Below are 60,907 nucleotides of genomic sequence, written 5' to 3' on the forward strand. Positions count from 1 at the left end.
CTGGCTAGCTGCATGGCTGAACTCATTAACCAGGCTGGTGTATAAGACTCTGAACCTGGAAATCCCCTTTAATTATAGCTACCACAGCCAGGTTGGTGTGGGCTGGAGGGGGGAGACCATGGTGCTCGACCCAGGGACCTAGAGGTGGTTCTGGGGCCACAGCCAGGGTAGAGGGGGAAGACCATGGTGCTCGACCCAGGGACCTAGAGGAGGTTCTGAGGTTGGATTGTAACCATTGCCCTCATGGACTGGACTCTACTGGTTCAGTTAAGTCTCCCTTTCCCGTCCTACAGTTCCTCTAGGACCTGTCCATAACTATACTCCAGATGGAACTCCAGTTAGGGAGACCTTAACATTCTATCACCATTTACCTCGAAGACGGCGACAGAGAGGGGGTGAGCCAGCTTGTCCTCGTTGTAGATAAGTGTGTGTCGTCCTTCTCCGTTTACGCCGATGCTGGAGAGGGTGTGCATCTTAGAGTCCACCCAGTACAGACGCTGGTTAACCATGTCTGTTCGAGAGGCACAGAGCGTTAGAGAAATCCAACTGTATAATCATTACCTTATAAACAATGCCTCCACGCATGATAACGAGGCAGATTATTTGAATGCATTTAAATAATGTACACCTACAGTATGATATAACTTCCAACAATAACACAACACAAAATCTCAACTGTTCTGTATACGAGTATAAGAATCACGTGAGACAGCCAATGTGTCCAATCACACCAATGTGTCCAATCACACATCACTACATTGCAGTGTCCAATCAGTGGACTCTTCTTACCAAGCGTGATGCCGTTGGGCCACATGATGTTGTCCGTTACCAAGGCGACGCGGTCAGCACCGTTCAGCCCACTCTTCTCGATCTTGGCCTCGTTGCCCCAGTCAGTCCAGTACATGAAGCTGGAAACAGACAGTACCGTCAGTCAAAACTCCTACCTCGAACACACTTCAGCACAACGTCTGGAAGTCTTTAGAGAAAGTCACACACACACTGACACGTTGAGCTTCTGCCATGTTTCTTGTTGCGAAAGAGATCCTCACTCATTCAATTATTCCAATATGTTCGACAACAAAAGCATCCTGTCGAAGATTTACCTATTTGGTTTCCATGGCAGTCAACGCCCTATTGAGCATGATCCTAATGAATTCAGATCAATAGCCTATGACCCAAACAAGGTTAATAGAATCAATCAAAACCAAAGTGTCTTACTTATTGGCTGGGTCCACCACGATGCTTCTTGGTTTCTCCAGTCCTTCGCTGATCAGTGTCTTTCGCCGTGTTCCGTCCGTGGTTGCCACGGAGATGGTCTGGAGCACGCTGTCCGTCCAATAGATGTTACCGTGAATCCAGTCGACGGCCAGACACTCCGGCGCCTCCATCTGGCTGTCAATCACCACGTTGTGGTGGGAGGAGTCCCCTGCCAAGTTCATGTCGGCGCTGGGGAAGGGGCGGGACAAAATAGATGTTTGTTAACGAACAAATACTGTATATTGTCTGTTTGCAGATATATATATATATATACACACAAACACACACACTCCCCTTCCCCCAGTAGGTCCTCACCTGTAGATCTTCTTGTGGTACAGGTCAGACCAGAAGATCTTGTGTCCAGGCATGTCCATGTCCAGGGCCACCACGTTCTTCAGTCTGGGGATGAGAGGAACGTACTCTCTACGGTCCACAGTCATCTTCCTCACCTCGTGGCGGTTGGTGAACAACAGGTAGGGGACAGTACCTGGAAGACATACCATTATATTTAGAAAGTTTTAGATTTCGACCTCAAGTCTGCCACTTTACTTAACTATATTTACATCACATTTAGAAAGTTGTCGTTTAATAATGAGGCCTCAGAGAAACTACCTAAACCTCTTCTTAACTTTGATTTGTTCAGACTACATCAGAATTCCTCCCAAGGCTCTGTTCATATATCCACACTAGCAAGTAATCTATCAAGCATCCATTCTAAGTGGTATGCTGGGGTGGCTGTCGGAATGTAGCTTAGCTAGTGTGTCCCTCCATCTCACACGTACCTGTGGCAGCCTTGCAGGTCTTGGTCTTGGGGTCCAGTTCGTAGCCCTCCTCACACTCACACTTGTAACTTCCCAGGATGTTCACACAGATCTGGGTACAGGTGTCTGGGTCAGCACACTCATCAATGTCTATAGCAGGAGGAAAACAGGGTTAGAGGTCAGAAGATAGGGTCAGGGGTCAGTTGTGGCAATTCATAGTATGATTTGATCCAAATCCAATGTCCTGTGATCTTATCTGGTTGATAAGATCGTGTCACTATAGTGACTTAGAGCTCAGTCATTACAATCTTCTGTGCTGAGTTCAGAGTCTTAGAAAAGTGTCGTATAAATGTTTATTTCCGCACACCTTCACATTTCTTGTTGTCCTTCCCCAGACTGTACCCAGCAGGACAGGAGCAATTGAAGCCAATCTTCAGGTCGGTACAGGTGTGAGAGCAACCGCCGTTATTGGTCAAACACTCGTTGTTGCCTGCAGAATCAGACCGGAAATCAGTTAGAAGAAGTATATCTATCTAGAAATCGATAAGAAACAACCATCATCCTCAATGTCCATGATGACAGCCTTTTTCCTTAGGCAAGACTAAACCAGTCACCTCACTCTTTACAACCACTAACTAGTTTGGCCAGACCAGACTGGCCTGAACCACTTGGCTAGCTGTCTCCATCATATTTTCCTAGCTGGGATGTGGTCTCTCTCCTCTGTTTTCCACTGAATGGTATGTGGGTGTGAAGGGAGTTCCCTATGGGCCCAGGGTCAAAAGTAGTGGCCCAAACAGGGACTAGGGTGCCATTTGGGACGCAGCATATGTCCACGGTTCCAACTCACCACACTCCCTGATAGGTTCGTCGGACATGTCTCGGCAGTCTTTCTGCCCGTTGCACACCTTGTCCACGGTGACGCACTCCCCACTCTTACACCTGAAGTTATTCGGACCCTCACACACATCCACTGGGGGGAGAATAAGAAAGAGGAGAATATTATTAGACATATAGTACAGCTATAGGGAGTGTGTGTGTGTGTGTGTGTGTGTGTGTGTGTGTGTGTGTGTGTGTGTGTGTGTGTGTGTGTGTGTGTGTGTGTGTGTGTGTGTGTGTGTGTGTGTTCATTAGGGCTGAGCCTCACCGCTCCTGCAGTCGATCTCATCGCTCAGATCCTTGCAGTCAAACTGGTGGTCACACTGACGGCTACCATGGACACAGGAGCCATCGTTACACTGAAACTCATCTGGCTGGCAAGTGGGCCGACCTACCGAGAGAGAGAGAGGTTAGATAAACAATACAACAAGACAGATGGACAGAAAAAGAGCGATTGGGATTTTCTCTTAAGAGTCCCTTAGTTTAGTATCTGTTCATACAGTATATCTTGGAAGATGAACATTTGTTTTTGTAAACACTTAACTAAATAAGCATATTTCTGTCTTTGGAAGAAAAGAAAAATGTTTCAGAGAGAAACGACAGAAGCAGAGTACAATATTGTCAAAAAACCTTCCACTCACTGCAGTTGGTTTCATCTGAATTATCCTGACAGTCCTTGCCTCCATCGCAGCTCCAACTCCTATGGATACACTCCCCACTCCCACAGTGGAATTCATGTGGCCCACAGGGCTTTGTTGTCGGTTTGGTGTCCCTCCCGCCACAGTTCTGGGGCCACTCGTCTGAACCGTCGGCACAATCGGCGTCGCCGTCGCAGGCCCAGAGACGCGGTACACACACTGTGTTGTTACACTGGAAGGCGTTGGGACCGCAGGTGACGGCGGGACAGGAAGTCTCGTCAGAACCATCGGAACAGTCGTTGTCCTTGTCGCACACGAAGGAGGCGGCGATGCACTGACCGTTGGCGCAGCGGAACTCGTCGTCCGTGCAGTTCTTTGCGGCTGGAGGGAGGAAGGGAGATGGAAGGGAGATGGAGGGAGGAAGGGTTAGGAATATGGAACTGGGACTGGGTGATACAGTATTTGTACTCGTGTCTTTAGGATGTTATTATATCTATAAATAATATTATTGTCACTAAAAGAACGAGAGGTTTTTGTCTAAGGGTTCAATGGGCGCAGAGTAGACACAAGGACCATAGTCATGTGGTGATAGTACCAGTTAGTGATTACAAACTGAAGTCTTAACACATCATCATGCACTAACTACAGAGGTAATCAGAGATGAACAGAACAGTTTGTCCTCAGTATGGTGATGACTACAGTCTATCAGGCATGACGACGATAGAAGAGTTGGCTACAGCATATACACTATTGGACTAGACTAGTGAATGCAAATATGTAGGATTTTAATTTGAGACAGTTTGCTACAGCAGGAAAATAATCCTGCAGCAACATGAAATGTGAATTATTACGTGGATTATAATTAATGGACATTTCTGTAGAGGTTGATACATTTTTCGTAAGGAAAAATCAAGTCAAATTTCAAAGTGGAAATTACAAACTTCATAAGCCTTCTTAAACTTCAAATACACTACAAATGTTAGATGTCCTGCATTGCAGGAAAGTTCTCCTGCAACAGAGTGATCAAATTAAGATCCTACATCCGTACTGTTATCTTACCACAGCTCTTCTCATCAGCTCCATTGTCACAGTCATCTTTGCCATCACAGTGCCACGTTCCGGAGATACACTTGTTCAGTGGGCCTCCACAGCTGAACTCAGTGGGCAGGCAGGTCTTAGCCTCTGGAGACACAGCGAGACAGATAGAGACATTAGAGTCTGTGTGACACATCTTAGCAGCTATATCTTATCTGAAGAGGAGGAGGAGGACGACGAGAGGAGGAGGAGAACAGAGGAAGGAGAGTATGAAAAGAAAGAGGAGAGAGAAGAAGAGTAAAAGAGGAGGAAGAGTCAGTTACTCACCACAGGCGGCTGGCAGCTCGTCAGTTGCGTCACCACAGTCATCACCTCCGTCACACACCCACCGGCTGGTGATACATTTCCCGTTGCCACACCTGAACTGACTTGTCCCACATGTATACGCAGCATCTAGGGGAGGAAAAACCCAGGATAACTGTAAATGATTGGCAAACAGGACACAAGGTAGTACAAATATAATATACAAGGTAGACATTTTAACAGAGTGTATTTGATACTGACTCAGAGAGTTTTTACAATATAGGGCAATAATTCATTATACATATTTTCTGTCATGTGACACTAGTACCACATAACATTAGGCTCACGCAGAGGATAGAAAAGGTCTGTAGTAGTGACGGATGGTAACTAACATTTAACTAAGTAACTTCCCTCGGTTAGTTCATGTTCAACAACGCTCGCTGACAACAGAGGGCAGTCATCTGGCGGCCATTAAGATTGGGATTATATCTTGTTGTTGGTGAGAAGAACACATCCTCTACAATGTTTTGTAGTGTCCCTCTGGGACCAGCAATTATGTGTGATAAGAGCTATAGTAGTGAGAGTCCAAAGATAAAGGAACAGGATATGACGTAAAAAGAGCATTTCTAAACAGGAAGTGAAGGAGTTTCCCATGGGAGAGACCTCGTTGAACTCATCTGACAAATCAAAGTGAAGATGTCTTCAACAAGGAAGTGAGAGCTATCAGGTAGAGCTAGCATGGAGCCTTCAATATTCTGCAAGGTCTCGGTCACTAAGTCAGTTTCTCCCTCCACTGTGCCTGAGGCAACAGAGTATGAGTCAGAGCCCAAGGCTGTCTCTTTAAGACAATGGAAGGGGGGAGGAGTCATAATCACACCACCAGCTGCTGATTGGCCCTCGAGGGACATTCCTCAAAATACTCATAACAAGAGCACTAGTGAGAGCAACAGGGGGAGGTGGGGCACAACCGGTCACAACACCAGGAATTCTCTGAACTCAAGCTGTCGGATGTTGACACTTGTAATAGTAACCGCGGCTACACAGGCATGACTCAAGTCGTAAAGTCGGTTGCTACACAGAGAGTTAGTGAAGTAGACTCAGAAGATAGAGGGTGCTTGCTCCATCTATTGGCATGTGACGTCACCAATGCTCACACCTTCCTGTTAAGATGTGGGACTATAATATCATAAGACGATCTTGTATTGAGAAATGTTGAACTGACTTGATCAATCAGGGCTTTTCATGGGACAAAACGACTGTTGAAACCTGCTGAACCATTATGATACCCAGGCACTGTAACCGCCAGGACTGTGTCTGTGTTTCCAGTGAACCCAACACACACACACACACACACACACACACACACACACACACACACACACACACACACACACACACACACACACACACACACACACACACACACACACACACACACACACACACACACACACACACACACACACACACACACACACACAGATGTGGAAGTTCCAGGAATAGTTTCCCCCCCATCCTATTCCAGCTGTTCTTGGAGAGAGTGGTGATACATTTACGAGGCCGGCCAACTGTTAGCTCGCCCTGAGACTTATACAGTCTCTCAAGTGAAAACGGAGACGTTACTTGGCCCCGACACGCACTCTGCCTCTCTCTCTTTCCATGATCCTCTCTGTCTTCCCTCCCCCTTTCTTTCTCTCTCTCTGTCTGTCTCTCTCCTCTCATCTTTCCCCTATTTCTCTGTCTGTGTTTTAATTTTCTCTCCTGCTAATCTTCTGTCCCATCATCTACAAATGTACAAGCCTCTCAAGCTGCATACTGTGTTCTCTCTACCATTCTCTCTCTAGGTCACAAGACGCTCAACCTCCAGCAGCATAGCCCACTGTACTCTCTCAACAGGCATCTGTGTGTACAGTATGTTAGACTGTACGTCACAACTATGTCTACCATTCTCTCTCTGGGTCACAAATCTCCATTCCCAAGCATACTGTACTGCACTCTCTCTTTGTAGCCTATACAATTAGATAAACATTGGGTAATAGAGGACTTGTACTGTATTCAGTCTCTAATTGAAATGCAGTGGGTGAGAGTTATTTTCCCAGGATGTTGTAAGTCATTTATCTTTTAAAAAAGCCCAGCCAGTGTGAATGGAAACCTCTTTCCATTGACTTGCTTTGGATGTGAGACGTTATCAACGACAGAGGGCAAGTTTAGCTTACGTTTGAACCCAAAACCATCTGGCTGGAAAGGTTGGGCCACGCCATAGCAATACATACCCCTCTCTCCCAGTGTGGGTGTGTCGTGACGTCAGAGTGTATTTGTGTGCGTGTCGTGCATATCATTGATCGATAACTAAGCCATGCACTTGGCGTAGTAACCAAGCACAGAAGACGGAGGAAGTTTGTTTGTGGTACACTGTTCAGGTTACAGTTAATTATTATTAAACAATCATAAAATAGAAGTTTGGTTCCTGTCTACTTAACTTCCTTATGGGCCACTTAATGCAGTCCACCTACTGTCTGTACGCTTACTGTATGTACAGTGAGTCACCATATGGGCATTTTATTTGTCTTTGAGGTTGTGACTAAACTAAATCAAGATAACAAATATGGGGTGATTTCTCTGTCGCGTTTCCTTGAGGGATAATAGTTGTATTGTATTGCATTGGTTTTCTTCACAATTACTCCAGAAAATAATTGTCTTGGGGAATCGACTTCAAAGTGAGTGGGAAAATCCTGTTGTATTTCGAGTGGAACGTTACTTTAACAAATCTACACAGTTCTACCAGCAGGGTACTTTCCATTAGTTACAACAAATCACATTCAAACTAGCTCTGCATGCAGCCTGTAAACTATTGCACAATGATCTCAGATTCTAAGAACCAAAAAGCCATTAAGCAACCTTCCTTATTCACCAATCAGCACATTCTTAGGTGTCTCTCTGCCCGCCCGCCTGCCTGCCCGCCTGCATGTCTGTCTTGCAAATGGAATTACCGGCAAGTCACCTGATTCGCATTCTCCTTCCTATGCCTGACGCCATCCCCACACAATTTGACCCACGGGGGAGGAGAGGCAGAGACAAATAGACAGAGCGAGGCAGACAGACAGAGCGAGGCAGAGACAAATAGACAGAGCGAGGCAGAGACAAATAGACAGAGCGAGGCAGAGACAAATAGACAGAGCGAGGCAGAGACAAATAGACAGAGCGAGGCAGAGACAAATAGACAGAGCGAGGCAGAGACAAATAGACAGAGCGAGGCAGAGACAAATAGACAGAGCGAGGCAGGGACAAATAGACAGAGCGAGGCAGAGACAAATAGACAGAGCGAGGCAGAGACAAATAGACAGAGCGAGGCAGAGACAAATAGACAGAGCGAGGCAGAGACAAATAGACAGAGCGAGGCAGAGACAAATAGACAGAGCGAGGCAGAGACTAGTGATGAGGAGGTTGACTTATAACCTGCAGTCCCAGCAGTTATATCCGCGGGGCGGACGGGTTCATGGTCATTAAATATTGGCGGATGTGTGTGGCAGGCAGGTTAAATAAAGAGAAACAATACCTTCAAAACATCCATCAATGTATAATTCTAGTGCAATTTCTATCAACAGGCTACATTGGGCTTCTTATTTTATTATTGTAGGCTATCTGGCATTAGTGCAGAAGACTAAGCTTTACGGCCTAGCTGCCCTCCAAATAGCCTACACAGCCAATCGCCAAATGCTTTCGGGAAACAGGCAGAAAAAGTTAAGGACATGGTTGAAATTTCATTCAATAAGACAAAAGCTGCAAAAGGAGAGTTGAAAATAAGGAGAAGGGAGGGCCTGAAAATAAATGTTTGGGAAAGATTTGGTGAAGTAGTGAAAGAGGAGGATAGCAGTGCTGCTATGTGATTGTGAGACACTATACAAATTTGACAGTCACAAGACGGGACTTAAAATAGGCCTATGTCAAGGGAACTGTAGCCTACTGTTCAGAAGGGTTAAATGTAAACTGAGATCTGGACACTGACTGTAGGTCTATAACCTCTCACAGAGCCTTAATAATAACTCCTGCAGAACTAAGCCTTTCTTGCAGGTAAATTATAAAGCAGATGTAGGCTGAATTTGGACTTGGAAACAGGAGTGGAGAAATAGGATTTCTTTCTGCATCTTGAGAGAATGCATTGCTCAGTTAGATACCGTCTGTAGAGGTGCTGTCTTCATCATACAATCTGATAGTATTTCAACCTTTGACTCCTGAACAGGAACAGGACAGGACTATTTGCATTGTGTGCCCGCCTCCCACCCCTCTTTTACGCTGCTGCTACTCTCTGTTTACCATATATGCACAGTCACTTTAACTATACATTCATGTACATATGTACATACTACCTCAATTGGCCCGACCAACCAGTGCTCCCGCACATTGGCTAACCGGGCTATCTGCATTGTGTCCCGCCACCCACCATCCACCAACCCGTTTTTATGCTACTGCTACTCTCTGTTCATCATATATGCAGTCACTTTAACCATATCTACATACTACCTCAATCAGCCTGACTAACCGGTGTCTGTATGTAGCCTCGCTACTGTTTTCACTGTCTTTTTACTGTTGTTTTTACTTCTCTACTTACCTATAGTTCACCTAATACCTTTTTTGCACTATTGGTTAGAGCCTGTAAGTAAGCATTTCACTGTAAGGTCTACTACACCTGTTGTATTCGGCGCACGTGACAAATACACTTAGATTTCATTTGAGCCACATAAAATGTGCATCGAAGCCCAACTGAAATCTGATCAGAAACACGTTGGGTCGTTTTCACAGCTTTCTTTTTCTTACAACTGGTCAAACTGATGTCAAAAAATATTCTGCCGTCTTTGACTGTAGCCTGTAGCGCATGTTCTATATTTGTGGGTTGGGTGTGGGCCTCAGATTTACACTTGATCTGGCGGTTGTGGATGGCTTATTAGCAATTGCGGGCGGGTGTTGGTGAATAAACAGCTGACCCGTGCACCTTTAGCAGAGACACACAGCTGACCCGTGCACCTTTAGCAGAGACACACAGCTGACCCGTGCACCTTTAGCAGAGACACACAGCTGACCCGTGCACCTTTAGCAGAGACACACAGCTGACCACAGCTGCCATCCGGACAGGGCCTTAATGTAGTTAGGTGCTTGTTGGATGCGGCCAATTTACTGTAAAGGCCTATCCACTGCTGCCGGCTCACAGTTAAATAGAGGAAGCTCTATTTGCAGACAGACAGTGCTCACTTCTTGTAATGTACGCCTACTGTCTTCAAAGGTTAGTATCATGACCAAGTTACATCATGACCTGAATAGACCTTCATATGACTGCCAACATACAACGGAAATCACTTTGATTTAGCCGTGCTGATGAGCGAGGAGAGACAGAGCGAGAGAGATAGAAAGAGACATTGAAGGAGAGAGAAAAAGAGAGAGAAAGTTAGAGAGGGACAGAAAGAGAGAGCGGGAGAGAGGGAGACAAAAAGAGAGAGAGAGAGAGAAACATTTTATAGAGAGAGTCCCCACCTCCCAATCTTCATCAGGTTCTATTAATAAACACTGCCTGCCTGCTTGATGACAACTTGACCATGTAAGGTCATTCAACGTTGGTGTTTTTGCTACGGATGGAAGAGAAGAACATGCTCACTAAAAACCAGACCCTAGTCTGCAATAGACTTTCCAATAGCCCCAAATGTCATCCATGTAACCTTTTATATATTTGAACTGGAAAGCTGCAGCCCGCCTGGTGTTCAACCTTCTCAAGTTCTCCCATGTCACCCCGCTCCTCCGCACACTCCACACTGGCTTCCAGTCGAAGATCACATCCACTACAAGACCATGGTACTTTCCTACGTAGCTGCAAGAGGAACTGCCCCTCCCTACCTTCAGGCTATGCGCAAACCCTACACCCCAACCCGAGTACTCCGTTCTGCCGCCTCTGGTCTCTTGGCCCTCCCACCCCTACGGGAGGGCAGCTCCCGCTCAGCCCTGTCAAAGCTCTTCTCTATCCTGGCACCCCAATGGTGGAACCATCTTCCCCCTGAAGCTAGGACAGCAGAGTCCTGCCCATCTTCAGAGAACATCTGAAACCCTACCTCTTCAAACAGTATCTTAAGTAATCCAACAACACTAGCACGCGACTCCTCCCCCTTACTAGCTCTGACTTTGCTGATAGCTCCTTTTATTGAGGAAAAACGTACTTACTACGACTGAGATGGGTGGTTGTCCCACCTAGCTATCTTAAGATGAATGAATCCAACTGTGAGTCACTCTGGACAAGAGCGTCTGCTAAATGACTAAAATGTCAATGTAAAACTACAGCTGAAAAGACTATATTGTTTAGCAGGAAAACCAACAGTCTCTGCAGCTTTAGTTGATGTGTATGAAAGGCTACACTAGATGACAACAGGAGGACGGTCCATATAGGTCAAAGGCGGGGCTAATATTGGAGTCCTCATCAACGCCCTTGTCATTGTGTGTGACAGGCTTGTTTCTTTAAGTTAGTTTGCCTATGCATTTCTGCTTGTTTTGGCACGTGGGCAGTGGCACACACAAACACACACACACCCACACACACACGGCGAGAAAAGTGTTTGTATGTATACACAAATCTTGCCAAAGGTCAGGGCTTGGTCTTTCCATAGCCACAGATTAATTTAGAACTAGGTGACACGTGCACTGATGGTCGTCTGTCAAGACGCTAAACCAACAGAACTCAGTCTGTACTAGTTCAGCTAACTGCATTTTTGGTTTAAAGTCATTCATCTAACTGCACTTGGTTTATACTAGTTAATCTAACTGCACTTGGTTTATACTAGTTCATCCAATTCCACTTGGACCTTCATTGTGAGGTTATTAAGGGTGTTTTTGCATGCCACTGGTGACTGATTGAGAGATCTGGTGTGTTAGGAGAATGTACATCATGCTATGCCTATCAGATGCTCTTGGGGCTGCATGATTCATATGGGGATTATTCTAGAATCTATTCTATTCTAAAACCACTGATGCAACTCTACAGGGATTTTCCCGTTATTCTTCATGGTGTCAACTAATACAGCCCCTTGGGGCTCCACACATACAGTAACAGCAGACCTACTGCTGGGGCCCCACATATACAGTAACAGCAGACCTACTGTTGGGACCCCACATATACAGTAACAGCAGACCTACTGTTGGGACCCCACATATACAGTAACAGCAGACCTACAGTACTGTTGGGATCCCACATATACAGTAACAGCAGACCTACTGTTGGGATCCCACATATACAGTAACAGCAGACCTACTGTTGGGATCCCACATATACAGTAACAGCAGACCTACAGTACTGTTGGGATCCCACATATACAGTAACAGCAGACCTACTGTTGGGATCCCACATATACAGTAACAGCAGACCTACTGTTGGGATCCCACATATACAGTAACAGCAGACCTACAGTACTGTTGGGATCCCACATATACAGTAACAGCAGACCTACTGTTGGGACCCCACATATACAGTAACAGCACACCTACAGTACTGCTGGGGCCCCACACATACAGTAACAGCAGACCTACAGTACTGCTGGGGCCCCACACATACAGTAACAGCAGACCTACAGTACTGCTGGGGCCCCACACATACAGTAACAGCAGACCTACTGTTGGGGCCCCACACATACAGTAACAGCAGACCTACAGTACTGCTGGGGCCCCACACATACAGTAACAGCAGACCTACAGTACTGCTAAGGCCCCACACATACAGTAACAGCAGACCTACAGTACTGCTGGGGCCCCACACATACAGTAACAGCAGACCTACAGTACTGCTGGGGCCCCACACATACAGTAACAGCAGACCTACAGTACTGCTGGGGCCCCACACATACAGTAACAGCTGACCTACTGTTGGGGCCCCACACACACATACACTCATGGACATACACACTCTGCACATGTCAGCAGCAGATTTAATCGCTACATTAATGTATACCTTGAACTATAAACATTGGATGGAAGTTCTAATCTTCAAATCCCTGGGAGCAGGAGCTAGTCTGCATCGCAAATGGCATAGTCCCATAGGGCTCTGGTCAAAAGTAGTGCACTTTAAAGGAAATATGTTGCCATTTGGGATGCAACCTTAAAGATTGAGGGATTACAGTAGAACGGGGTGGCAGAATGGAGCCACAACTAGACTAATACACAACACACTATTAACCTAGAGGCCGGTAAGTTCACCCTTAGCCTACCTACTGAAACCAATAAGGAATTTGCCTCGACTGCTGTTAATGCATTGCAATACAATGTAATACATTGTAATAATGTTAGCAAATAAGTTAATGGACATGTGAGTCGTATGATAGTGTGTTTAGTTCCTACTGTGGGTTGCCACAGAAGTAAAGGTGAAGGAAGTTGGTGGGTTTTTATCATATCAAGACATCTAAAGGAAGCAGACTTTGCTTGAGGTGATAAACATATCCTAATAACATGCATCTATTAATACGCCTATTACATTTCATTGTTGATGACAAAAGCTATGATTTTAAATGCCAATTGAGAATGTATTTTGACATAAGCTACATCTAACCTATAAATGCATAAAATGAGTGATCAGGAAGGTCTGCAACAATCAGAATATTGTAGCAAAATAGGCTATCCAAAGGTGTAATATAAAACCATTCCTGTAAAAATCGAAGTTGTTCTATTTCCTCCATACATGGCACAGAAGCTGGGCTAAATAACCTCTTGCCACACGGTATAGATGCTGGGCTAGACGCCCTTTTGCCGCGCCCTTTCTCGTTGACAACCGCCTTTTTCCTCCAACACATCAAGCCCACAGGTAAAACCAGACAGCCTTGACAAGTAGGTCTACCGGATGTGACGAGCCTATTTCGCATTCGGATTGGCTCGCGGCTACATACTATTTGAAGAACAGCCAATCGACTTACCGAGCGTAGCTTCCGTTCATACGAACGAAATAGATACATTTTAACTTTTATAGATAAGCTATCATTTTCGTTGACAATATGTTTAAGTTCATCTTTAATCGGATTTGGAAGGGAAGATGTCTTGAAAAGCTGTTAGCTAGCGCTTGACTCTCAATGTCAAGAACATGCCCCCTTCCTGCGCACTAAACCCACTATTACAAGTTCAGCCTAGGACACGAGGGTATAAACATTGGTTTAATCATTCGACTGGTATTAAATCACCAAAATCGAAATTAATTCAGAAAATGTAAATTTAGCCATTTATTCTGTGAGCAGCACGGTTGCATTTGCAATTCCATGTCAGACATAAAATAAAAAGCTGACTGAAATATAGGCAATTGACAACTATGTCATGTTATAAGTAATTTAAAGATGTCATATTTCATGTCAGATCGTTTAGACTAGAGAACCCCAAGGGCAAAACCCGCTCTGCACTCAGCCGGAGTCAGCCCCAAAAATACGCATCATAAGCATCTTGCATGATACAATTGACTTCACATCCTTACCTGTAGGAGCAAAACAGTGGGAAAGCAACACCAGGCAACATGCCGTCAGCCCGGTGATTCCCACACGAGTCGGTAGCATCTTTTCTCCTTTGGGCTTCCACGCAAACCGAAGTGTTTCTTCTTGGTCTAATATCGACCACCCGGCACGCAAAATGTTTGACAGCTAGCCTACTGAACAGCACTATTTCAACTCAACTGAGAGATGCTTCTATATCTTTGTGGATGTTGCAGTCACAGCTAAAACAAACTGGGATACACGAATGACTGTTGTTTGGGTATATAGAGAAGACTTACTGTGCGCCTGTGTCTAGGACTAGTGCCAGGGAGAAATATTAGATTTTTTGAGTCACTTCTGACTATTTCTATGTGGTCCTACAAGTGGGCGGGATCAGCAGAGTGGTGTGATACTTGAAATTCGACATCAGCACCGCAGGGGTGGAGCTACAGCAGTCACTGACAGAGAGTAAGCGAAAGAGAGTCACCCAACCACAATGTTACTGTTATCATTATCTGGCTGGGCTGGCTTCCCTGTCTTGCCTAGCCTGACCCAACTATCAATTTCAATTCAAGGGCTTTATTGTCATGGGAAATATATGTTGCCAAAGCAAGTGAAGTAGATAAAAGTGAAATAAACTCAACAAAAAAAGAAACGTCCCTTTTTCAGGACCCTGTTTTTCAAAGATCATTCGTAAAAATCCAAATAACTAAACAGATCTTCATTGTAAAGGGTTTAAACACTGTTTCTCATGCTTGTTCAATGAACCATAAACAATTCATGAACATGCACCTGTGGAACAGTCATTAAGACAATAACAGCTTACAGACGGTAGACAATTAAGGTCACAGTTATGAAAACGTAGGACACTAAAGAGGCCTTTCTACTGACTCTGAAAAACACCAAAAGAAAGATGCCCAGAGTCCCTGCTCATCTGCGTGAACGTGCCTTAGGCATGCTGCAGGGAGGCATGAGGACTGCAGATGTGGCCAGGGCAATACATTGCAATGTCCATACTGTGAGATGCCTAAGACAGCACTATAGGGAGACAGGACGGACAGCTGATCGTCCTCACAGTGGCAGACCACGTGTAACAACACCTGCACAGGATCGGTACATCCGAACATCACACCTCCGGGACAGGTACAGGATGGCAACAACAACTGCCCGAGTTACACCAGGAACGCACAATCCCTTCATCAGTGCTCAGACTGTCCGCAATAGGCTGAGAGAGGCTGGACTGATGGCTTGTAGGCCTGTTGTAAGGCAGGTCCTCACCAGACATCACCGGCAACAACGGGCACAAACACTATGGGCACAAACCCACCGTTGCTGGACCAGTCAGGACTGGCAAAAAGTGCTCTTCACTGACGAGTCACGGCATGATGGTCGGATTCGCGTTTATCGTCGAAGGAATGAGCGTTATGCCGAGGCCTGTACTCTGGAGTGGGATCGATTTGGAGGTGGAGGGTCCGTCATGGTCTGGGGCGGTGTGTCACAGCATCATCGGACTGAGCTTGTTGTCATTGCAGGCAATCTCAACGCTGTGCGTTACAGGGAAGACATCCTCCTCCCTCATTTGTTACCCTTCCTGCAGGCTCATCCTGACATGACCCTCCAGCATGACAATGCCACCAGCCATATTGCTCGTTCTGTGCGTGATTTCCTGCAAGACAGGAATGTCATTGTTGACCATGGCCAACGAAGAGCCCGGATCTCAATTCCATTGAGCACGTCTGGGACATGTTGGATCGGAGGGTGAGGGCTAGGTCCGTTCCCCCCAGAAATGTCCGGGAACTTGCAGGTGCCTTGGTGGAAGAGTGGGGTAACATCTCACAGCAAGAACTGGCAAATCTGGTGCAGTCCATGAGGAGGAGATGCACTACAGTACTTAATGCAGCTGGTGGCCACACCAGATACTGACTGTTACTTTTGATTTTGACCCCCCCTTTGTTCAGGGACACATTATTCAATCTGTTAGTCACATGTCTGTGGAACTTGTTCAGTTTCTGTCTCAGTTATTGAATCTTGTTATGTTCATACAAATATTTACACATGTTAAGTTTGCTGAAAATAAACGCAGTTGACAGTGAGAGGACATTTCTTTTTTTTGCTGAGTTTATAAAAATGAACAGTAAACATAACACTCACAAAAGCTCTCTCTCTCTGTCTCTGTCTCTGTCTCTGTCTCTATCTCTGTCTCTGTCTGTGGATGAGTGGGAGGGGTGTGTGTGGAGGGGCGAGGGCAGGGTGAGTGTGCATCTCCAGCCCCTCTCCTGTGTGTGTGTCATCTGATCTCTCCCCTGAGAGAAATGGAGAGACAGAGGCCTTCAGAATTCCTTCCCATAAAATACCAATCTCCAGTCTGGGACGTTCCCATTGATGTTTTACACTCAGGGAGTGAGAGGCAGGGCACTTTTACACAAATCATGTGCAAAAGAAAAGCTTGTATTTTTCTGTTGTGTTCATGAAGAAGAAGAATTAAAAACAAGATATTAAACATTTAATAAAGTTAAACAGGATGAATTCAAGATATAGAATTTACCACCTGGGTAAAGTTTTGTGGAGGTAAAATCACATTTAATTTTTGTACGTGTTATACAATAACAACAATAAGCTATTTTACTGTTCATGTAGGAATGTATCTTTGTTGAATCACTACATGAAGCCTATTGTATTACATAAGAAAATGGCCTGTTCAGTAGTGAAATCATTGCCAAATGCTTTGCAGAGAATTTGCAAGATAGTTTCAAGAAGTCCAATATTAGGAAACTCACTAGAAGCCTTCGGCAGCTGTGTCAATCTAAGCTTCAATGGTATGTTCTTGGCCATTGAAAAGTATTTCAAAACGGTTACACAATACAATTGTACAGTTTCAATGTTACTCCCAGGAACAACGTGCCATTTACACAAGATAACAGTTATGATGTAAGCTGTCACATTCTATTCCATATCAAAACTGGTCTGAGAATCCAATAACCATTCTCTTGCACAGTAATCAATTTGAATAGAAATAATAGCAGCTCCTCCATGAATCTAAGGCTCTTTCTCACAGCAGAAAGTTCAACTTCACCTAGACAGACTTTTGTTTTGGAAAATGTAGTAAATGAATGGAACATTTAAAACATCTAAATCAACTAGACACTACTTTACATACTGTCAAGTCTATCCTGAGCCAATGGCAGCATGCTATCTGCATTCAAATGTTCATCATTTCCACCACATCCTGAATGTACCCTAGTTTCTCTAAGTCAGCAACGTGGGCAGATTTGCAAAACAAATGTATGGCATAATAAATATTGCAAAACATAAGTCTTGTGGATCATAAATGATTTGCTGCATGTGAAGTATGACTCGAATGAACAGGCTACTCCTTATAGGAGTCCTATTGGCTGACGTAACTGAGGTATTTGGGTAGTTGAGCAAGATGCCGGGACTCCCAAGGGTGTGACAGACAGTTCAAAACAGATTTAGTAACTTGCGTTACGACCTGACTCGTAGTTCGTAACAACAAAGGGAGACCACACATGACTTAAATGTAAAAAAGGAATACATTTATTCAACTAAATAATAAGAAACATACTGTGGACGTCTGTAGGATCAGTAGTGTATGCAGTGTGTGGATGAGTGGAGAGGGTGTTGTATGGTGAAAACAAACCCCAAAAAAGTAAAGGTGGTGGAAGCCAGCCTGCCAGTCAGGGAAGACCGAGAGTTGGCTGATGTGACAACCCTTTATAGCCTGCAGGCCAAGCCTGCCCAGGTGCGCCACATCAGCTGACGATCTTAACTCTGCCCACTGGCCTCCTGCAACACGCAGACTGCCAAACAGGAGATCCCAGCAGGGAGGGATGTCACACTTAGAAGATACCTTTAAATCACATTAGCCATCATATCCATCTATGTATATACACTGTATATTCAATATCTATTCTCCACATTGTTGTCACTCTTCTATTTAGTGAGTATTTATATATAAATCTGGTATTACACAGATTCAGTAACTGGAAGGACAAAATAAATGAAAATCATTGTTGACACAATCGTTTTATGTTATTATGTTTATGTTACGTTTCCTGCCATCATGTTGTCCCCTCCATTCAGCCTGTATTGATACACAAGGTTGGTGTACAATCATCGGTTAGAGGCTGGTTGGGGATTCCCGAAATAAGACTAGGGAGGATGATGGAAATCCTGCCCCCCTTTTCTCTCTCCTAGTCTACCGCTCCTCCTCTCCTCGATCCAGCCCCTCTAGTTGTTTACAGTTCATCTTGGAAAGGCATATATTTTCCTAGAACCTATTAAATGGAACTCTGGGAACTCTCTACTGTAAAATCACCAGGAATTCAAACACAAAAAACATGACATGTCAAGATGATATGTCCCACCCACCCCTAGTGGATAAAGGAAAGACCTAGAGGTTGTCTGTGAGCAAGCCCATTGGAATGGAGAGAGATTCTAAGAGTGTGGGGTGGATCTAATGTTTATAGAACGTGTGTGTCAGAGCAAATCTTTCCATGAGGTGATAGTGTGTGTGTGTGTGTGTGTGTGTGTGTGTGTGTGTGTGTGTGTGTGTGTGTGTGTGTGTGTGTAAGTAATCGGGGGAAGCCTTGTTAATATTCCATGGGGTGATATGTGTGTTTGTGTTTCAGTAGGAGGAGGGGTTAATTAGTTATCAGTTATAAGATAAGATACTACTTTATTCATCCTCCAAAAGGGGAAATGTACAGTTCACTTCTGGTCGGCCCCTGTTAGCTGGGCCACCAGCTAAGCATTGAGTGACCACTCAATGTTCATTGATTATGTTTGTAGACATCTTTATATATCTCACTGAACTGGTGTTTCCTTCCAGTTCTCTGCTGCCAATGACTGGAACGAACTGAAAAAATCTCTGTTCTGGAAACACTTATCTCCCTCACTAGCTTAAAGCACCAGCTGTCAGAGCAGCTCACAGATTACTGCACCTGTACATAGCCCATCTATAATTTAGCCCAAACAACTACCCCTTCCCCTACTGTATTTATTTTTCTCCTTTGCAGCCCATTATTTCTATTTCTACTTGCACATTCTTCCACTGCAAATCTATCATTCCAGTGTTTTACTTGCTATTGTCACGTTCCTGACCTGTTTTCTGTTAGTTTTTGTATGTGTTAGTTGGTCAGGACGTGAGTTTGGGGGGGCAGTCTATGTTTTCTGTTTCTATGTTGGTTTAAAGGGTGACCTGATATGGCTCTCAATTAGAGGCAGTTGGTTTTAATTTCCTCTGATTGAGAGTCATATTAAGGTAGGTGTTTTCACACTGTTTGTTGTGGGTGGTTGTCTCCTGTGTCTGTGTATGTCGTTGCGCCACACGGGACTGTTTTCGGTTTGTTTGTATGTTCGTTCTTTTATGTAGTCAGTTTCCCTGTTCATGCGTTCTTCGTGTTTCATGTAAGTTCGTCGTCCAGGTCTGTCTACATCGTTTATTTGTTTTGTAATTTTCCAAGTGTTTTTCGTGTTCGTCTTCGTCTTTAAATAAATTCATTATGTCATCATACCTCGCTGCACATTGGTCTTCCGATCCCTCTCTCCTCTCCTCTTCCGAGGAGGAGGAAGAGCTAGAAAGCCATTACAGCTATATTGTATTTACCTCGCCACCATGGCCTTTTTTTGCCTTTACCTCCCTTATCTCACCTCATTTGCTCACATTGTATATATACTTATTTTTCTACTGTATTATTGACTGTATGTTTTGTTTATTCCATGTGTAACTCTGTGTTGTTGTATGTGTCGAATTGCTATGCTTTATCTTGGCCAGGTCGCAGTTGCAAATGAGAACTTGTTCTCAACTATAGGCTTAATAACTGTATATAACCATAGATATAGTAGTGTTTTAATAACTGTATATCACCATAGATATAGTAGTGGGTTGCCAACAGAGCCCAGCCATAATCTTAACCTATTTTACTCTTCTCATATGTAGCTCCTCCTGCAACATCCGACATACTGTACGTTGAAAGACTGACATGCTCCTCCTTCTATACCTACAAACACAGACAGATTGACATAAAATCATATCAAATGTTTTGTCACATGCGCAGAATACAACCTTAGTAAATTGCTTACTTGCAAGCCCTTAACCAACAATGCAGTTTTGAAAATGTTTACTAAATGAAAGTTTAAGAAAGTAACAATAAAACATCAATAATGAGGCTATATACAAGGGGTACCGGTACCAAGTCAATGTGCAGGGGTACAGGTTAGTCAAGGTAATTGAGGTAATATATACATGTAGGTAGGGGTAAAGTGACTCTGCATAAATAACAAACAGCGAGTTGCAGCAGCGTAAAAAAAGCCCAGCCAATGCAAATAGTCCGTGTAGCCATTTTATGAACTGTTCAGCAGTCTTATGGCTTGGGGGTAGAAGCTGTTAAGGAGCCTTCCTCTGACACCGCCTGGTATAGAGGTCCTGGATGGCAGGAAGCTTGGCCCCAGTGATGTACTGGGCCTTACGCACTACCCTCTGTAGCGCCATGTGGTCAGATGCCAAGTAGTTGCCATACCAGGCGGTGGGTGATGCAACCAGTCAAGATGCTCTCGATGGTGCCACTGTAGACATTTTTGAGGATCTGAGGACCCATGCCAAATCTTTTCAGTCTCCTGAGGGGGAATAGGCATTGTCATGCCCTCTTCACAACTGTCATGATAGTTTGTTGGTGATGTAGACACCAAGGAACTTGAAGCTCTAGACCTGCTCCACTACAGCCCTCGTCAATGAGAATGGGGGCGAGCTCGGCCCTCCTTTTCCTATAGTCCACAATCAGCTCCTTTGTCTTGATCAAGTTGAGGGAAAGGTTGTCTTCCTGGCACAACACTGCCAGGTCTCTGACCTCCTCTCTGCAGGCTGTCTCATCATTGTCGGTGATCAGGCCTACCACCGTTGTGTCGTCCGCAAACTTAATGAGGGTGTTGGAGTCATGCTTGGCCATGCAGTCGTGGGTGAACATGGAGTACAGGAGGGGACTAAGCACGCACCTCTGAGGGGTCCCCGTGTTGAGGATCTTTGTGGCAGATGTGTTGATGCCTACCTTTACCACCTGGGGGCTGCCCGTCAGTTGTTGAAAAACAGAGACGAGTGTACGTGTAATTGTGTATTTCAGCCACACCCGTTGCTGACAGGTGTATAAAATCAAGCACACAGTCATGCAATCTCCATAGACAAACATTGGCAGTAGAATGGCCTTACTGAAGAGCTCAGTGACTTTCAACGTGGCACCGTCATAGGATGCCACCTTTCCAGCAAGTCAGTTTGTTGCCCTGCTAGAGCTGCCCCAGTCAGTAAGTGCTGTTATTGTGAAGTGGAAACGTTTAGGAGCAACAACGGCTCAACCGCAAAGTGGTAGGCCACACAAGCTCACCGAACGGGACCGCAGAGTGCTGAAGCGTGTAAAAATCATCTGTCCTCGGTTGCAATACTCACTACCGAGTTCCAAACTGCCTCTGGAAGAAATGTCAGCACAAGAACTGTTCGTCTGGAGCTTCATGAAATGGGTTTCCATGGCCGAGCAGCCACACACAAGACTAAGATCACCATGTGCAATGCCAAGTGTCCACTGGAGTGGTGTAAACATTTGGACTCGGGAGCAGTGGAAACACATTCTCTGGAGTGATGAATCACGCTTCATCATCTGGCAGTCTTACGGACTAATATGGGTTTGGCGGATGCCAGGAGAACGCTACCTCCCCCAATGCATAGTGCCAACTGTAAAGTTTGGTGGGGAAGAAATAATGGTCTGGGGCTTTTTTTCATGGTTCGGGCTAGGACCCATAGTTCCAGTGAAGGAAAATCTTAACGCTACAGCATACACTGCCATTCTAGACGATTCTGTGCTTCCAACTTTATGGCAAGAGTTTGGGGAAAGCCCTTTCCTGCTTCAGCATGACAATGCCCCCGTGCACAAAGCAAGGTCCATACAGAAATGGTTTGTCGAGATTGGTGTGGAATAACTTGACTGGCCTGCACAGAGCCCTGTCCTCAACCCCATCCTACAGCTTTGGGATGAATTGGGACGCCGACTGCAAGCCAGGCCTAATCGCCCAACATCAGTGCCCGACCTCACTAATGCTCTTGTGGCTGAATGGAAGCAAGTCCCCGCAGCAATGTTCCAACATCTAGTGGAAAGCTTTCACAGAAGAGTGGAGGCTGTTATAGCAGCAAAGCTATGGACCAACTCCATATTAATGCCCATCATTTTGGAATGAGATGTTCGATGAGCAGGAGTCCACATAGTTTGATCATGTAATGTAAATGCATACATAAATACACAGACTGACATGACAGAGACAAGTGTATGAATTAGTGTATGTTAATTCCTTACCTACACATAAATGTAGGCAGACTGACATAGAAAGAGACAAGTGCACGTTAATTACCTACCTACATACAGCATGGCATGACTGAAGAAGAAGAACTAGTAGTAACAGAAATACTTTTGTACCGAGTTAATCATTGTCAGAGCAAATTCCTGTCATCTTTTGTTCATGGGCAATAAACTATCTTTCAGCCTATTCCAATTTAGATATGGGTGGTCAAATATGTAACTTATTAAGTGGAAATGTTCACTATACAATGTACTCTATGGCCTTGACTTCCTTTACGTTATCAAACTAAACATGGTTTACGATAGTTGTGACTTCCTGTCATTGTAAACTACATTATATTCTGACTTCTACAGGAAGGAACATAGTTGAGCAGGAAGTGGATTTGGGTCAACTCCCTGACTGACACTTCCTGTTAAGGTATCCATAGTAACTCTGTTGTAGGGTTAGGGTTGAGGCTAGGGTTAGGCTTGTACTGAGATGTGGACATGAATCTAGGGTTAGGGTTGAACCGACATGTGGACATGAAGCTTGGGTTAGTGTTAGGGTTGAGGCTAGGGTTAGTGTTAAGGTTGAGGGTTAGGGTTTAGGGTTAGGGTTAGGGTTAGGGTTAGGGTTAGGATGTGGACATGAAGCTAGGGTTAGGGTTAGGGTTAGGGTTAGGGTTAGTGTTAGGGTTCAGGCTAGGGTTAGTGTTAAGGTTGAGGGTTAGGGTTTAACTAGGGTTAGGGTTGAACTAGGATGTGGACATGAAGCTAGGGTTAGGGTTGAGGCTAGGGTTAGTGTTAGGTTGAGGTTAGGGTTGAGGCTAGGGTTAGTGTTAGGGTTGAGGCTAGGGTTAGTGTTACTACTGTTACCGAAAATGCTTGCCCAACAGAAACTGTAAGTATTAATTACGTTCCTACACTCCATGTTGATAATGACGACTCATTTCCATCACATCTACTGTTGCATGCTGGATTATTTGGTTGCTGAATCAAGGCGTTCACTGTCACATCTATGAATCAGTGGCTCCTATCACAATGGATATGTCTCTCTGACAGAGTACAACAGAGCATTAAAGAACCAAACATCCTGCCTGAGCAACGCTCCAGCAGTATCCTATATCACATTATCTAAAAACACAGCGGCAGTGGTAGTCTACACTGTACGTCCTAGAGAGTGATTGTTTTGTTTTCTGCTGAACAGTAGAATGTTTTGTGTGTGTGTGTCCTTGACAGATAGATAGATGCAGCCAGTCAGGCCATGTGCTGGTTGGACTGGAAGCTGATACCACGGCCCTGTACTCCAGTGGAGGCTGCTGAGGGGAGGATGGCTCATAATAATGGCCGGAATGGAGTCGATGGAATGGTACTACAAAATATATTTGATACCACTCCATTCCAGCCATTATTACGAGCAGTCCTCCCCTCAGCAGCCTCCACTGCTGTACTCTCAGGCCCAGCTCTATAGGATAGGGCGGGAGGAGGGCTACACTCTGCTCCAACTCAGGTCTAACTATCAAGGCCTCTGATAAGTGCTTCATCCTCTGACCCGGCAAGAGGGGAGATGACCATTGTGTCCATACACACGTGGCCAGTGAAATAGGATGTGGACATGAAGGTAGGGTTAGGGAAACTACCGTTACCAAAAATGATTGCCCAACAGAAACTGTGAAGTATTGATTACTTTCCTACACTTCTTGTTGATAACGATGACTAATTTTCATCACATTCCATCCTATCTACTGTTGCATGCTGGATGAGTTGGCTCACTCAGGTGCTGAATCAAGGTAGTTCACACCACTGTCACACCTTGGATTTGATTGTTTGACATCTTTTGTGTTTGTATGTTCTTTTATGCATCTCTTTCACTGCTCCTGTTTGCTTTGACTCCCCTAATGTGTGTTGCGATTTTAAATGACGTTTGAATTGAATCATTGACTCCTATAAAACACAATGGAATCTTGAACTTAAACGAACCCCGAGGCTGACAACTGATCTCCCTTTCAGACAGAAAGTGCAACATGGCGCATTTGTGGGAACCAAACACCCTGCCTGGGCAATACTCCAGCAATATCCTATATCACATGATCTAACAACACAGGGTTTTCAGTACAGTAGTCTTCAATCAAGTAACATTGCATTTCCTCGAGTCATTATTTTGTGTGTGTGTCCTTGACAGATCGATAGATGCAGCCAGTCAGGCCATGTGCCGGTTGGACTGAAAGCTGATACCACGGCCCTGTACTCTGTATACAGCATCTCAAGCCCAGTGCTAGGATAGGGTGGGAGGAGGCCCAGTGCTAGGATAGGGTGGGAGGAGGCCCAGTGCTAGGATAGGGTGGGAGGAGGCCCAGTGCTAGGATAGGGTGGGAGGAGGCCCAGTGCTAGGATAGGGTGGGAGGAGGCCCAGTGCTAGGATAGGGTGGGAGGAGGCCCAGTGCTAGGATAGGGTGGGAGGAGGCCCAGTGCTAGGATAGGGTGGGAGGAGGCCCAGTGCTAGGATAGGGTGGGAGGAAGAGGGCTACACTCTACTCCAATTAGGGCCTAACGTTTAAGACCTCTGACAAGTGCTTCATACTTTGGTACAGCAAGAGGGGTGATGACCATTGTGTCCATACATACACTAGCACTCACGCACACACACTAGCACTCACGCACACACAGACAGACTCATGTGGCCTGTGAAAATGGTACCTCTCCCCATCCCTCGTAATGGACAGGATGGCTTTAGCTTTAATCTTGTCTGGCCCTGTTGGTGTGTGCGAGTGTAAAACATATTTTCTCAGAGGCTATTGATTGACTTCATATAACCTTTTTCATATGACCTTTAGATAGCAATCCTAAGGACTCTACATTCAAAACAACAACTTGTTTTCCAAGTTAGGTAGTGTTTACCCTACCTGTTCTACTCACGTGTAGGACCCGTTCTATGGACATGGCTTTCCCGCTCCCCATCCTCCCTCCAACTGGGAGAACATGAACGTGCCGCCCCTCCCCCTTGACAGATGTGAACAGCTCGCTGAGACTTGCTCTGGATGTGTGTGTGCGCGTTCCTCCAGAGGTCCAGACAAGGGGTTCCTAGAAGTCAGGAAGTGTTCCTCGAAGCACGGCTCCAGAGGGAGAAACCCTTCCAAGTCAAACATTGGGGCCCCTGTCAAAACACACACACACTCTATTGCCATCAACTCGCCCCCCTAGAGAGACTGCACACTACACTGACCGTTCTCTATCCTGTGCCTACTGTCAATGCTCAACATTCTGATTGGTGTAATCCAGGTTGTTTATATCAGTCAGATAGTGAGTCATTTATTGGACCTCTTGTCATGTTGTGGACAAAAATGAAATGTGTTTTTAACAGTTAAGGTTGACCTGCATCAAGTGAGTAAGGTAAGGTTGAACTATCACCTAATGATGTGGCTTAACATCAACCAGAAACAAAAATATAGGCTCCATACATTTGCTGCAGTTTGTAATTAATCCCCTAGTTGATTGACACACCAGTGCATCAATCTAAGTAACAATTGAAAAAATCCCCATCGAAATCCATCAGTTTAAAGGAAAGGTTCACTGATGTTTTATATTATATTGTTTTTGTGCATCTCTGAGTGGTGTTCTATCGATTCCCTTAGTCGTTTCATGTTTTCACGTGTATCTGAGTTATTAACGTTCAAGCAGGCAGAAATCCGGACGGTATGACGTAGCACTGTGATAAAGTCTCTCACTACACTGGAAGTTAATAGGTGTAAGACCTTTACATCGCCAAAACGTCTATCATACGTGTCAAATTTCAAAACTGGCCGATGTCATAACTCGGAGGATGTCTTCTCTCGAATGAGCCATTGATCAAATTTTTGTGATCCTACCTCGAGAAATGTGTAATTTAACAGAGGGTCTAAATGTCCAGAAAGCTATTCTAGTCTACATCACGGGTGGCGTAGGAATTTATTTCTAAGCCCCTAAATCAGTGGTTCCCAAACTTATTCACTCAGGTCCCCCTTCCAGCATTGGGGAACACGCACGTACGCACACAGCGTGCCATGTCTAATGTTTAATCATGTGATATTTGAGTGACTCAAACATTACAACAAAATCTATGGGCTAAACTAGCTAAAATAAACGTTAGCTGACATGGGCTAGTTGATCTGGACATTTCTGACAAGTTATAAATAGCTCTCTAGGGCCTGCAATGACCGACATGACAAGAGGAATACTGATGATGCACTACCCAATTTCGAAATTGCACCTTGTGCATTCTACTTTTACAACTTTCGAGAGTAAGTTGAAATCCCAACAAAGTTCCTAAAATAAAAAAATAAACCAGTGGCCTAAACTGTTCTATTTGTGAAGGCTGCTCCTCCCTACTAGCTTTTGCCCAATGAGGTGATGGGCCTTTGCCTGGTGCCCCACAACTCAGCATAATCGAATCCACCCAATGTGCCGCAAAATTAAACATCACTTCTGATTGGTGTATTCCATGTTGTTTAAACAGGTTAGATAGAAAGACATTCATTTGTTGACCTGAGTCACCTGACCTTAAATGGACCTCTTGCAACCTCTTGTTGAGGAGAGTTTGTGTCTGTGGAATAACATAAAATGTGATTTTGGTTGACCTGTCAAGAAGTGTTCTTCTCATCACTGCTTCTCTGTTGTCAAAATACCCCACTAACACACACTCACTCAGACTGAGACGGAAGAAGGAAACAGAAATAAAAACGCATTGAAAAGATCTATCTGATCTATCTAGTCTACTAATGAGATAGGAACACACCTGTTAGCTGGGAAATGCTGCTTGGAAGGTTTGAGTGAGATCGCCTCACTGTGGACAAGAACTGCCATTACACCATCATGCACTAATCACAATTACCTGTAGATCTGAAATGGAAATCATCACGTTTCTTTATAAGAAATTGAATATGAATACTGTAGCCTATATCTCTCAATGGTTTCCTTACTGTAGTCTTGAAGATCCAGTGAATGACAACACGATACTGAGCTCCCCAACATCGAAGGAGAGGGTCGAATACTGCCGCTTTGGTTGATACCTCTTCTAGGGCCCTGTGTTTTGCGCAATCATTTATCTTGTATCTAAAACCTTTTCCAGAAATGATCATTACACCAAAAATCGAAGCAATTGACTTAGGATGGCCCTGAACTATATGATATGAAAGTAAAAGAGGACAGTTTGATGAAAAAGCTTTAAATAAAGGTTCAAATCCAGGCATGTCACATAATTGCACAAAACACTCAGACCTACTCATAACATTAACTTTGTCATATGAAATAATACAGTACATTGGATTGTATCCTACACACATACACTGAGTATACACAACATTAAGAGCACATGCTCTATCTACGACAGACTGACCAGGTGAATCCAGGTGAAAGCTGTGATCTCTTATTGATGTGTCAGGAACTGCAACGCTGCTGGGTTTTTCACGCTCAACAGTTTCCCATATGTATCAAGAATGGTCCACCATCCACAGGACATCCAGCCAACTTGACACAGCTGTGGGAAGCATTGGAGTCAACAAGGGCCAGCATCCCTATGGAACGCTTTTGACACCTTATAGAGTCCATGCCCCGACAAATTGAAGCTGTTCTGAGGGCAACAGGAGGCGCATCCCAATATTAGGAAGGTGGTCCTAATGTTTTGTACACTCAGTGTATACATGCATATCTAGAATGACATAACCATAGATATCTAACACCGTACCGCCATGAGGCATACATGAATACAGAGAAGAACTACTGTCCCTCTGGTCCGTCATCTTAAAAACAACAAACATGGAAGAAAATGTGCAAAAAAGTAGATTCAAACAGTCTGACATTTTGTTTAGCTACGCTAGGAAAGCAGCACAACATCCAAATAGAAGCATTTGAAATTTCACTTACTGCTACATTACTTAATGTATTATTAATACTTAGGGGCAAACTTAACTTCCATTTAAATATCATTTTCATGTAGTCAGCATTGATGTCAATGGGAGACTTTGGGATAGTTTTAATTCGATCGGCCCTTTCCGACTATGCACCATTGAAAGTCAACATGTCCGCGTTGGCGGAGACCGCATTCACGGTAAACGCTGCCTATGTAGGCTCAATCGGGAATCACCTTTAAATGTCAAATGCGCTATAACGAGGATCATCCACGCTTCCGGATTGAATCCAGGCCTAAGTGAGACTAAGTGAAAATTTGACCTAAATGGAAGATAGGATTTGCCCCTTAATTAATTGTTATACAATCGTCAGTAATAACAGAGTGTATAGTAATAGCAGTTACAACTACTGTAAGCAGCGTCTCTGGTGCAGTTACTGGGTGAGTTATGGTATAATACATGGACAGGTACTGTATGTCAGTTTTAGCTTGGGGTCAATTCCATTTCAACTCAAGTTAGTTTAGGACAGAGCCTTGCTCAAATGTACACAGATTCCTAGAACCAACACAGAAAGAAACGGTCGCAATTCTAACAGAGGGCCTCTGTCAACATAGACGATTAACACACACCTACAGTGTCTTCAGAAAGAATTCACACACTTTGATTTTTTCCACATTTTGTTGTTACAGCCTGAATTAAAAATGGATTAAATTGAGATTTCGTGTCACTGATCTACACACAATACCTCATCATGTCAAAGTGGATTCTTTTTTCTTTTTTTTTATAAAAAATTAAAACCTGAAATGTCTTGAGTCTATAAATATTCAACCCATTTGTTATGGCAAGTTCAGGAGTAAAATGTGCTTAACAAGTCACATAATAAGTTGCATGGACTAGTGTTAAACATGATTTTTGAATAACTACCCCCTCTCTGTATCCCACACATACAGATAATTGTAAGGTCCCTCAGTTGAGCAGTGAATTTCAAACACAGATTCAATCACAAAGACCAGGGAGGTTTTTCAATGCCTAGCAAAGAAGAGCACCTATTGGTAGATGGGTAAAAATAAAAGCAGACATTGAATAACCGTTTGAGCATGGTGAAGTTATTAATTACACTTTGGATGGTGTATCAATACACCCAGTCATAACAAATATACAGGTGTCCTTCCTAACTCAGTTTCCAGAGAGGAAGGAAACTGCTCAGGGATTTTACCATGAGGTCAATGGTGATTTTAAAACAGTTACAGAGTTTAATGGCTGAGATAGGAGAAAACTGAGGATGGATCAAAACCACTCTAGTTACTCCACAATACTAACCTAAATGACAGAGTGAAAAGAAGGAAACCTGTACAGAATAAAACTATATCCTGTTTGCAACAAAGCACTAAAGTAATAGTACAAACAATGTGGAAAAGCAATGCAATGTTTTTTGTGGGCAAATCCATTACGGAGTACCACTCTACATATTGTAATTGTTAAGGACTGGGGGAGTTTTTCTGGATAGAAAAGAAACAATGCAGCTATGAACAGTCCAAATCCCAGAGGAAAACCTGGTTCAGTCTGCCTTCCACCAAATACTGGGAGATGAAGGACAGGCCAAATCCCAGAGGAAAACCTGGTTCAGTCTGCCTTCCACCAAATACTGGGAGATGAAGGACAGGCCAAATCCCAGAGGAAAACCTGGTTCAGTCTGCCTTCCACCAAATACTGGGAGATGAAGGACAGGCCAAATCCCAGAGGAAAACCTGGTTCAGTCTGCCTTCCACCAAACACTGGGAGATGAAGGACAGGCCAAATCCCAGAGGAAAACCTGGTTCAGTCTGCCTTCCACCAAACACTGGGAGATGAATTCACCTTTCAGCAGGGCAATAACCTAAAACACAAGGCCAAATATACACTGGAGTTGCTTACCAAGAAGACAGTGAATGTTCCTGAGTGGCCGAGTTACAGTTGACTTAAATAGGCTTGAAAATCTATGGCAAGACCTGAAAACGGTTGCCTCGCAATGATCAATATCCAATTTGACAGAATTTTGAAAATAATAAAAGTTAAATGTTCCACAATCCAGGTGTGGAAAGCTCTTAGAGACTTACCCGGAAAGACGCACAGCTGTAATCGCTGTCAAAGATGCTTCTACAAAGTATTGACTCAAGTTATGTAAATGAGATATTTCATTTTCAATACATTTGCAAACATTTGTAAAAACATGTTTTCACTTTGTCATTATGGGGTATTGTGTGTAGATGGGTATCCCAAAAAAAGTATATATTTTGAATTCAGGCTGTAACACAGCAAAATGTGGAATAAGTCAAGCAGTATGAATACTTACTGAAGGCACTGTATATGGCCTCAACTTACCCCCCAAAAGACATCAGACATAATAAATAACACTTTTAGTAGTTGACACATATTACATTAACAAGGTTGTTTAGATCGACTAACAGGATGAGGCAGAATTGGTCTATTTTCCACACCTAAGCAGTGCTTCATGTCCAGTAGTTGATGATGTTATGAAAGCTGTGCTAATGTACATAACAGGGAGGGAATTGGCATCAATATTAAGTGAAATTCCACATTCCCAAGTAGATATGAAATGGAGTTGAACAAAACCTGGTAATAATGGAAGTAGAGTTGGACCTTGGAGTAAGCAGCTAGTTTCATTTAGGATTCTTCATCAGTGCCACTGGGGGAGCGTTCCTGTGAGAGGTGGAACAGGAGAGGAGAGAGACAGAAATATAAAGAGAGAGAGAAGGGGGAATATTTCTGGGTGTCATGCACAATATGGCCAACACATTTTTGCAGAGGGATCATAAAACAAAACATCAAAGATGGAAGGTGCAAACACACACACCTCCTCTCCCCTCACCTCCTCCTGCTCCTCTTCAGTGTCGTCGTCGCTGACGACAGGTTTGGCTCGGGTGCGTCCCATACGTCTCCTACCCTTCCCTCGGTCACTACTCTTCTCTCTCCGTCCCAGACGGATCTTCACCTTCACTGAGCGGGCTAGAGGATGGACACACACACATTCATATCATACACATGCAGATGCACACACACAAACAACCACAGGATCAACACAACACAGTTTATTGGTCACAGAGATGGCTGATTTAATCGTTCTCTCTCCGTCTTTCATTCTTTATTTTTCTCAATATTTTTTTCCCCTTCTTCCTTCCTTTGCTTCTTCATTCCTTACATCCTTTCTTCAGTGATGACTCACACTCTGACTCGGAGCCTTCGTCCAGGTCCTCCTCCTCTTCCTCACTGTCCTCTCCCTCGCTGTCCTCCTCCTTCTCGATCTTCTGTCTCAGACTGGTGAACACCGACTGGAGCACGATGGAGTCCTCGTAGATCTGGGAACGAGGCAGCAACCAGACGATAGACCGATGTAGCTATTTTAGGCTCATGCACAGATGCAGTTGGACACGTGCCAACAATGGTATTGTTATTTGGTCCACTGCTTATTGTTATTCAGCCTTAACCTGCTTCAAAACATTCAAATAAAAAGTTTATCAAAAAATGGACTGGTCCCTTGATACATTTTTATACAGTAACAAGAGTGCATATAGGAAGAGCAGTTATAACTCCTGTAATCAGCATCTCTAATGAAGTTACTGGATGATGTGAGTTAAAGTCGATAAACACACAAAGTCATTCACTTATTTCATCTATTGTTACATCTATTGTTATCGATGTGTTTGTGTTGTTGTGTACTCATTCCAGTATAAAGTGTGTTTGTCTCACCAGTGATCCCTCCAGGTTGAAGGTCTGTGCGTTCTGAAAGAGTAGCATCACATCTCTCTCCAGGTCTCCTAGACTACGGTATCTGTGGCTACGGATCCTCTCCTACAGGAGGGGCAGACAGGGGAGAGGGAGAGAGAGAGATTAGAGGAGGGATGAGAATGAGTGTGTGTGTGTGTGTGTGTGTGTGTGTTAATTGACCTTGATTTTCCTGAAGTCGACAGGCTTGCGGATGAGCTCGTAGTACTCTGGCAGCTCTTTGCGCGAGGGCAGCTGGATGAAGACCTCACTCAGCTGACGACCATTACTGCTGTGAAAGACATCACCAGAGACACTGATGTTAGTGCCCGTAGTACTGATGTTACACAGCAGTTACACAGACATTCTGTATCGCAGCATGTTGTGGCCCATATGGGAATCAGTCTCACAACTCTGGTGTTGCAAACACCTTGATCCAACCTAGCCTGGTCCCAAACATGTTTGGCATGACAAGGAGTGGCGTGACGGCACAAACGGACTGGTACCCAGGCTAGCTCCAACCAGCATGTAAGTCAAAATTGTAAAGCAAGCTAAAGAGAACACTAGCCCCAGTCTTACCTGTCTTTGTATTTAATAACAGCGTCCACTATCTTCTTCATCTTCTTGGTGAGAGCGGGGGGGTTGGGGGAGAGTTTCTCTGCGGGGGGGCGTCCCCTCTTCTTCTGTCTCTTCCCGTCCTCGTCCTTGTCCCGGCTCCGCCTGCCCCCCGAGGAGGAAGAGGAGGGGCCAGGGAGGTCATCGCGGTCACGCTTTCGCTTCCGGGTGGTCTTCTTGTGACGCACCTCCTCCTCGATCTCCTCTAACGTGCCTTCCTCAATGGCCTGGAGGGAGAAAGAGAGAGAGGGAGAAAGAAAGAGAGAGAGAGAGAGCGAAAGAGAGGGAGGGGGAGAGAGAGAAAGAGAGGGAGGGGGAAAGCGCGCGCGCGCGCGAGAGAGAGAAAGCGAGAGAGGGAGGCAAACATGATGAGCACCTTGTCACTTAATAAACAACATCAAATGAATACACCAATTCCAGAGTGTAATTTAACCCCTGACCTCTAACCTTGAGCCACTGCTTCTCAGTAAGTGAGTCACTGTAGTCCACCTCCTTGCGCTGGCGGGACCCCCTCCCGAACATCTTCTCCTCTTCCTCCTCACAGGTGAGTCTCTCCACCTCTGCGTCGTCCTTCATGATCCAGGTGGGCAGCTCGTCCTCCTCCATCAGACGGGGCTTACGGCGGGGGTTACGAGCGTCCTCACGCCTCCTGTCCAGGTCCATACGCTGGAGGGGGAGAGGGAGTAGAAACAAGGAGAAGGGGCAGGAGAGAGGAGAAGACAGAGGTAGAGGGAGGAGAGGAGAAAGAGGAAACGAAGGTGTAAGGTAGTAGGAAGAGAATAGAACAGAGTATTCTGCATCATTGTATGTATAGATATTGGATTGGCCCTTGACACGTTGACCCAGAGAAATGACCATGATGACCAACAGACACTAACTAACCATGAAGTGGTCAAACTCCTCCTCGCTCCTGGCGATCATCTGGTTGACCGTCTCATCGTCTGGCACCTCGTCCTCCTCCTGAGCGGTCAAACACACATCAATGGACAGACACAACACACAGCAGGACCGAAGGACATGAGCAAAGCTATAGCTCTATCCACTCTAGCCTGGTTCCAGATCTGTTTGTGACCATATGACCAATGACAAGAGGAATTGTCAGACAGAACAAACAGGTCTGGGACCAGCCTATCCAATCCACCACTCTGTAAAGAAGAGCTCTGTGACAACATCAAGGAATGGGTCAATATATACAACATGTCATTTACAGTACATGTAAAGTCTTTAAAACAGTATTAGCATTCAAAAGAAGTGTAGATGAAATACCATCCACATTGTGTTTGTCCACTTAAGACAAATACACAAGGCACAAAATATGTGAGAGAAAGAGAGTGGTGAAAAGAAGAAAGAGGGATTGAAAGAAAGAAAGAAAGGAGAGAGAGAGATGTACAACGGATGAAAAAGAGGAAGAGGGAAGAACAGTACAATGGAGAGAGGTAGGTGTGTCAGTGGGCAGCGTGGGAATTCTGAGGGTGTGGGAGTTCCGGGCTTTCGTCAGTCACACCCACCCAAGACCCCCCAGACTTCCACACGCCGCCCGGGGCCCCGACCTCGTCCTGTTCCTCGTGCTCCAGGATAGCCTGCAGGAAAGCCCGGCGCTCGTGGCTCGATGACTTCTGGTCAAACATGCCGGCCTGGATGACCTTCTGGTCCACGTTGAGTTTGTACTTGGCCGCTGCCAGGATCTTCTCCTCTACGGAGTTGACGGTGCAGAGACGCAGGACACGGACCTCGTTCTGTTGGCCGATGCGGTGTGCACGGTCCTGGGCCTGCAGGTCCTGGAGAGAGAGGGAGGAGAGGGAGAAATGGTTAGAATACGGTAGGATACTTTGGGCTGAATCGTTAGATATTCGTAGTTCAAATTGGCTCCAGCCAATCCCTTAGGAGTTGTGTGTGTGTTACTCCCCCTACCTGGTGAGGGTTCCAGTCAGAGTCAAAGATGACCACGGTGTCAGCTGACTGTAGGTTGAGGCCCAGCCCCCCGGCTCTGGTACTGAGCAGGAAGATGAAGTACTGGGAGGCTGGGTCGTTAAACGCCTTCAACAGCATGCCCCTGTCATCTGCTTTGGTGGTGCCTGGAGGGAGGGAGAGGGGGGCGGAGGGAGAGAGGAGAGAGGGAAGTGGATGAGTAAAACACAGCAACTAACAGAGACAGAAACCCCAACTTTGATTTTGTATCATATGCGTAGCAGACATGGGTTCAAGAAGTATTTATTTTCTAGACTATAAAATACTTTGAGTATGATTGAGCCTGTATGCCAGATGGGTGGGGTTTGTACCATTTGTTCTCTTGCACCAGGCATGTATTAGAAAGACGCCAAGTAACTATTTGAACCCAGTTCTGATGCCGAGACACACACACACACACACACACACACCGCACCGTCCAGACGCAGGTGCTTGAAGTTGCGGTAGGCGAAGTAGTCCTCCATGATGGTCATGAGCGAGGTCATCTGACAGAACAACAACACCTTGTGATTGGTGGCCCTCAGCTTGGGCAGGATACGGTCCAGCACCTCAAACTTCCCTGAGGCTCGGTACAGGTCAAGACTAGGGGCAGAGAGAGAACACAACCAGGCCAATAGAGAGAAAGCATTTCGGGTCGTTGTTGTGAAAATTATTCTCAATCGACTTATGCACTTACCCACTCACTATCCCTCCGGAAAATCCTAAATGCTCCGAGAAAGATTCCTGTGAACAAATTCAGAATTGTGGCGGGGTTAGTTCATCAATAGAAAGTATACTCCCACTGTATGTACCTCTATCTGTGTGTGTGTGTGTGCGTGTGTGCGTGCGTGCGTGCGTGCGTGCGTGCGTGCGTGTGTATTCCCACTGTACCTCTATCTGTTGGAACATGTAGGGATGGTTACAGATCTTCCTCAACTGCATGATGGTGTTCATCAGGGTCTTGGTACCTCCTTTACCCTACAATAGACACACAGATATTACAGGAGGAGTTCAGGATTTACCCTACAATAGACACACAGATATTACAGGAGGAGTTCAGGATTTACCCTACAATAGACACACAGGTATTACAGGAGGAGTTCAGGATTTACCCTACAATAGACACAGATATTACAGGAGGAGTTCAGGATTTACCCTACAATAGACACACAGATATTACAGGAGGAGTTCAGGATTTACCCTACAATAGACACACAGATATTACAGGAGGAGTTCAGGATTTACCCTACAATAGACACACAGGTATTACAGGAGGAGTTCAGGATTTACCCTACAATAGACACAGATATTACAGGAGGAGTTCAGGATTTACCCTACAATAGACACACAGATATTACAGGAGGAGTTCAGGATTTACCCTACAATAGACACACAGATATTACAGGAGGAGTTCAGGATTTACCCTACAATAGACACACAGATATTACAGGAGGAGTTCAGGATTTACCCTACAATAGACACACAGATATTACAGGAGGAGTTCAGGATTTACCCTACAATAGACACACAGGTATTACAGGAGGAGTTCAGGATTTACCCTACAATAGACACAGATATTACAGGAGGAGTTCAGGATTTACCCTACAATAGACACACAGGTATTACAGGAGGAGTTCAGGATTTACCCTACAATAGACACACAGGTATTACAGGAGGAGTTCAGGATTTACCCTACAATAGACACACAGATATTACAGGAGGAGTTCAGGATTTACCCTACAATAGACACACAGATATTACAGGAGGAGTTCAGGATTTACCCTACAATAGACACACAGGTATTACAGGAGGAGTTCAGGATTTACCCTACAATAGACACAGATATTACAGGAGGAGTTCAGGATTTACCCTACAATAGACACACAGGTATTACAGGAGGAGTTCAGGATTTACCCTACAATAGACACACAGGTATTACAGGAGGAGTTCAGGATTTACCCTACAATAGACACACAGATATTACAGGAGGAGTTCAGGATTTACCCTACAATAGACACACAGGTATTACAGGAGGAGTTCAGGATTTACCCTACAATAGACACACAGGTATTACAGGAGGAGTTCAGGATTTACCCTACAATAGACACACAGATATTACAGGAGGAGTTCAGGATTTACCGTAAAATAGACACACAGATATTACAGGAGGAGTTCAGGATTTACCCTACAATAGACACACAGATATTTCAGGAGGATTTACCCTACAATAGACACGCATATATTACAGGAGGAGTTCAGGATTTTACCACTTGATGTTAGATGGTTCCTCACCATGAAAATAGTATATGGGCCTGGGGAAACTAATCTGTTTTCTTTAAACTGCAACTTCAAACTTTAGCTGACTTTAGCCACCACAAGCTATGAATTTATGGAAGTGAGGCATGTGAGAATGTTTTCAAAACAAGACAAAACTAATACTGCCTTGTACATTTTATAATTATTTTACCTTGCAATATAATCAAAAAGCTTCTTACACATATTCATATATGCAGAATATGATCTAAAAAGAGCATATTTTACAAACTGTACGTTTTGGACAAAGAACTTGAGTTATTCCTCCTCACCTTCTTGTCCTTCTCAGAGCCGTCTGTCAGTAGGACTCCCTTGGCCTGCATATGTCTGTACAGAACCCTCTGGAGCGCTGACATATCACACTTTATTACATACTCCACCTGGAGGACAGAGAGAGACAGAGCGAGAGAGAGAGAGACAGACAAAGAGAGAGAGACGCAGCGAGAGAGAGACGCAGCGAGACACAGAGAGAGAGAGAGAGAGAGAGAGAGACAGCGAGAGAGAGAGAGAGAGACACAGCGAGAGAGAGAGAGAGAGAGAGAGAGAGACAGACAAAGAGAGAGAGAGACGCAGCGAGAGAGAGAGACGCAGCGAGAGAGAGAGACGCAGCGAGAGAGAGAGACAGAGAGAGAGAGACAGACAAAGAGAGACAGACAAAGAGAGAGAGAGAGAGACAGAGAGAGAGAGAGATCAATAAACCAATCAATCAGCCAATCAATCAATTAAAACCACAGAATGGAGATATTATGCAAACAGAGTCAGCTGAAAAATACCTGGCAGCATAGGTAAGAGGACACCCAATGGACAAAATACTGAAGAAAGCTGTGAACACGAGTTTGTATTTAAAAGAAATGTGAAGATGGAGAGACGACCTATACCTTTTCCGGTAGCTGAGCCTCTACTTCCTTCTTGAGCCTGCGTAACAGGAAGGGGCGGAGCACCTTGTGGAGGCGACGGATAATCAGGATGGTCTCCTCTTCATTTAGATCTACCTGGAGAAAAGAAGAGAACGGAGTTAAATATTATTTAATTTCATGAACAGAAATGTATACAATTGACTAAAGGTACACTACCGTTCGAAAGTTTGGGGTCACTTAGAAATGTCCTTGTTTTTGAAATAAAAGCACATTTTTTGTCCATTAAAATAACATCAACTTGATCAGAAATACAGTGTAGACATTGATAACGTTGTAAATGACTATTGTAGCTGGAAACGGTAGATTGTTTATGGAATATCTACATAGGCGTACAGAGGCCCATTATCAGCAACCATCACTCCTGTGTTCCAATGGCACGTTGTGTTAGCTAATCCAAGTTTATCATTTTAAAAATGCTAATTGATAATTAGAAAACCCGTTTGCAATTATGTTAGCACAGCTGAAAACTGTTCTTCTGATTAAAGAAGCAATAAAACCGGCCTTCTTTAGACTAGTTGAGTATCTGGAGCATCAGCATTTGTGGGTTCGATTACAGGTTCAAAATGGCCAGAAACAAAGATCTTTCTTCTGAAACTCGTCAGTCTATTCTTGTTCTGAGAAATGAAGGCTATTCCATGCAAGAAATTGCCAAGAAACTGAAGATCTCATACAACGCTGTGTACTACTCCCTTCACAGAACAGCGCAAACTGTCTCTAACCAGAATAGAAAGAGGAGTGGGAGGCCCGGGTGCACAACTGAGCAAGAGGACAAGTACATTAGAGGGTCTAGAGACAGTTCGTGATGTTCTGTAAAGAAAAAGAAAAACTTTAATGGAATGAAAAACATTCCATTAAAAATTCAGCTACAATAGTCATTTACAACATTAACAATGTCTACACTGTATATCTGATCAATTATTTTAAATGGACAAAAATTTGGCTTTTCTTTCAAAAACAAGAACATTTCTAAGTGACCCCAAACTTTTGAACAGTAGTGTACGTAGCAGTGATTGGCAGCTGGCAGCCCGCGGGACAGATGAGCCGATTAAATGTGGGCTGCAGCCTCCCGAGTGCGCAGCGGTCTAAGGCACTGCATCGCAGTGCTTGAGGCGTCACTACAGACCCGGGTTTGATCCCAGGCTGTGTCACAACCGGCCGTGACCGCAAGTCCCGTAGGGCGGCGCACAATTGGCCAAGTGTCGTCCGGTTTAGGGGAGGGTTTGGCTGGGGGGCTTTACTTGGCTCATTGCGCTCTCGCAACTCCTTGTTACACCTGGTCTGCGGTTGTGAGGCCGGTTGGACGTACTGCCAAATTTTCTAAAACGCCGTTGGAGGTGGCTTATAGTAGAGAAATGAACATTCAATTCTCTGGCAACAGCTCTGGTGGACATTCCTGCAGTCAGCATGCCAATTGCACACTCCCTCAAATTTGAGACATCTGTGGTATTGTGTTGTGTGACAAAACTGCACATTTTCAAGTCCCAGCACAATGTGTAATGATCATGCCGTTTAATCAGCTTCTTGATATGCCACACCTGTCAGGTGGATGGATTATCTTGTCAAAGGAGAAATGCTCACTAACAGGGATGCAAACAAATTTGTGCACAAAATTAGAGAAATACACTTTCTGGGATCTTTTATTTCTGTTTATGAAACATGGGACCAACACTTTACATGTTGCGTTCATCTTTTTGTTCAGTATATATAGCATTTCTCAATTTCTTTCAGGTAAAAAAAACTCACCTTCTCTCCAGTCATAGCGAATGGTGCATTGAACCACTGTTCGAAGGTACTGCAGCTCTTAAAGATGGTGGGCAGGAGAAAGTTGAGCAGGGCCCAGAGCTCAGGCAGCTTGTTCTGGAGCGGTGTCCCAGTTAGGAGCACTCTCCTGGGGGCCAGGTAGTGGGTGTTGAGGACCTGGGTCAGCTTACAGTGGTGGTTCTTCATCCGGTGGCCCTCGTCCACGATCATGTACTTCCACCGGATCTGTGGGGGGGGGAGGGAGCAGGGGAGTGATGGAGAGAGAGAGCAAGAGAGTTGGGGAGTAGGAGAAGACAGAAAGAGGGTATATAGGTCATCAGTCAAATGGTCATGGCGAGAGTTGTTCAGAATCACGCTGGAGGTAGAGTGTGTGTCTGTGTTACCTTGGCTAGGACCTGTTTATCCTTAATGATGTACTCATAGGTAGTGAGGAGAACGTTGAACTTGCCGCTGCGTAGCTGGGGGATGAAGGCCCTTCTGGCCTGAGGGGAGCCCTACAGAGACAACATGAAGGACAGGAACTTGGACTTAACTTGACATTAATGAATGAATTAAATTAATAATTACTAGAATGGCGTGACTTTACATTTGTATTCATAATAGGCCTAGTTGTTGTTGTTCTGACTGCAAGTGATACACTTTGATTTGAATGCTTAATAGACAGGCTTCCACACAGCCGCCCCATATGGCTGTATTTCAGGACCCCAAGCAATGAGTGTTTCCATGGTTACCATATAGTTGGCGGAAGGTTAGCTGCTCCAACTCACCTTGTAGGAGACTTTCACTACAGACGGAGCCCACTTGTCAAACTCATACACCCAGTTAGAGAGAGTTCTGTCAATGTGAGAAGAGAGGAAAACAGAGGGCCAAACTTACCTAAGCAAACAAATAGCACTGTACCCATAGCGATAGATACATATATATTACTATTCTATTTCTGTTTTAATTATTACTTTTTAATTATGAGACTGTACCAAACCTTACCCACCCCTCTCTCCGGATCATTGTTTCCCTCTCATTAGTACTGTACTCCATCATATCATGTATGACAGTCACGTTAAGTGTACTATGAATACAGTTACAATTAAAAGGACAGTACTCTTCAAAAGTCCCACACCATCAGATGTGTATATCCAGCTATATACTGTACCTCAACCCCAAATTAATGGAAAAAATAAGCTGAGCAACTCTGGAAAATGATGTGGAGCTTATGTCTTCCATTCATTTTGGATTGTGGCATATAGCTGAATCTACAAAATGGCCTGTGACACGGACTTACAATAGCTCAACATACAACCAATGTTGGGGTCTTGAAAATGTGATTGATTTTGGAGTGTAATGTCCCTTTAAAGTTAAATTGTAATTGAAGCCATGGTTCTCCGTGCGTGGCAGAGCGGTACAGTACTCACGAGAGCGGTACTATGATGAGGAAAGGTCCGTTGACTCGTTTGTTCTCCATCAGGTACGTGATGAGAGCGATGGTCTGGATGGTCTTTCCTAGTCCCATTTCATCAGCCAGGATACCATTCAGATTGTTGTTGTAGAGAGACACCAGCCACTCCAGACCTTTAATCTGAGGGAGGGAGGGAGAAACAGTTTGAGTGGAAAGGCGAGACAAGGAAAGGAAGAGGAGAGAGTCAAGGAGAGGAAGAGGAGAGAGAATCAACAGAGGAAGACAAAGGACAATGTCAGCCAGTCAAAATTGTACAGGTTGGTCTGGGTCTCTTCTAATGACTTAAGAAAGGAAATGTCACTTCTCAGGCTTATTCAGCCTCTTGTCAGTGCTGCTTCACCTGGTACTGTTTCAGTTGTCCGTTGATGAGTATAGTGGACTGTTTCTCCACTCTCTCAGTGACAGCATGGGCCACAGCGTAGTAAGACTGGAGTCCCCGAGCGAACGCTGCCTCTGCACTGTTATACTCATCATCCACATCCTGCTTAGCGTGCCTAGGGACGGAACCAGGGAAGAAACCATATCAGTGGCTGAATGGCTTTAATGCAATCACTGTAGCACTTTGAGATAGTTTTTCAATTAAAAATGTGTTATAAATTCAATGTATTATTATTTATTATTACATATTGACCTGAGCCGTATAAAGTAAGTGTGCTATTTTCTTTAAATGCTATCGCTATGAGAGACAAGTATCTTTAGCTAGAAAATTCACTCTGTCATTGATAAGGATTTGCAAGTCAGAAAAACAGCATTAGGGTCAATTTCTCACTGAATATTATTGGAACTTTTGACCCCAAACCTGAATTGTAGGCATTTCTGTCTTTATGGCTTATTTAAATAATTCCAATGTGTAGGCAGGAGTGCACAACAGGTGAATCTCAATTGTGTCTCCTTGTGTCCTATCTTCTTGCCTCCTCAAAACATATTGGAGAAGGTCAGAGGTTTGAGATTCACCCAATTCCTCACTGAAAATGAATGGTTCTTTTGACTCCAACGCTGAATCATACACCAGACATTTCAAATCAGATCTAAATGAATGGTTCTTTTGACTCCAACCCTGAATCATACACCAGACATTTCAAATCAAATCTAAATGAATGGTTCTTTTGACTCCAACCCTGAATCATACACCAGACATTTCAAATCAAATCTAAATGAATGGTTCTTTTGACTCCAACCCTGAATCATACACCAGACATTTCAAATCAAATCTAAATGTACTTGACACATGCTTTGTAAACAGCAGGTGTAGACTAACAGTTAAATGTACTTGACACATGCTTGTAAACAGCAGGTGTGGACTAACAGTTAAATGTTTACTTATGGGCCCCTCCAAACAATTTTTGTCAAATCACGTCTCAATTTTAGAAACACTTAACATAAGGTCTGTGTTTCGTGTAGGCTTAGACTGGCATGACATTTTGATAACCATGTAAATCTCTCTTTTATCAATATATTTGTCTCCATTTACTACGATATTCGAAAATGCTACATTAGCAGCTCATTAGCATTCCATTTTTGGGGGGTAAATACAGGCGAATATATTGATAGAGAGATTTCCACGGTTATCAAAACGTCATGCCAGGGTAAGCCTACACGAAACACAGCCCTTATTTTAAGTGTTTCTAAAATCGAGAAAAGGGAAAAAGGAATGGTGTCGATTGGAACCGTTTCCCTGTTTAACCGCTAGGTTTTATGGGTATGACTCATACTTTGTTACTCTATAGGGACCCGGGTGTAGTGTGCTCACTCTATGATGTGTCGTACGTCCACCTCTGATACTTCTTCACTGTCGGGGTCTGGGATCTTCTTCTTCTTCTCCTCTAACCCCACTAACCCTGGGAGGACCACTACTGGAGGCACTGCCGGCTGGGGCTCCTCCTCTTCCTCCTGACAGGCCAATGACAGGCCAGGGGCGGGACAACAACAACCTGTCAATCACCACTTAGACAGACTGGTCATAGCTTTGGTACAGAGAGAGTGTGGAATGAATCTAGTCTTTATGACTGTACAACCAATTCAGTTGATTTGGTTCCTACTTAGCGTTTTCATCCTGTAATCTCTATAATAAGAGTTTAGTCATGGTTGGTTACTTTCTTTTATGACCCAACCCACCTCCTCCTCTTCCGATCCACTGTCTTCACTGTCAGAGCGAGGGGCCACTTCGTACCTGGAACAGCAGAAAACATCAGTACTACAACCACAAACATACCTTTACCCCCTCTAAAATATACCCCTAAACACCTAACAGGCCCATCTCATCCTCCTCCTCCAGCCTCGTACCCAGGGTTCATCTCCAGCCATGTGTCCAGCTGTCCAGCTTTAGGAGCGTCCGCCCCTGTCAGGATGTTACCACTGTCCACGTGGATCACCTTCACTGGTAGGTCACTCATCTGGGACGTCTCATCTAGAGGCTGGAGGTGGGGGGGGGGGGGGGAGCGAGTCAGAAAAACACTGGATGCTGACGTTGAAGGGGAAATATACCATTCTTGGCGTCTACAAATACTGATCATTTTTTTCATTTTTACTAGGATCCGCATTAGCTGCTGCTAATACATCAGTTACTCTTCCTGGGCTCCAATATGTCTGGTGATAAGAGTCAGAACGTCTCTGGATACTGATGCAGATACCTGCTGAACCATGACTATTTTTTTTAAATATTTTAAAATATTTTTTAAATATATTTTAAATATTCTTTATTTAACCAGGTAGGCCAGTTGAGAACAAGTCTCATTTACAACTGCGACCTGGCCAAGATAAAGCAAAGCAGTGTGACAAAAAACAACAACACAGAGTTACACATGGAATAAACAAAAGTACAGTCAATAACACAATAGAAAGATCTATATACAGTGTGTGCAAATGGAGTTAAGGTAATAAATAGGTCAATAGTAGCAAAGTATTTACAATTTAGCAAATTAACACTGGAGTGATAGATGTGGAGATGATGATGTGCAAGTAGAAATACTGGTGTGCAAAAGAACAAAAAAGTAAATAAAAACAATATGGGGATGTGGTAGGTAGTTGGATAGGCTATTTACAGATGGGCTGTGTACAGCTGCAGCAATCAGTAAGCTGCTCAGATAGCTGATGTTTAAAGTTAGCGAGGGAGATATAAGTCTCCAACTTCAGCAATTTTTGCAATTCCTTCCAGTCATTGGCAGCAGAGAACTGGAAGGAAAGGCGGCCAAAGGAGGTTTTGGCTTTAGGGATGACAAGTGAGATATACCTGCTGGAGCGTGTGCTACGGGTGGGTGTTGCTATCGTGACCAGTGAGCTGAGATAAGGCAGAGCTTTACCTAGCAAAGACATAGATGACCTGGAGCCAGTGGGTTTGGCGACGAATATGTAGCGAGGGCCAGCCGACGAGGACATACAGGTCGCAGTGGTGGGTGGTACATGGGGCTTTGGTGACAAAACGGATGGCACTGTAATAGACTGCATCCAGTTTGCTGAGTAGAGTGTTGGAGGCTACTTTGTAAATGACACTGCCGAAGTCAAGGATCGGTAGGATAGTCAGTTTTACGAGGGTATGTTTGGCAGCATGAATGAAGGATGCTTTGTTACGAAATAGGAAGCCAATTGTAGATTTAACTTTGGATTGGAGATGCTTAATATGAGTCTGGAAGGAGAATTTACAGTCCAGCCAGATGTAACAGTTGTAACTTTACGTCGTCCCCTCGCCCCGACACGGGCGCGAACCAGTACACATCAACAACAGTCAACCACGAAGCCTCGTTACCCATCGCTCCACAAAAGCCGCGGCCCTTGCAGAGCAAGGGGCAACCCTACTTAAAGTCTCAAAGCAAGCGACGTAACTGGTTGAAACGCTACTAGCGCGTACCCGCTAACTAGCTAGCCATTTCACATCCGTTACACTCACCCCCCTTTCAACCTCCTCCTTTTCCGCAGCAACCAGTGATCCTGGTCAACAGCATCAATGTAACAGTGTAACTTTACGTCGTCCCCTCGCCCCGACACGGGCGTGAACCAGGGACCCTCTGCACACATCAACAACAGTCAACCACGAAGCCTCGTTACCCATCGCTCCACAAAAGCCACGGCCCTTGCAGAGCAAGGGGCAACCCTACTTAAAGTCTCAAAGCAAGCGACGTAACTGGTTGAAACGCTACTAGCGCGTACCCGCTAACTAGCTAGCCATTTCACATCCGTTACACAGACACCTAGGTATTTGTAGTTGTCCACATATTCTAAGTCAGAACCGTCCAGAGTAGTGATGCTAGTCGGGGGGGCGGGTGCGGGTAGCGATCGTTTGAAGAGCATGCATTTAGTTTTACTAGCATTTATGAGCAGTTGGAGGCCACGGAAGGAGTGTTGTATGGCAATGAAGCTCATCTGGAGGTTAGTTAACACAGTGTCCAAAGAAGGGCCAGAAGTATACAGAATGGTGTCATCTGCGTAGAGGTGTATCAGAGAATCACCAGCAGCAAGAGCGACCTCGTTGATATATACAGAGAAAAGAGTCGGCCCGAGAATTGAACCCTGTAGTACCACCATAGACTGTCAGAGGTCCGGACAACAGACTGTCAGATTTTACACACTGAACTCTATCTGAGAAGCAGTTGGTGAACCAGGCGAGGCAGTCATTTGCGAAACCAAGGCTGTTGAGTCTGCCGATAAGAATGTGGTGATTGACAGAGTCGAAAGCCTTGGCCAGGTCGATGAAGACGGCTGCACAGTACTGTCTTTTATTGATGGCGGTTATGATATTGTTTAGTACCTTGAGCGTGGCTGAGGTGCACCCGTGACCAGCTCGGAAACATGATTGCACAGCGGAGAAGGTACGGTGGGATTCGAAATGGTCAGTGATCTGTTTGTTAACTTGGCTTTCGAAAACTTTAGAAAGGCAGGGCAGGATGTATATAGTTCTGTAACAGTTTGGGTCTAAAGTGTCACCCCCTTTGAAGAGGGGTATGACCGCTGCAGCTTTCCAATTTTTAGGAATCTCGGACGATACGAAAGTGGTTGAACAGACTAGTAATAGGGGTTGCAACAATGGCGGCGTATAATTTTAGAAAGAGAGGGTCCAGATTGTCTAGCCCAGATGATTTGTACAGGTCCAGGTTTTCCAGCTCTTTCAGAACATCAGCTAAGGAGAAGCTGGGGAAGCTTGGGCAAGTAACTGCGGGGATGCGGAGCTGTTGGCCGGGGTTGGGATAGCCAGGAGGACAGCATGGCCAGCCGTAGAGAAATGCTTATTGAAATTCTTGATTATAGTGGATTTATCGATGGTGACAGTGTTTCCGAGCCTCAGTGCAGTTGGAAGCTGGGAGGAGGTGCTCTTATTCTCCATGGACTTTACAGTGTCCCAAAACTTTTTGGAGTTAGAGCTACAGGAGGCAAATTTCTGTTTGAAAAAGCTAGCCTTAGCTTTCCTAACTGACTGTGTGTATTGGTTCCTGACTTCCCTGAAAAGTTGCATATCGCGGGGACTATTCGATGCTAGTGCAGGACGCCACATTATGTTTTTGCGCTGGCAAATACTATGTTAGAAGTACTGTATAACAACAGGTAACATACTGGTAACCATAGTGATGTAACAGTGTACTGTAGATTGGTTATGAAAAAGTATGGACATGTATGCATTCATTACAGTAAGTTGCTCTGGATACGAGCGTCTGCTAAATGACTCAAATGTCCAGTTCGTTAGTTTAATATCCCACTCACTTCTCCATCAGGTCCCAGTACAGGAGTCTGACCCTCAGCGTTCTCCAGCTTCTGTAGGAAAGACATCCCCACATCAGTATGTTTATCAAGCTCACAACCACATCTACACACTGACTCTATCAACTCCCTACAGAGACAAGTGCTGACTACAGCTCACAAACACATCTACACACACAAATTCATCAAGAGATCCCGGTCGGGTTGAAACCTTGTCCGTCATGTCTCCGTCTCAACGAATCACTATAGGAACATATCAGTCGTGGACATACTCCCCCCCCCCCCCCCTTCTGTCCAGCACCTGAACCTATTGGATGAGTGTATGTGTCATTTGTCGCACCTCTCTCTCTCTCTCATACCTTCTTCTTCTTCCTCTTCTTCTTCTTCTCTTTGAGGGCCTGTACCAGCTTGTGAGCCCGGACCAACTCAGTGAGGTTGGCCACGTACTCATCCGTCTGCTGCAGCAGGTAGGCCAGACGCTTGTCCTTCTTCTGGTCAATCAGCTTACGGTAGCCCTCCTCATCCTCAGCCTGGAGAGAGAGAGGGTGGAGAGGGAGAGAGGGTGGAGAGGGAGAGAGGGTGGAGAGGGAGGGAGAGAGAGAGAGGGGAATGGGGGGAGAGGGAGAGAGAGATGGGGAATGGGGGGAGAGGGAGAGAGAGAGAGATGGGGAAAGGGAGAGAGAGAGAGGGAGAGAATGGGGAGATATTCAGACAAAACTCATTGATGTGAGATGGATGAGTGTGTGTGTGGGAATCAGAGTAGAGAGAGTAGTGTAAAGTAATGTGCATTGTAAGTGTGTTTCCACATTAGTGTGTGTCTTTGTATACACCAGAGTGTGTGTCTAAGTATGTGAAAGAGTATGAGTGTTTGCACATGTGTCTTTATACACACAAGTGTGTGATTGAGAATATGTGCTGTCTGTCTATGTATGTAATAGTCCTCACCATCAGCCTCCTCATCCTCTCCTTCTCGATGCGCTCGTTCTCCTTCTTCTGCTCACGCTCTGTGTTGGCGTGGTACGTGGCCACGGCCTTGGTGGCTTTCTGGATCTTAGCTGTGATGGAGCGGTGGTACTCCTTAAAGTCTTTGGCGTGGGCCAGGATAATGCTCAGATACTCCTGGAGACAGACAAGAGATGAGAGTCAGTATTCAGTTCTGTCCCATAGCAAGCATTTCTAGCTGGCGTGGTGGTACTGCTGCTGCTACTACTGCTACTACTACTGCTGCTGCTACTAATACTACTACTACTACTACTACTACTGCTACTGCTACTACTACTGCTACTACTGCTACTGCTACTACTACTGCTGCCACTACTACTAATACTGAAGAAGGCAGTTAACCCACTGGTCCCCGGGCGCCGAAGACGTGGATGTCGATTAAGGCAGCCCTCCCGCACCTCTCTGATTCAGAGGGGTGGGTTAAATGCGGAAGACACATTTCAGTTGAAGGCATTCGGTTGTACAACTCACTAGATATCCCCCTTTCCTACTGCTACTACTGATTAACGTAATGTACTGTATCTAATAACTTTTGTTTTTATGACGAACAACGAAAGAGTGAAATATATTAGAGTGAGATATACTTCTCCCAAATGTCCTCATTAAGGATTAAAGGAATTTAAATAATCTAAACTTCAGGAAGGATGTTATCTGACATTGTGCCTTGAAAAGCACTTCACTTCTCGTAAATAGCTTTTAGTCTAGAAGCAGGTGTAATCCGGCCCTAGGTTTGTGTTAGTGTACCTGGTGTTTCTGTCGACGTTTACGCTCCTGTTCGATCTTCTGCTGTTTCTCCAGTTTCTCTGTGATGCGGGCCTCTCGTAGGGACTGGCGCTTGCTCCTCTTGTAGGCCTTAGCGTCCAGAGCCGTCTCCAGAGCTGTGTCCCTACGCATACACACCACAACCTCCTGACGCAGCTGTGGGGTTGGAAGAGACCGGAGGAATGAGAAATGTGGATATAAATGCATCGTCACCATCAGTATTCCCATGTGTGCATCGTCACCATCAGTATTCCCATGTGTGCATCGTCAACACCAATATTCCCATGTGTGGGAATACTGTATGGGAGAGGGTCTCAACAGTCTCCAATGTTTTCAGGACCGTTACAACAGTACAACACAGTTAAAGAGTCATGACTGTTTATAGGACTTCTGTTATGTCATTGTAATGACAGTGTCATGTAGCCATTATGAAGGGTCATTGTAATGACAGTGGCATGTAGCCATTATGAAGGGTCATTGTAATGACAGTGGCATGTAGACGTTACGAAGGAGTGCTGCAGTACAACAGTCCTGTGTGTGATCCGCAGGGCGGGCCAGTAGCCTACCTGTCTCTGGAAGTTGAGCAGCTGGAGGGCCTTGAGTTCGATGGTGGCCTTGGTCCTCAGGTCTCCAGCCAGAGAGCCAGGGAGGTTCTCCAACTCAGCTATACGGTGGGTGATACGAGCCTGCAGTCTGGAGATACAACAGAGACACGAGATAGAGAGGAGGGAGGGAGAGAGAACAGAGAGAAAGAGAGAGAAAAGGAGTGAGAGGGGAGGGTAGTGTGAGAGAGAGAGGGGGATAGTGTGAGAGAGGGGGGGGGGGTAGTGTGAGAGAGAGAGGGGGGGGATAGTGTGAGAGAGGGGGGGATAGTGTGAGAGAGAGGGGGGAATATTGTGAGAGAGAGAGAGGGGGATAGTGTGAGAGAGAGGGGGGGATATTGTGAGAGAGAGAGAGGGGGATAGTGTGAGAGAGAGAGGGGGATAGTGTGAGAGAGAGAGGGGGATAGTGTGTGAGAGAGAGAGGGGGATAGTGTGAGAGAGAGGGGGGATAGTGTGTGAGAGAGAGAGAGAGGGGGATAGTGTGAGAGAGAGAGAGGGGGATAGTGTGAGAGAGAGGGGGGGATAGTGTGAGAGAGAGGGGGGATAGTGTGTGAGAGAGAGAGAGAGGGGAATAGTGTGAGAGAGAGAGAGGGGGATAGTGTGAGAGAGAGGGGGGGATAGTGTGAGAGAGAGGCGGGGATAGTGTGAGAGAGGGGGGTAGTGTGAGAGAGGAGGGGGGTAGTGTGAGAGAGAGACAGTACTAGTGCTGTAGAGAACTCAGTCTGCTTTTATAAATGTATATATAGTAGGACTAGCTTTGTAACTATGTATCCAATTAATGTATGATGAATGATAGGTATAATGCTTTTTGCTCTTTGGGGTCTAGGCCAGGTTACTGCTCTTTGGGGTCTAGGCCAGGTTACTGCTCTTTGGGGTCTAGGCCAGGTTACTGCTCTTTGGGGTCTAGGCCAGGTTACTGCTCTTTGGGGTCTAGGCCAGGTTACCGCTCTTTGGGGTCTAGGCCAGGTTACTGCTCTTTGGGGTCTAGGCCAGGTTACCGCTCTTTGGGGTCTAGGCCAGGTTACTGCTCTTTGGGGTCTAGGCCAGGTTACTGCTCTTTGGGGTCTAGGCCAGGTTACTGCTCTTTGTGATGTAAAAAGGGCTTTATAAATACATTTTGATTAATTGTGTACTGTACCTGTAATCCCTTTCCTGCAGTATCTCCACCGGGTTAGGGGTCAAGGGTTAAGGGTCAGGGTTAGTATATTACCTGTAATCCCTCTCCTCCAGTTTCTCCACAGGGTTAGGGGTCAGGGTTTAAGAGTCAGGGCTTAAGGGTCAGGGTTCATAGGTTACCTGTACTCCCTCTCCTGCAGTATTTCCACCGGGTCGAGTCCGTGGGGTTTCTGGATGGGGGTAATGCGGTTCTGCTTGGCATGGTGGGGAACCATGGGTGGGGGCTGGACCGGTTGCCCAGGGGACTGGGTCTGAGGGGGCATGACCGGGGAGGCCGCGGGGGGTATGGAGGGTGGAGCGGGGGAGGGACGGCCCGTCGGCTGGGGAGGAATCAACTTCTGGGGAGCGTTAGAGGGGGCGGCGGCGTTTACCATTGGACCTGGGGGAAGGAAAGAAAGGGCAAAGATAACTAACCATCAATCAATTTATTGATGTGATTGTAACTGACCAAAACCTAACATGGATTAAAATTATATACAGGACTAAATCATGAAATACCATCATGAATAATGTTTTAACAATTAACTCTGTGTTGACTAACTGCTATGTGACTAACTACTATGTGAGTACAGATGTAGGATCTTAGTTCGCTACAGCAGGAAAATAATTCTGCAGCAACAGGACATTTTTGTATGGGTTGATAGATGATTTGCCCTAATGAACAAAGTCAACAATTTCAAAGTGGAAATTACAAACTTTAGAAGACTTTTTAAAACTCAAATACACTACAAGTTCACATTTTCAGCTTCGAAGGAAAATTCTCAGTAACAAAACAGTGATCAAATTAAGATCCCACATCTGTTCCTACTATGTAACTAACTATAATACACTTGAACTCATTGCCCCTCAGAAGAAAGTGACAATAATGCTGGTGTTATTATGTTCACCTTCAGACCAGGACTTGGGGGGTCCGTTGGGGTTCTGTCCCTGCATGCCTGTTGGACCAGAGGGGCCTGGAGGAGGCATGTTGGGTCCCATCATCCCTACAACATTATATCAGTGGTATATTCAGAGAAAGGCTAACGTTTCATACTTTTCAGACCTATTGGAAAACAGTTTTCCAGCTACTGTACCAGATCAAAACAATACAAGCTTGCTACTTCTCACAGCATTTAGATGCTGATTCATTGACTGATCAAATCAAATCTTATTAGTCACATACACGTGTTTAGCAGATGTTATTGCGGGTGTAGTGAAATGCTTGAGATAAAAAATATATTTTATTAGTCCACACGAGATGGAAATGTGTCTTCTGCTTTGTATCCAACCCCACCCGATACACACACATTAGGTTGGAGAGGCTGGAGCAGACTGATCAATGCTTTGTATCCAACCCCACCCGATACACACACATTAGGTTGGAGAGGCTGGAGCAGACTGATCAATGCTTTGTATCCAACCCCACCCGATACACACACATTAGGTTGGAGAGGCTGGAGCAGACTGATCAATGCTTTGACTGATCAATCTTCCCGTTTCAACTAGCTACTGTAATTATACAGATCAATATCCAATGCTCTTCATTCTGCCTCCCTCACCGTGAGCTCTGCTGTAGCCCTGGCCCATGGGTCCTCCTGGTCCTTGTCCTGGCCCCACACCTCCAGGACCTCCAGGAGCCAGGCTGGGCATGGGCTGCCCCAGTCCCCCCTGCCCTGGCCCCGGACCCTGCATCCCTGGGCTGCACCCTATGGGCCTCTTCCCCTGGACAGCCATCTGGAGATGGTCCGGTAGTGGCTGCCCCCTGGCCAGCATCTTATAGAGAGAAAAGCTTATTAAAGTATCAATCCAGTACGTTAATGTTAGTTATTGTAACATGTGAATGATGTTCATTGACTTGCTTGTCTACCCTTTAGTCATGAAATGGTAATTAAATTAAAAAGCATATAAAGTGTCACTCTACAATATTTATACAACAGGTGACAAGGCATATTAGCTACAAATTAAAAACAACATTGTGGACTGCTCAGAGTTTGGAGACATTATAAATAACCATTGGCAGTCATTACACATTATATATCAGTTATAATGTATCATCTTAAACACGTATCGGTCTTTCAACCATTAAATCATCAATATTCTGTACATGCCTTATAGGCCATGATCTGGGCCCGCAGCTGGTGAAGCTGGTTCTGGTTGAAAGGAGTAGGGCCTCCACCGGGGCCAACAGGGCCGGGGCCACTTTGCTGGGGCCCACCGGGACGGTTCTGCAACTGGTTCTGGCCCCCCAGGGTTTGGGAGTCCGGGTTGGAGGAGGTGTCTGAGGGGTTTGGGCCAGCGCTAGAGGGTTGGAGAGGGCCAGAGGGGGGCCCGTTGGAAGGGACGGGGCTGGAGTGGTCAGAGCCGCCAAGTGGGGAGTGGTAGCCTAGTGGGGAGAGAGGGAGATGGAAAGAGAGAGAGAGAAAGATAGAGAAAGTGGATATTTAGTGAGGTGAAACATGACAAAAATGAATAGATCTGACACAATATCCAATTCTACCATAATAGATAATCATATAGGTTCTATACAATACAGTTAATTCTGAACATTGTTCAACTGTGCACCCTCCTGAACAGACCCCCGGTGAGAGTGTGTACCTACCTTGAGAGTGTTGGTCCATGGGGCTGGGAGGAGGGCCCATGCCACTGTGCCCTCCCTGTCTCATGCCCTTCATCTGGGCAAAGCGTGACTCCTCACTCATGGCCTTCTCATGCATACCAGTTCTCTCCATACCAGTCCTTTCCATACCAGTCCTCTCCATGGCATTTCTCTCCATACCAGTCCTCTCCATACCAGTCCTCTCCATGGCAGTCCTCTCCATACCAGTCCTTTCCATGGCAGTCCTCTCCATGGCAGTCCTCTCCATGGCAGTCCTCTCCATGGTATTTCTCTCCATACCAGTCCTCTCCATACCAGTCCTCTCCATACCAGTCCTCTCCATACCAGTCCTCTCCATACCAGTCCTCTCCATACCAGTCCTCTCCATACCAGTCCTCTCCATACCAGTCCTCTCCATGGCAGTCCTCTCCATGGCAGTCCTCTCCATACCAGTCCTCTCCATACCAGTCCTCTCCATACCAGCCCTCTCCATACCAGTCCTCTCCATACCAGTCCTCTCCATACCAGTCCTCTCCATGGCAGTCCTCTCCATGGCAGTCCTCTCCATGGCAGTCCTCTCCATGGCAGTCCTCTCCATGGCAGTCCTCTCCATACCAGTCCTCTCCATGGCAGTCCTCTCCATGGCAGTCCTCTCCATGGCAGTCCTTTCCATACCAGGCCTCTCCATACCAGGCCTCTCCATACCAGTCCTCTCCATGGCAGTCCTCTCCATGGCAGTCCTCTCCATGGCAGTCCTCTCCATGGCAGTCCTCTCCATGGCAGTCCTCTCCATGGCAGTCCTCTCCATGGCAGTCCTCTCCATACCTTCCAGTGGCTACAGGGAGGGAGACATAGATACAAACAAATGTAGATATCGACATGGAAACAGGTTTTGATTGTTGCAAGGAATTGTTTAAAAAAGTGTATGCACTGTATTTATAGGGAGGAGTTACAGTTCAAGTCTAAAGTTTGGACACCTACTCATTCAAGGTAATTTCTTTATTTTTACCATGCTCTACATTATAGAATAATAGTGAAGACATCAAAACTATGAAATAACACATATGGAATCATGTAGTAACCAAAGTGTTAAACAAAGCGATTCTTCAAAGTAGCCACCCTTTGCCTTGATGACAGCTTTGCACACTCTCGGCATTCTTTCAACCAGCTTCATGAGGTAGTCACCTGGAATGCATTTCAATTAACAGGTGTGCCTTAAAAGTTAATTTGTGAAATGTCTTTCCTTCTTAATGCGTTTGAGCCAATCAGTTGTGTTGTGACAAGGTAGGGGTGGTATACAGAAGATTGCCCTATTTGGTAAAAGACCAAGGCTATATTATGGCAAGAACAGCTCAAATAAGCAAACAGAAACGACAGTCCGTCATTACTTTAAGAAATGAAGGTCAGTATATGTGGAAAATTAAGAACTTTGAAAGTTTCTTCAAGTGCCGTCGCAAGAGGATAAGTTCCTTAACGTTACCAGCTTCAGAAATTTCAGCCCAAATAAATGCTTAACAGAGTTCAAATAACAGACATCTCAACATCAACTGTTCAAAGGAGACTGTGAATCTGGCCTTCATGGTCGAATTGCTGCAAAGAAACCACTACTAAAGGACACCAATAAGAAGAAGAGACTTGGTTGGGCCAAGAAACAAGAGCAATGGACATTAGACCGGTGGAAATCTGTCCTTTGGTCTGATGAGTCCAAATTTTTGATTTTTAGTTCCAACAGCCGTGTCTTTGTGAGACGCAGAGTAGGTGAATGGATGATCTCCGCATGTGTGGTTCCCACCGTGAAGCATGGAGGTGGTGGTGTGATGGTGCTTTGCTGGTGACACTGTCAGTGATTTATTTAGAATTCAAGGCACACTTAACTAGCATGGCTACCACAGCATTCTGCAGCGATACGCCATCCCATCTGGTTTGCACTTAGTGGGATTATCATTTGTTTTTCAACAGGACAATGACCCAACACACCTCCAGGCTGTGTAAGGCCTATTTGACCAAGAAGGAGAGTGATGGAGTGCTGCATCAGATGACCTGGCCTCCACAATCACCCAACCTCAACCCAATTGAGAGGGTTTGGGATGAGTTTGACTGCAGAGTGAAGGAAAAGCAGTCAACAAGTCCTCAGCATGTGTGGGAACTCCTTCAAGACGGTTGGAAAAGCATTCCAGGTGAAGCTGGTTGAGAGAATGCCAAGAGTGTGAAAAACTGTCATCAAGGCAAAGGGTGGCTACTTTGAAGAATCTCAAATATATTTTGATGTGTTAATTCCTTTTTTGGTTACTACATGATTCCATATCTTTGCAGAAATTCGACCATGAAGGCCTGATTCACACAGTCTCCTCTGAACTGTTGATATTGAGATATGTTGTAACTTGAACTCTGTGAAGCATTTATTTGGGCTGCAATTTCTGAGGCTGGTAACTCTAATGAATTTATTCTCTGCAGCAGAGGTAACTCTGGGTCTTCCTTTCCTGTGGCGTTCCTCATGAGAGCCAGTTTCATCATAGCACTTGATGGTGTTTGCGACTGCACTTGAAGAAACTGTCAAAGTTTCTTAAAGTAATGATGTACTGTTGTTTCTCTTTGCTGATTTGAGCTATTCTTGCCATAATATGGACTTGGTCTTTTACCAAATAGGACTATCTTCTGTATACCACCCCTTCCTTGCCACAATACAACTGATTGCCTCAAACACATTGAGGAAAGAAATTCCACAAATGAACTTTTAAAAATGCACACCTGTCAATTGAAATGCATTCCAGGTGACTACCTCATGAAGCTGGTTGAGAGAATGCCAAGAGTGTGCAAAGCTGTCATCAAGGCAAAGGGTGGCTACTTTGAATAATCACTTTTTGGTTACTACATGATTACATATGTGTTATTTCATAGATTTGATGTCTTCACTTATTCTACCATGTCGAAAATAGTCAAAATGAAGAAAAACCCTTGAATGAGTAGGTTTGTCCAAACTTTTGACTGGTACTGTAGATGGCAGACAGAGTAGCATGGAATAGAATAGAAGACAATAGAAGAAGAAACAACGTTATTGTCCACAGAATGTAGAAATGTGCCTTTGGTTCTGAAGGGTACAGCTGGTTAGGTACAGTAGCACTCAATGATCCACAAGGTGTCCTTACTTTGTGCAGAGGGTGCATGTTCTCCTGGGAGTATCCAGAGGGCCCAGCCTGAGGCAGGGGGTGACCTGAGGATGGAGGCCCTGGGCTGGGCCCCATCATGCTGTGAGAGGACCCCCCTGGAGAAGGACCAGGGCTGGGGCCAAGCATTGCCCCAGGAGAGGGCCCCGGGCCTGGGGAAGGACCCTGTCGAGGGGTACCCCCCATGGGAGGGTCTGGAGTGGACATCCTGAATGGATGGGTTGGTTGGAGGGGGAAGACCCTCCTGCTATTGGATGATAGTAGGGACCACTGGAGAGCGAGACAGAGGATAAACGTGCATTAAGACTGATCATTAATTAGTACTGAAATCTCATTGGGCCTAATCCTTTAAAATGTGTGTAGTTTGTCATGTCTATAAATAAATAAATTACTATGTAATACGCGTTTTAATAGGACCCACCCATGATAGCTAAATGGTATAGCCATAATAAAATGAATGTTTGGAATGATGACATGCCGGAGGTTTATTGAAGAGTATAAAGCCATAATCTCGATTATCTGTCTATCGCTACTAAATCGCGATTGCTTGATAGAAAAATATGATTTCACTAGTTATCCATCCTTTCTGTCTGGCTGTTTGATGCACTCACACCCTGCGCTGCATCAAAGCACTCGTTGCGCACAGCCTCCCGTTGCATAGCAATTACACCGCTGTTTATGCACGTCGGTCTATCGACTCAACTTGAAAAGGGGGAAACATGAACATTATATTATCATTTGCCTATAGAGCATTAAATGGGAGTTTCGATGAAGGGGGAATGGCGGACTGTCTGTGATTGTGCCACAGTCGGACTTACCCGGGATAAATTCAAGGCTCGCCGGTGTCCCGTTGTCCTGAATTTGGTTCTATTAGAGACGTCGCGGCTGTCGTAATTAATGTTCTCACCCTTGCTATTTCGTAAACAGTGGAGCTGCGCTTGAAGCGGTTATTTGATTCAACGACTTGGCTCGAGCGCCCCCTCCCTCACCGTTGCAGTGATGACCGACTGTAGAGTCACGGCCGCCGAGAATTGCGCATGCGTCCCTGTGCAGCAACAGCGCGAAGGTAGCCTATTGTGTATTGTTGCAAACTGACCGTAGGCTAGGATACACACTGTACATTGTATATTAGTTGTCTTGTCTAGATTTCCAAGTCATATGTTATTTCATAACTGATATTTAGATAAATCAAATGCAAAGACGAATCCTTCGCACAGACTGAGCAGAGACTATTATTTCCAGACTGAATTTAGATCAACATCAGTTCCAAGGATACTATTTGATTTGAAGCTATTACATCAAAGGGTCTATTCTGTGCTACAGATGTTATATCTAAAACAAATACCACTATCCATGTAGGAGCATACAATGCCTTCAAAACACAGATTCAACCACAAACACTTAATGTATTGTGTAAAGGGTTATGTAATGTCATGTAATATTTTAAATAGTATTTAACTGCCGTAACGTTGCTGGACCCCAGGAAGAGTAGCTGCTGACGGGATCCTTAAGAAATACAAAGACCCGGGAGGTTTTCCAATGCAAGGAAGGGCACCTATTGGTAGATGGGCAAAACAATAATAAAAAAGCAGACATTGACTACCCCTTTGAGCATGATGATGTTATTAATTACACTTTGGATGGTGTATCAATACACCCAGTCACTACAAAGATACAGGCGTCCTTCCTAACTCAAATGCCAGATTGGTTTCATTCCTCTCAGGGATTTCACCATGACGCCAATGGTGACTTTAAAACAGTTTAATGGCTGTGATAGGAGAACATTGTAGTTACTCCACAAATGTAACCTAAATGACAGAGTGAAAATAAGGAAGATTGTACAGAATTAAAACATTTTCTAAAACATGCATCCTGTTTGCAATAAGGCACTAAAGTAAAACGGCAAAGAATGTGGCAAAGAAATTAACTTTATGTCCCAAATACAAAGCGTTATGTTTGGGGCAAATCCAACAACACGTCACTGAGAACCACTTAATGTTTTCAAGCATGGTGGTGGCTGCATCATATTATGGGTATGCTTGTTATCGGCCAGGACAAGCATGGTGGTGGCTGCATCATGTTATAGGTATGCTTGTTATCGGCCAGGACAAGCATGGTGGTGGCTGCGTCATGTTATAGGTATGCTTGTTATCGGCCAGGACAAGCATGGTGGTGGCTGCATCATGTTATAGGTATGCTTGTTATCGGCCAGGACAAGCATGGTGGTGGCTGCATCATGTTATAGGTATGCTTGTTATCGGCCAGGACAATGAAGCTTTTTGGATAAAAACAAACGGAATAGAGCTAAGCACAGTCCAAATCCTAGAGGAAAACCTGGTTCAGTCTGCTTTCCAACATACACTGGGACACAGTCACATTTCAACAGGACAATAACCCAAAGCACAAGGCCAAATTGACACTGGAGTTGCTTACCAAGAAGACATTGAATGTTCCTGAGTGGCTTATTACCAGTTTTGACTTAAATAGGCTTGAAAATCTATGGCAAGACTTGAAAATGGCTGTCTAGCAATGATCAACAACCAACTTGACAGAGCTTAAAGAAGAAGTTAAAAATAATAAAATGTGCAAATATTGTACAATCCAGGTGTGTAAAGCTCTTAGAGACTTACCAAGAAAGACTCAAGCTGTAATCGCTGCCAAAGGTGATTCTAACATGTATTGGCTCAAGGGTGAATACAAGAGATATACAGTGCATTCGGAAAGTATTCAGACCCCTTGACTTTTTCCACATTGTTACGCTACAGTAACAATATTCTAAAATATATTTTTTCCCCCCATCAATCTACACACCATACCTCATAATGTAAAAGCAAAAACGGGTATTTTGTGTAGATTGCTGAGGAATTGTTTTTATTCAATAAATTTTACAATAATGCTGTAACGTAACAAAATGTGGAAAAAGTCAAGGGGCCTGAATACTTACCGAAGGCACTGTAGATATAGATATACAGTGCAATCAGAAAGTATTCAGACCCCTTCCCCTTTTCCACATTGTTACAGCATTATTCTAAAATGGATTAAATATATTTCCCCCTCATTAATCTACACACAATACCCCATAATAAACAGAGCAAAAACAGTTATTATTTTTTGCAAATGTATATAAAAAAACAAAACAGAAATACCTTATTTACATAAGTATTCAGACCCTTTGCTATGAGACTCAAAATTGAGGTGGTGACCAAGAACCCAATGGTCACTGACAGAGCTCCAGAGTTCCTTTGTGGAGATGGGAGAACCTTCCAGAAGGACAACCATCTCTGCAGCACTCCACCAATCAGGCCTTTATGGTAGAGTGGCCAGACGGAAGTCACTCCTGGGTAAAAGGCACATGACAGCCACTTGGAGTTTGCTAAAAAGGCAACTCAGGACTCAGACTGAGAAAAAATGCCAAGCGTCACCACTGGAGGAAACCTGGCACCATCCCTACGGTGAAGCATAGTGGTGGCAGCATCATGCTGTGGGGATGTTTTTCAGCAGTAGGGACTGGGAGACTAGTCAGGATTGAGGGAAAGATGAACAGAGCAAAGTACAGAGAGATCCTTGATACAAACCTGCTCCAGAGCACTCAGGACCACAGACTGGGGCGAAGGAACAGGATAACGACTCTAAGCACACAGCATGTCCTTGAGTGGTCCAGCCAGAGCCCGGACTTGAACCAGATCGAACATCTCTGGAGAGACCTGAAAATAGCTGTGCAGCGAAGCTCCCCATCCATCCTGACAGAGCTTGAGAGGATCTGCAGAGAAGAATGGGAGAAACTCCCCAAATACAGGTGTACCAAGCTTGTAGCGTTATACCCAAGAAGAATTGAGGCTGCAATCGCTGCTTCAAAGTACTGAGTAAAGGGTCTGAATACATATGTAAATGTGATATTTCAGTTTATTTTTAATACATTTCTAAACCTGTTTTTGCTTTGTCATTGAGACATTGTGTGTAGATTGATAAGAGGGGAAAAAAACATTTGAATCCATTTTAGGATAAGGCTGTAACGTGACAAAATACTGAAAAAGTCAAGTGGTATGCATACTTTTCAAATGCACTGGTGTGTGTGTGAATATATATATGTATATATTTTTCCTTCCACAAAAAGTAAATTCATTTTAATCCCAATTTGTAACAACAAAATATGGAAAAAGTCAAGGGGTGTGAATACTTTCTCAAGGCACTGTAGGAGAGGTTTTTATACAGGATAAAGATGGTGACTATGTGGGACAATAGATAATTCGATAAGGAGGTTGTTACTCGCCAGAATCCTGGCTGGCACAAAACAACATACACATGTAGGCCAAGAATTCAATCAATCTTATATTCAGACAATAAATACAAAAAAAGTGACCTTTAATAACATTCTATACAACAGTTTTACAAAGTCATGTTGTCCACATGAATGCAGTCCCCTATTAGGGTGGTCATTAGCACATTTAAGACTTCTACACATGACAATTCTTCACTTTATTGAGAAAATAAATGTCACCTTTATGAGATAATATACACATGGATAAGAGTGAAATAGACAGATTACTGGGGTGAATCCTAACTCGCTAACCTCACATTTTCACTTACTCTCCCATTGACTTCAATGAATGAT

At 44.7% G+C, this 60,907-nt stretch overlaps 2 protein-coding genes across 12 annotated transcripts in view; both read right to left on the reverse strand.

Moving 5' to 3' along the window:
- LOC129842822 (low-density lipoprotein receptor-like) overlaps positions 1–14,738 on the reverse strand; it is a 19,590-nt gene extending 4,852 nt beyond the window's left edge. Inside the window, exons 1-12 of the mRNA XM_055911482.1 lie at positions 14,349–14,738; positions 4,895–5,020; positions 4,592–4,714; positions 3,536–3,913; positions 3,163–3,285; positions 2,866–2,988; positions 2,386–2,508; positions 2,040–2,168; positions 1,573–1,744; positions 1,219–1,446; positions 790–908; positions 372–511 (exon numbers count right to left, since the gene is read on the reverse strand). Of these exons, the coding sequence (XP_055767457.1) occupies positions 372–511; positions 790–908; positions 1,219–1,446; positions 1,573–1,744; positions 2,040–2,168; positions 2,386–2,508; positions 2,866–2,988; positions 3,163–3,285; positions 3,536–3,913; positions 4,592–4,714; positions 4,895–5,020; positions 14,349–14,427 (1,863 nt within the window). The 5' untranslated portion in view covers positions 14,428–14,738. The remainder of the gene's footprint in view (positions 1–371; positions 512–789; positions 909–1,218; positions 1,447–1,572; positions 1,745–2,039; positions 2,169–2,385; positions 2,509–2,865; positions 2,989–3,162; positions 3,286–3,535; positions 3,914–4,591; positions 4,715–4,894; positions 5,021–14,348) is intronic.
- A 13,125-nt stretch (positions 14,739–27,863) lies between these two features.
- LOC129842829 (transcription activator BRG1) lies at positions 27,864–57,326 on the reverse strand. Of its 11 annotated transcripts, none has more exons than XM_055911496.1 (35): positions 57,114–57,326; positions 56,278–56,565; positions 53,135–53,966; positions 52,644–52,918; positions 52,095–52,308; positions 51,444–51,539; positions 50,677–50,935; positions 49,345–49,471; positions 48,761–48,934; positions 47,960–48,133; positions 47,374–47,544; positions 47,018–47,065; positions 43,613–43,743; positions 43,445–43,499; positions 43,080–43,219; positions 41,670–41,823; positions 41,286–41,449; positions 40,644–40,710; positions 40,260–40,370; positions 39,859–40,101; positions 38,077–38,190; positions 37,471–37,578; positions 35,777–35,863; positions 35,583–35,629; positions 35,322–35,488; positions 34,850–35,013; positions 34,447–34,716; positions 33,821–33,898; positions 33,386–33,604; positions 32,903–33,165; positions 32,507–32,615; positions 32,309–32,410; positions 31,761–31,917; positions 31,431–31,567; positions 27,864–31,261 (listed from the first exon to the last, which is right to left on the reverse strand). In XM_055911496.1, exons 2-35 carry the CDS (start codon positions 56,500–56,502, stop codon positions 31,226–31,228), a joined length of 5,718 nt encoding a protein of 1,905 aa, XP_055767471.1. In that variant the 5' UTR covers positions 56,503–56,565; positions 57,114–57,326; the 3' UTR covers positions 27,864–31,225. The 11 variants fall into 11 exon arrangements, with proteins under 11 accessions (XP_055767471.1, XP_055767468.1, XP_055767469.1 ...); XM_055911493.1 differs by having other exon boundaries at positions 31,416–31,567; XM_055911494.1 differs by having other exon boundaries at positions 31,416–31,567; positions 32,507–32,612; positions 47,018–47,068.
- Between the last annotated feature and the right edge of the window lie 3,581 nt (positions 57,327–60,907).

This window comes from Salvelinus fontinalis, unplaced genomic scaffold, assembly GCF_029448725.1.
Source record: "Salvelinus fontinalis isolate EN_2023a unplaced genomic scaffold, ASM2944872v1 scaffold_0070, whole genome shotgun sequence".
Lineage (NCBI taxonomy): Eukaryota > Metazoa > Chordata > Actinopteri > Salmoniformes > Salmonidae > Salvelinus > Salvelinus fontinalis.

Coding starts and splice junctions, on each gene's coding strand:
- LOC129842829 (XM_055911492.1), bottom strand. CDS start 56,502: ATGTCCACTCCAGACCCTCCCATGGGGGGTACCCCTCGACAGGGTCCT. Junction 43,744..47,017: donor TACTGGGACCTGATGGAGAA/GTGAGTGGGATA, acceptor CCCCACCTCCAG/CCTCTAGATGAGACGTCCCA. Junction 40,371..40,643: donor TAGTGAAAGTCTCCTACAAG/GTGAGTTGGAGC, acceptor TTGTCTCTGTAG/GGCTCCCCTCAGGCCAGAAG.